Genomic DNA, 72,089 nt, shown 5'->3' with positions numbered 1-72,089 from the left:
CCAGACTTGAAGAAGAGCTCAGTGGTGCTTCGTGTTCCAGTAAAAATACTACCAGGCCCACCTTGTCTTTCTTAAAGCCTGGGACCAAGAGGGCTACAGCAACACTGCAAACAAGGCTCCTCACATAGATCGGTAATTCTTTTTTTTTTTGTATTTAGAAATTAGCTTGAACATAAACTACTGAGATGAACTTCTGAAGAAGGAGGTTAGTATCTTTCTTGATAGTGTACTTTGGATTTGCAAAAGACACTTAAAACTAATGAGTGCTCTCTTATATTACAGTTATTTTTAGAGGGCCATTTTCTCTTTACAGTCAGGAAGTGACATTTCCATGGATGCTTTTTTATTTGTTTTGTTTTGTTGATGTTTCTTTATTTTATGCCATATTACACACCCTTCACTCTATGAAATAATGAAATGAAGTTGCGTACCCCATGGGTTGAATTAGTTACACTGACAGGAGAGGGATAAGTCATTATGGCAGCAGGTAATGAGCACCTTTCCTTCTACCTGCAAAATCCACAGCAGTTCTTTATTTGTGTTTTGTATTTTGTATTCTAACAATTCTTTACACATGACATCTTTCCTCCAGCAGCATTTTTTCCTCCTCCGCCTTGCAACCAAAGATGGCTATTGAAATTCTAAATTAATAAGAAAATAGAGCTACAACTCATATACAGAGAAGTGCAATAATGGCTGTAAATGACAAATTCTGTTTGATGTATTATTTAGAAATGCAGTGTTGCTGTCAGGCAGCTATTTCCATGAGAGATGAGAATGTATGACAGTTTATGATAACAGACTGATGGAAGAGGTTCTCTTGAAACATGCTTTCTATCAGGAAGCTTTTGTGTGTGTGTATCTAAAAGTCAAAACAAAAGATCACCAGCATGACTTATAAACATTAACTCTGCTCTTGCTAATTGTAGCTTGTTGGTAGGAGGCAGTTAATTATTGCTTTGAATATTTGTCAGGAAGCTTTTGTCACATATTTGTTGTTCTTTCCCCCCTTCTTTGTTTGACTCTGTGTTTTATTGTCATTCAATTACCTTGCTCTTCTGCCAGTTCACACAGACTACAAGGACCTAAGTAATCTGTTCTGCCAGCAAGCAGGCTCTGGCTTCAGCTGCAGTAAATAGAATTGCAGACTTGGACGCAAACATGTCAATAAAATTAATATATGAAACGGACCCACAGAAGAGGTTAATGATTTTAGTACTTACACCTTAATGGGGGATGGGTAAATAATAAGTTCTTCTGCACATAGGAAGCAATGGGAAACATACATCACAGAAACATTGCTCTGCTCCTTATGTGGCAGTCCACAGAAACAAGGTCCTTATATTGCAGTGCACAAAAGTTGAAACAAATGGGGCATGAAGGATGGACACTATGTTGGGGTATCTAGTGATGTGCAGATCTTTCCATCATTCTATCTGCCAATATAGACCATGTTAAGGCTTGAGTAGGTGTCATGGGGTGTATATACCATATGCTAGCCCAGCAACAAGGTTAATACAAGCACTGAGGGGCCATTTGTTGGCAGTCTCACAGGGGCTGGAAGGATAAAAGAGCTAGGAAGCAGAAGGGTGGGACTGCTTCTGGGGAGTGAACAAGCTGGATAAAGGAGCTCCTGCCAGCAAGCTACTCAAGAGTCACCCAGAGACAACCATTCAGAAGGGGACAAACTGACTGACAGGCTGGAGAGTTACAGAGATTCAAGGGCAGGGCCAGATTAACCTTTTGTGGTCCTGGGGGTCCTCATGGGACACTCCAGCAAGAGTGCCAGGACCTCCCCCTGCCCTGCCTCTTCTCCCCAAGGCCCAGCCAGTTGCTTCTCTCCCTCCACCCGCTTCCCTATCGCTTGATCCTCTCCATCTCCCACCCTCCCGTATACTTTTATAGGCCCATATACTTCCTTTTTGACAAACAGGAAAACATAAGGACCAACTATACACTTCCAAGAAATGCACACATAAACATGCATGAAACTTTTCCTCATAAATGAGCCTAATTTGGTCCTTCTTAATCCCATACAATTTTTGACCACTAAGTACATGGCACTTTCTAAAGCCAGATCTTAATTACATTTATTACTAAATAATGTCCTAATCTGATCAATAAGAGTAGTGTTTAATTTTTTTGGCATCCAAAAATCAAAGACTTCTGGACATGGTAACAAACATACTAGTAAAATTATAAAACAAAACTATATACTGTATATATATACCAGAACAGGATTAGAATTAAAATCCTTGAGATGTCAATATATGCATGAAGGGTAAAATTCACAACTTCCAGTAACAATAGAAAAGTGATGTCTAATGCTCTTCTCACTGTGCTGAAGAGAGTGTTTTTTTTCCCATCATCTAGCGCTATTCCTTAATTTCTGTGGGGGACCCCAGGACTGGGTTGGCAGAGGACAATGGGTCGGAAGTGAGTGGCACTGCAGAGCTTGGGGGAGCCCAGGGTGGGGCTAGCAGGAGGCTGCTTGGGTTGGTCCCCGGGGTGAGGCAGGGACAGGATCCCCCCGGGGCAGTAAGGAACTGGTGCCTACCTCTTTTCATTGGAGCTGGGTTCTTGAGAGCCAGTTCTCTTTTTCTCCAGCTGAGTTGCAGCTCCTCTAAGCAGCAGCAGCTGCTCTTCCACCTTCCTGGTGGGGAGGCTGATTGTGGTTACTTCTGTAACTGGACTTTTAGTGTCCAATCAGCAGTGCTACTGGATACTACCAGGTTCGCTATTAAACCAAATTTTCTGGTTGAAAACTGGACACCTAGGAACAGAGGCACTGGAACAGCGTGGGGGGGCAGTTTTTAAGGATAAGTGATGGAGTTGGTAGGGGGTGGAGAGGAGTCAGCAGTGGGCAGCGCCTCAGGGAAAGCGGCAGAGTGGGGCGGGGCCTTGTGCGGAAAAGTCTGAGTGGTGGCCATGGTCCAGGCGCCGGTGTGAGCCCCTTATGAGAGAAGACCAGTTCCACAGTGCCATTGGCACCATTGTAAACCCAGTTCTCTCCTGGGAAGTTATGAAGTTGTCAAGGTTTCTTCCCCACTCTGAACGTTAGGGTACAGATGTGGGGACCTGCATGGACAATTCTAAGCTTAATTACTAGCTTAGATCTGGTATCACTGCCACCACTCCCAAGTACTACTTTTTCCCTGGGTAGTATTGAGGGACTTCACTAATTCCCTCGTGAACACAGATCCAAACCCCTTGTATCTTAAAACAAGGAGAAATTAACCATCTCCCCTCCTTTCTCCCATCAGCTCCTGGTGGATCCAGATCCAAACCCCTTGGATCTAAAAAACAAGGAAAAATCAATCAGGTATTAAGAAAAAGGCTTTTAATTAAAGAAAAGAAAGGTAAAAGAAAACCCTCTGGGAGAGATTAGCATATCTGCTACTCTCACAGACAACAGATATAAAACACAGAGGATGTTCCCCTGGACACAAATTTAGTTACACAAAAAAATACCCAAATACCCAATTTTGATAATTCCCTTAATGATGCCAAGACAAGTTACAAAGAAAATAAACATAAACCTATTTATCCCTTTCTAAAACTTACTACTCTGATAAGAGGCTGGTTCCTTGATCTTTTTCACTCCTGCTGAAAATGAGACTCTAAACAAACGAAAACTTCCCTCCTTCCTTTTGAAACATTTTGTTCCCCCATTGGTTCCTCTCATCAGTTGTCAGCTAGGCTAGGTGAACTTCTTAACCTTTTACAGGTAAAAGAGGCATTAACCCTTAACTATCTGTTTATGACAGAAGTAATTCAGGGTACTGTCAGCATTGGGTTCCCCTACCACCCCCCTGATGGAGTTGAGAGCAAAGAAAGAGTTTTAAGAGTCCTGGACACCGGGAATAGACTGGCCACCCTGCTAACCTATGGGAACCCAGTGGCTGCACCAGGTTTGGCCAGAGGGGGGCTGTTGTTCTGATGCACGACCTCACAGGAGACTATTTAACCCATTAGGAAGATATAACCCCTTAGGCACCAAAAATTACTTGGTGCCTAAATTTGCAAGATAAATGTTCCCTGGGCTTTTTTGTTTCTGTCTCTGGGCATCCAGATAGCTAGTCCTGCCTAAACTCTCAATGCAATCCATGAACAAGCAGAAGATAAGCACTACTCTGCCTAATTCACCTGCAGGGTCTGATCCAGTAGGTGGGCTGGCTATTGGATTGGGTCCCATTCAAAATCATTTGAGATCAGGTTTGTGCCATCCACCTTATAATTTTTATCACAGTATTTGGAACACTCAAATAGGCTGTGGGAGTCACAGGTTCAATTCTCCCCTCTGCCTGATGGAGGAAAATATTTGAACAGGGGTCTCTCACACATCTTATGACTATTCTCTAACCACTGAACTACAAGATATGAGAGAGAGAGAGATTGTGTGTGAGTATGTGTGTGTGTGTGAACCTGAAGTTATAAGATTGGCATTGTATCATGATCAGTTGAATGGGAGTCAGAGGGTCCATGTTTCCTAGAGGGACTGTTATTCATGGGACACCAGAAAAAGAGGGAACCTGTGGAATTAGGCTGGAAGCAATGCAGTCAAATGGATGAAGCAGTGCACCAGGTTTAATAAAGTTCCATTTGTTCTGCTTAACCTGCATTCAGCTTCACTCTTTGCAAATGAAACATGGTGAGCTGTGAGTTCTCTGAAGTGCAGGAGTTGTCAGTGTGAACAGTCTAAGCCCCCATTCAGCTCTGGATTTTGCAGACACAAAGCTATCCCAGAGATGGACCCAGAGGAAGGAGGAGTTTCAGCTGTGCCCAGACCTGGTCATGCAGGAGGATAACAATAGCAGGAAAGTAAAACTATTATTTGACCTTATAGGGGAACAAGGCAGAGAGACTTGCACCACTCTGAAGCTCACCATTGCCTCAAGCCTCATAGCAGACATAGAAATCTTGGGGAATTATTGCTCCTCAAATCAGAATGAAAATGTAGGGGTAGCGCATTTTTTACTAGAGACCAAACTGAAGTGGACTGGATAGACACACGAGCTGCAATGTGCAATTTTGGGGACTTCATAAACACCCTGATTCAGAACAAGATAATCTGTGGCATTTAAGATCACAATGTGTGGGAGCAGCTGTTCCTGGCAACTTCTCTTTAGATGGATGCTTAGACATGGGACATACAGTGGAAGACTCAGGAAAAGGATGAAAGCCCTAGGAGGTAAAACACCCCATAAGTACATGCCATTAGACAACAGCAAAGGAGAGCACATGGCCAAGGTTCCATAAGCAGAGTGAGATGCATTTACTGTGGGAGCAGCATGAGTAAGTAGCGGAGAAGTACCACACACTAGGATAGCATTACAAGGCGTGTGTCCACTTGAACCATTTTAGCAGTGTGTGCAAGAGCAGAAGAATCTGTCAGAAAGATTCAGTCAGGCTTGTACAAGAGGGAGATGGCACATCAGATAGTGATGATGACATCATGACTCTCTCCTAGAGTTCAAGAGCATGTCAGGTTCAAGTTATAGGGACAGAAAAAAAACAAAGGACAATACCAATCTTTATGCATGCAAAAATGTTAATAGGGAAACACTCTGTGTGATTTCACAACCCACGTTTATAGTAACAGGCATCTTTTGATAATCCCTTCCTGGACATCTGGACACATTTCCATTGGTAAATGGGGTCAGTGTAGGAGTTTTGATTATTGACTACATAAATTTCAACATTTGGTCATGCACTGGGTTTTGTCTAAGTACAAAACACTTTTGATTATAAGACAGAGCACTAGATTTGCAGATATATACTTTGGTTTATACAGACAATATTTTGGTTGTTTTAGCTTTCCAGATAATCTCTGTGGGCTGTGATGTGAGAAATGGTTTTGGGACATAAGCCTGGATGAAGAATTCAGCATGCTGATAACCTTTGTGGCACTATTTGGTCACTACAGATGACTGAGCATGCCTATGGGCATACGCCCAGCAACAGAAGTGTTCCAGAGAAGAGTTATCCAACCATTATAAGGACTGCCTGGGGTGAAAATAATTACAGATGATAGCCTCATTGTAGGTGAAAGGGCAATGATACAGAAGACAATGACAGAAAACTACAAGCTTTTTTACAGTGATGCAGAAATCAGAACATAAAACTCAAGAAAAAATGCAACTCAGACAGCATGAGGTGACATACATTAGACATCTGCTCACAGTAGAATGCCTGAAAGTAGATCCCAACATGAGCAAGATAATCAGGGACATGTCCGCTTCAGTGGACGTGAAAGGGATATAGTACTTCATAGGAATGACACATATTTTGTCCACACTTTGCTACAGTAGCAGAACCCATACATCACCTCATAAGGCAGATGTTGAGTGGGACTAGACAGGTCCCAAACAACAGGTATTTGACACACTGAAACAAAGGATAACAAGTACTACTAGCTAGGAGAGTCACTGACACACCAGTGTTATGCATTGGAGAAAGAATTGGGCATAGCTCTTTTGCAAGAGCAGCTGATTACTTATGCCAGCAGAGCCCAGTAAGAAACTGAACAGAAGCATACCTAAATAGAAAAAAGAGCTTCTGTCTGTGGTATTTGGAGTGGAGCTATTCCATCAGTACAATATGACCACTCAGTAACAGTGCAATCAGATCACTAAACCCTAGACACAGTCATGGAAAAGTCCCTTCTAAGTGCTCCAAAGAGATTGCAATACATGTTGATGCACCTCCAGTGCTACTAGCTAAAGATTAAATATTGTCCAGGATAAGTACTGGTGTTAGCAAACACCCACAGCAGGGCATATCTACCCAGCATCAGTAAGTTGGGAGAAGAGGCTCCCAACATTGAATCCATTAACATGCTGCACTAACTCCCAGTGTCAATAGTGAGTCTGATGGAAATCGATGAGGCTAAGGAAAAAGACGTCTGACTACAGGCAGTCAAGAGAGTGCTGCTAGCAGGGTGGCCAGAAGAGAAAAGCCAAGTACTGAAAGAAGCAGAACTTTATTTTCAAATTAAAGATGAGCTGAATGTGCAGAATGAAATCATATTTTGAAGACAGAAAGCTGTTGTCCCCACCTCACTCCATAAGGACGTGATGCAAAAAATACATGCCTCACACCTGGGCATTGACAGCTGTCTGAGATCGGCTTGAGAGTGTGTATACTGGCCAGGAATAAATAGTAACTCCACTTTTTGACAGAAAGCTATGATATCTTCTAGTTGTGTCATAACTGGCATCAGAAAGAAACTCTGTTACTATGTGAGCATGGGAAAAGGTGGGAGTGATTTTATTTACCTTCAAGGAAAAGCAAGGTACTTCTCATATTTTTGGGAGGTCAATGCCTGCCTGCTTCAAGAAGTAAATCAGTGATTGGTAAATTGATGGCCCATTTTGTGAGATATAAAAATCCGGATACAGTATTCACCAACATTGGACCCCAATTTGCCTTGAAAGAAGTCAAGGAATTTGCTTACAAATGCGAGTCTGACTACCACATCTCCTCTCCAGTATATCCACAGAGTAATGGTAAGGTGGAATCAGCTGTGAAAACAGCTAAGAGACTGTTACATAAGGCTGTTTCTTCCAGTTCATATCTGTTGTTAGCATTTTTGGTACATAGTAATTCCCCATCACATCAGTGCCACAACAGTGGCTGGGTTTGGTGGATCTCATTCTAAGGCCTGGTCTACACAATAATAGCATAGCTGAAGTCGACGTATCTTAAATCATATTAAAATTACTTACTTTGCGTCCTCGCGGTGCTGGATCGACGGCCGCGGCTCCCCCATCGATTTTGCTTCCACCTCTTGCACTGCTGGAGTTCAGCAGTAGACTGGAGAGCAATCGGGGATCGATTTATCGTGTCTACACTACACATGATAAATCAATCCCTGATAGATCAATCACTAACCGCTGATCCAGCGGGTAACGTCGATGTACCCTAAGACACTTATCTCTTCTCATTCATTGTACAGCTAGCCTAGGTGCCTAACTCAAGCTTTGTGGATCACGTTGTTCTTGTGATTTCCTGGCCACTTAAAAATTGATGTTGTGACACTGAGTATTGCAACAGCTAAGTCCTTCATGGATACTATCATAATGGAGGCCATATAAATTTGATAGATTGAGAACAATAGATGATAGCTGTCCAGGGGAAGTTAGCACTACACACAAGCTCCTTTTTTCCAGAAGGGGTTTATTGAATTTTAGTGTTTCCTGTAGGTTGCAGTACAGATGGACAATGTTTGGAGCAACCCACTTGCACGACGCCAGCTTCAAGCCTAGAGAAGTTGAGTCACACACAGCTCTAAATCCTGTCTGAGAGGAATTATAATTTAGATTGGTAACTCAGGCATTTGCCATTAGGAAAGGATTTTTATATGATTGGGAAGGAATCAAGACAAAAAGACACTGGGGAATTAGACGCAGCATCTTGGAAGAGGCAGCAGAGAGAAAGAAACTGCTGCCTGTCTGAGGACCTGAAACGAGCCAATTTTATGTAACTTTTGTATGTATAACTATCAGTTATAAAATACAATTTATTTTTGATATCTAATATCTCTGTTCAAATATGTACATCAATAAATAAGATTACTGTATTTATTAGCACATTCAATTAGGAATAGGGTGTCCTGGGCCAGTGTCCACTGATTCCTTTCCTGGCAAGAAAAGGATCCACTTCTGGAGTCCAATAATTTCCTTGGAATTTCAGGAAAAAATGACGGTATGGCCTCTAATACAAAGGATGGTTAGTAACAAACATAATACATTAATTCTTAAATGCATTGTACCAGATGAGATGCCATTAGCTTCCCTGTTCTTCTTGTGATGGAATTTGTGGCTTTTGACGGAACATATGAAACCGTTCTTCAGTTCTGTATCCTAAGGCCTTCAAATGTCAGGTTTTTTCCTGGTACAGTTTTGATTTTTATAAGATTACTGTCCTCTGGGAAATGGGATGCTGTGAACATGCAGCATAGCTTCAAATGGAGGGATAATGTGCAAACTTCTCTTATGAAAGCACTGTGGGATATTTCAATTCTCAGAGCAAGAAAAGGAACAAATTTGATTATGGACAAAAAATGCCTTCCAAGTAAAGTGGAGAACAAGTGGATATTTGAAATGCTGTTGAGCTTATTTATTTTCCAATATGACTAGAAATTTAAAATAACCTCCTGTCATGGGGTGTATATATACTGTGCAGGCTTGGCAAACAAGGACTTAATGCAAGTATTTCCAGCCAGCACCCTCACCACAGCTGGGAGAATAAAAGAGCTGAGAAGCAGGAGGATGGGGCAGCTCCAGAGGATCAAGAAGACCACAGAGGGAAGATCCTGGAGGTGAGCTGGTGAGAAGCTGCCTCAGAGGGACAACAACCCAAAGAATGGATGACCAGAACTTCTAGCTGCAGAAGGCTATGGAACCAAGGGAGATAGGAAGGATCTCAGGATACAGTAGAAGAATTGTTGAGGACTGATTCTGCCTGCCTGAGTTAAGGGCCCTGAGCTGGAACCAATGGAATGAATGGTCCTGGGTTCCCCTGCCTACCCCTTACAGAGACTTAAGAGCCAAAGGGTGTTCCAGGCCCTTTGAAGGCAAGGGCCAGATAATACCTGCTGAATGTAAGAGGAAGTCCTTATGCTCCAGTGAGACAGAAATTAATATCTTTGCCTCCAGAAAAGGACTGTAGAGACTTAGATAAGAAGGGGAAATTGACTGCTCCACTGATCTGAGCAGACACCATGTTTGATACACTGGGCCATCAGCCCATACCACCAAACCTGAAATCCCCATAGTAATGGTTTTCTGGTCTGCATTCACCTTTTCCATTGTGGAAGACTCCTGTATATTTTACAATGTTGCTAATTAGAGAAAAGCTGCTTATATCTTCTAGCCAATGGCAATTTTATAAATTTGAGTCTAAGGTCTGAGTCTGCATATGTCACACGGTGCATATTACACACATAGCCTCTCTCACACAACACTGCTCATCAAGCCATAAGTGAACTCCTTCACTCTTCCCTTCCAATATAGGAATGCGTTGCTTCTTATCACGGTGTCACTGCAAAGTAGTTGAGAACTGTTTACTCACCTTCATTTGTATGTGTGATGGCTTGGATCATAGAAACCCCCTTGGGAACTGCCAGCTGATGTGTCAAGACTACTTCTGTCCCTGCTCTCCTGCCCTGAACCACATCCCCTAACAGCTGTAGGCTTAACTGAAAGCAACTTACAGAGGTGTTCCTGTCTTTAATACTCAGATGTCCAACTCCGAAAGGGGTCAAACCCCCAAATAAATCCATTTTACTCTGTATAAAGCTTATACAGGATAAACGCATAAATTATTTGCCCTCTATAACACTGATAGATATGCACAGCATAATACCCCCACCTCCCCAGGTATTAATACATACTCTGGGTTAATTAATAAGTAAAAAGTGATTTTATTAAATAAAGACAGTAGGATTTAAGTGGTTCCAAGTAGTGACAGAGAGAACAAAGTGAATTACGAATTAAAATAAAATAGAACACGCGTCTAAGTGTAAGAAATTGAATACAAATAAAACCTTACCAGTCCCAGTAAGCTTCCTTTTACAGACTAGACTCCTGCTAGTCTGGGTCCAGCAATCACTCACCCCCCCTGTAGTTATTGCCCTTTGTTCCAGTTCCTTTCAGGTATCCTTTTGGGTGGAGAGGCTATCTCTTGAGCCAGCTGAAGACAAAATGGAGGGGTCTCCCAGGGGTTTAAATAGACTTTATCTTGTGGGTGGAGACCCTCTCCTCACTCCTATGCAAAGTCCTACTCCAAAATGAAGTTTTAGTGTCATATTGGCAAGCTGCATGACTCAGTTTTTACTAGCCAAGCCATGTTCCTGGGAAGGCTCAGATTTGGATTAGCATCTTCAAGTTCATTGTTGGCTTAAGTGGTTTTTGACTGAGTGCTTAATTTTCACAGAATCTCAGGGTTAGGAGGGACCTCAGGAGAGGATCTAGTTCAACCCCTGCTCAAAGCAAGAACAATCCCAGACAGATTTTTATGCCAGTTCCCTAAATGGCCTCCTCAAGGATTGAACTCACAACCCTGGGTTTAGCAAGCCAATGCTCAAACCACTGAGCTATCCCCCCTTTCTTGTTTCTCAAGAAGCTGAACAAATACTGTGCTAGGCTAGTTAAAATCAAGCCAGTACACAGCCAATATTCATAACTTTGAATACAAAAATGACACATGCATACAAATAGGATTAATAGATTCAGTAGATCATAACCTTTACATAGATATGTTACATGGCATATGTAGCCTAAAATATATTCCAGTTATGTTGCATATACAATCAGAAGAATATTCCATAAAGCCTTATGGGGGGCGGGGCATCATCACAGTATGTTTTCTAGAGCTGTGCTAATACTGCAAAAAGTTCATGAATGTGTTTGATTTGGAAAACTAACTCACTTTAACTGTGTTCACATCCACTTTTGGTTTGCTTTCTGATGTTGGTAAATACCATACCTTTTGAAGACCTTTCTTGGAATCAATGGTGAGGCCTCATCTGGAATATTGTGTGCAGTATTAGTCACCCTCTCTTAGAAAGGATATTGCAGAAATAGAGGGAGTTCAGAGAAAAGCAAGAAGAATGATCAAGAGCCTAAAAAACTCTCATAGGAAAAGAGATTGAAAACATTGGGTGTATTTATTTTAGAAAGCAGATGAACGAGAAGGGGACATGATAAAAGTATATAAAATAACAGATGTCACAGAGATGGTAGATCAGGGATTTCTGTTCTCCTTGTCTCATAAGTAGGTTTGAAATAATTAAGTTTTTCTTGCTTTATTTCATATGGTAAACATCAATTTCACCATATACATACAAACCAATGGAAAAATATTGAGGAGAATTGAAATATACAGATAGGCAAAGTAAGAAAAATGCTGCTTGAGAATTACGAGTTTGACTTAACAATATTTACTTTGCATATTTTGACATCTACTGCTAAGTGTGTTTTAAAGATTATAAAGCTTTAACTTTTTGAATAACAATGTCTATTGTCATTAAATAACTATTGTCTGACATTCATCATCATTTCTTGGAAGTGTGGACATTTAGATAGATAAAAATTGAAAAAGACACTTAAAATAATTCTGCACACCTGTGAAAATTTAAATCAATAAAAATTTTAAAAAATACTTTAAAAATAAACATTGATGCTATCCATCAAAATTATATAAAAGTATCTAATTATTCCAAGCCTACTCATAAGTCACGAACATGGGGACATTATATGAAATGTAAAGGCAGAAAGTTCAAAACTGATAACAGGAAATCCTTTTTCATACAACATGTAGTTAGACTGGGCAATTCATTGCTGCAGGAAGTCATTAAGGCCAAGAATTTAGCACGATTCAAAAATGGGTTGGTGCTGAGTATCGCTGGACACAGGATACTGCAATAGATGGACCTCAGTCTCATCCAGTGTGGCAATTCCTGTGTTCCTATGAATAAAATAAAAACAGTGAACTCACCACTTCATTTGTAACTGAAGTCAAATTATAAACAAAGTATTAAGAGACTAAGATCGTGATTTAGCAAAACACTTAGAGCATGTGCAAAACTTTAAGCATGAAAGCAATCCTGTTCAGCTTCAAGTTAGGTATGTGCTTAAGAGCTTTGCTGGATCAGAGCCTAAAGATTTGAATTAACTTATTCTTGATCCTGCAAACATTTAAGCATGTAAGCAATTTATATGAGTACTCAATAAAGATGTCAGGATTGTGTCCTTAAATTATGTGAGTGCATTTTTCTGTTTGCTTTCCACCAATATTCTAATAACAAGTGTATGGTCAGGAATGCATGCAGAGACAAGACATTTTAAGTGAATTCTGAAATATATTCACAGAAATCCATATTTGATTTTGTTTGTCAGCCCTTTACAAAAATATCAGCCTTTTGCAAAACATTTCTATAAGTTCAAGTTTTGAACATTGTTGAAACTGTTTATATGTAGCATTTTTCCTTTGGTCCATTTCCAGTGTATGCTATGTTTCTCCACACATAATGCCCAGTCCTGAAAACACTACCAGCTATAGTCCTCCTTATTGCTGTAAATAGCCCTATTAACTTCAACACGACTATTCACATTAATACATTCTATGTTTAGTAATGAATATTTGCAGGATTAAGACCTGAAAGAGCCAATAGATACTTTTAGTCTCACGGACTTTTACTTTAGGTTGAGAGAATAACATAAGAAAGAACAAAAAATAGTGTCTTCATGAGTCTGTAAAATCTGCACTGAAGAGACCACAAAAAACTTCCAGTCTCTGAAAGCAGGAAATTCCATCAAGATTTAAAAGTGCACGCAGACAGAGTCTAACAATTATCTATCTATTTCACAACAGTAGGTACTACATGTTTTTCGAGCCTGTCAGAAAACTGACATTTTTTTCCTACAAGAAATTTTGGTTTCCCCATAGGGAGTTTCAAACCGATTCAAAACATTTTTGTTTGTTTTGTTTCTAATCTATCTAATGTAAAATATCATTTCATTTTGGATTTTTGACAAAAACTGAAATGGCAGTTCATGAAATGAAAAAAAAAATGAAACTTCACACTTAACAACTAATTTTTTTTCCCCATGCAGAATTTCAGTGTAGACAAAACCGTGTTTTTTCAGTAGGAAAAAATTCTGGAAAAAAAATCCATACAGTTCTGAAACGTTTTACATGGGGAAAAAAGTACATTTTCTCAATAGAATCAAGTTTTTGATTTGTTTGTTTTAGATGCTAGACATCTGGAAAATCATGTGATTGTTATTTGGGAAATACTATATAAAATAAGATATTAGTGCTTATCATGTGATTGATTTACTCATTTGGCTCTGTGAGCTGTCCTCACAGTTTGTGTTTGTAATTCGGTGAAGAAGTGCTTGAGAGAATCCTATACCCATGTTTCTGAAGTGCCAGTAAAATGTAAGTAGTTCCATACTAAGGGGAATTTCTTCCTTCTTTTCCAGGTCTCTGCCAGAACTCAATGTGGAATCCTTAAGATCAAATTTGGACGCTGCTCTACAATAAGGGAGAGCTCTCTTCGTCTTCCCATGCGAATCTAAATTAATATTTCTGAGCCTCTGTTAAAAGGAAGTAGATATCCTGCTGATAGGAGAATTAACTCGTTTCATTTGGACAGTTAATGTGAACTCAACAAGTTAAGCAGCAAGTTAGGAAGGTCAAAGATGCCTAATTAGGCTTCATACTTATTTATTCGTATTCTTTTATTTTAAGTGGATTTGAGAGAGACTGTGAAGTGTGTGTGCATTTTACAAATGCGACTGTGCTTTTTTCAGACACCGAGAGAAATGTATAATTTGTAGGGGGAATGTTGTTCCAACAATTTCTATCCTCACCTCTTGTCAGGGTAACACAGAAAGGAAACATAATCATGTTATGCGTGGCATTCATCAGAACATACAAAATACAATGTTAATCTGAGTAACCCTATCCAGGTCAACTGATTTACTCAGTTATACCTCTGTAAACTGAGGTGAGAATTTAGCAGCATGTTTTCACAGGATTCCTAATATAATGTACTATAAATTACACATGTGCCATAAAGCAATGGCTTGATTTTGACTGTGTTCCAGTTTTAGAAATTGACTTCCTTCGGTGGTCTTCTCATTGTAAAAAATCATACCAGTAGTCTGCAGATATTAAAAGAAAAGACCTCTGGGTGAAAGGTCATCTGTTCTAAAGCCATTTGTTTGAAATTCAATTATTCCGTTGTGTCTTCAAGATAGACAACCAGTAGGCAACATAGTAGTGCAATGAATATTTTGGGCCTGATTCACTACTCTGAAGGGAATGGAATTATGTTGGTGTACCATGGTGTAAGAAAGTGGTGAATTAGACCTTCTGTTTTCAGTTTAACTTTCCTGTAGTATTGTGCTTTGTCTCCAGTTATTAAAAACCTCTCCTGAGTATCTTTGAATAAGACTGAATGCTTGTTTTTGTTCATAGCTGAAATAATGCTGCATGCAGAAAAAAAGTATGTGATGTGTACTGTACAGATATGTGTCGCATCTTCTCCTGAGAAGTTTCAAAACTCCCATACAATGAGTCTGATTGAATTCTGTATTACTCCAGTTTTATGCTGGTATAACTCCAACAGAACCTTCAAATGAACGTCAATGACTGCACCATGACTAAAGTGGGTCAGAGTTTGTCTGGGGCTTACTCTGCTTTGTTGGATGGCGGGGAGGTGGAGGAAGTAAGTAAGTCAGAAACTGCTGTTAAAAAGGTGCTCCATGGTCAGCTTTGACTCACCACAGTGAGTTCCCCACTCTGCCAGGAATGTGCGTAAAGATACGCCACCAAAATCTCTTTGCTCCACCTAGCGAGGAAGCCAGTATGGCTCCAGGGAAGCAGCAAACAGGATTGTGACATAGTATGGCTCCAGGGAAGCAGCAATCAGGATTAAGCAGTATGGATCCAGGGGCATGGAGTAGGGTGAGCTCGGGAAAACTGGGGGCTGTTTGCCCCGGCCCCAGAGGCAGGGAAAGGCAAGCAGAGGAAAATTACAAGTAGGACACAAGGGGGATGATTTAGCAAGTGAAGCTTCGTGTGTACTGCAGTCACTAGACAGTGTGACTTCAGACTCACAAGAAGGGGGAACTAACATCCCCCTGTCCCAGTTATTTCCGCCCATTGCCTAGGCAGGATGGAACCTGCAATCAGGGAGGGTGAATTGGCATGTGAGGCTAGTGAGCTTTTGAAACAATCAACCTGCATTGGGAGGGGGAGGGAATCTAACTGTTTCATGTACCAGAGAGCAGGTTGCTGCTCAGGTGCCTGTACCTTTGCTGGAAAGGGGGCAAGCAGAGGCAGCAGCTGCAGCACAGGCAGTCCCAGTGGAGCCCGAGGGCTGGAAGGGGACCCAAGGGAGACAGTATTGCAGCAGGGACAGGGGGTGCTCACAAGTGGGGGGGGGGCTACTAATTCCCTGAGTGGTGTGTTTAATAACCCAAGGCATGACCCGGGGCAGCCTCATGCACTGAGGGAGGGAAATGACAGAGGGGAAGCGTCTATGCATGCAGGTGGGCAGGCTGTGTGGATTAATGGGGTAGTCACTGGAGTTGTGCAGGAAATGGTCAGTGAAGTTGTTTCTGAGGTTTTCTCCACAGCATTACAGCGCTTCCAAAGGGCACGAGGTCATCTAGAACCAGGAAGTTCTCTTCCCCTGAACACAAGGGATGGTGGTAATGCTGATCCCAAGGGTGAGTATTATCTGAACCACACAGAGTTTGGGGAGATGGGTGGCAGAGGCGGTATCCGGCCTTCCAGCCTGGCAAGTTGGCAGTTGCAGGGGCCACAGCAAGGTGCAGGTACGGTGCTCAATCAGTCACTCAGTGAGTTCACCTGAGGCGGACAGGAGTGAGCCTGTTGAGGTAGTAAATACTCTGAGCCCAAAGGTGGGAGGTCCAGACTCATCTAGGCACACTCTCCTTGGGGTGGCACTTCAGTAGGGGCACTGATGGTATTCTACAGCTGCTGCAAGCTAACTTGCATTTACTACAGCAGTTTCAGGAAGCTAGGTGTGAGGGGTCTATGGAGGAGCAGGGCTCTGCGAAGATCCCTCCATGCAGTCCTGAATATGGTTATGCCGGGGTGGCTGACCCAATGGGAGTTCACCTACTCAGTACAACTAAAGATAAAACCCTGAGAGGCGAATATGTGTCTATATTATCCCTATTGCACAGGGAGGTGTTGACAGATAGTAAACATGGGCAAGGCAAGCAAAACAGCGATCTGCCTAAGAGACCAAGGGCTCCTAGAACATGGGAAAATTGGGAGGCAGCCTTCCTCATCTATGCAGGTGTTACAGTACAGGCTTACCCAGAGAGGAGCCCTGCCTTGGTTAAGTATATGGATATAATTAGGTGGGCACACAATATGTTTGGGGGCATGTCCAGGTTTAATTATGATGAGCAGCTGCGATTAAAGCCAGCAATGCAAACTGGGATAAGGTGGGACATACCTCATCACACACTGTGGTTTGAGTGGATGACACTAAGGATGCCAGGAATTCACACAATGGTTTGTTCATATCGCAACAAGTTCGGGAGGGACCCCAGGCACATAATAGTATTTGCTGGGCATTTAATGATGGTTATTTTTGCAACCCCTGTAGATACAGGCATGTTTGTGAGACATGTTTTGGGACCCATTGAGCTCATTCTTGCCAGAGTGGAAAGGGAAGATCACTGGGAGGAAACAGGAATGGGGGTGGTGCAAGAGTCAACCACAGGTATGGCACAGATGGAACAGGATCTGGGACATAGAGCACAAGCTGGGGAGGGGATGAGCTAGGGATGGTGCAATGGGCACAGACTCCAACACCAGTTAGGCTGGATGTGTTAAGGGTTCTCCTATGGGATTACCCTAACAGGGCAGATGGGGCAAATTAGTGGGAGGGGTTTACAGCAGGATTTCGGATCCCTTTTGTGGGAAATAGAATTCATTTGATGTCAAAAAATGTAAAGACAGTAGCTGGGATGGGACATATTGTTCCAAAAAAGATTGCACAAGAATTGAAGGAGGGCAGGTTAGCTGGGCCATTTAATAATTTGCCTATAGCACATTTGAGAGTTTCCTCCCTGGGGTTGGTCCCAAGAAGACCCCAGGGACATACCAATTAATTAATCACCTGTCATACCCACTAGGTGGCTCTGTTAATGATGAACTAGACCAGGCACTATGTTCCATATGCTATTCCTCCATTGATGAAACCATTCATATCATTAGGGCATGTAGGCCTGGGGTGCTAATGGCTAAATGTGATATCAAATCTCCTTTCCAACTACTGCCAGTGCGCCCATTGAACTTTGACCTGTTGGGTTTCTGTTTGAGAGGCAATTTTATTTCGAGAAGGCTGTGCCCATGGAGGGTGGTTGTTGCAGTACTGAGTCAAGGAAATGCAGCTGTGGGTGCCCCTTGACGATCACACTTGGGACAATGGGTTCTTTCTCCCCAGTAGGGCTGCTAGGCAACAGGCCATTTGGAGATGTCTGGGAACCCATCAGGGTTGTGGGGGAGGCAGCCAAGCAAATTGCTGGGGCCTCCTTGTGGTGGATGTCAGTGCAGATGCTCCATAGAGAGGGCAGCCAGTGACCAGATAAATGGCCTGGTAAAGGACTTAAAGGAGGTATTGGATAATGGAAGAGAATGGGGACTCCTACGATTGGTATGGCAGGGAGCTAACTCCCCTCTTCCTCTCTCCCCCTCACCCCATAGCCCTCCTTAACCCTCTTATGAGGGTGGTGGATGGTAAAGTCCAAGCCCTGGATCGGCTGGGGGACCTGGATGGAAAAAAAGACTGTGATTTTACTGAATGTATTTGTTATTCTCTGAATAAGCAGGTAAGCAGACATTCATTAGTTTAAGAAATAAAGAACAACTAAATGAATCTGATAGGTGGCAATGCTGTGAAAATTATTTCTTAAAGCTTTAAAGTCTGAATATCCTCCGCTTTGCATTTTGTGTAGTCATTTATTATTTTTAAAAGTGATCCCAAAGTGTGTGTAAAATACTACCACCGGTTTACCAGACTGGAAAATTCTGGTTTGGTAGCATTTTATACCAATCTTGCACTCCCTTTCCATTGGTGATGGGGCATGGCAGTGGAGGATCAGGTCTTTGGTTTCCAACTTAGATTTAGATGATAAGAAAAATGAATTTTCTTGCTTTATTAGATTCTTCATGCAATATTTACCTGTATCATGAACTCCCAGCTCAAATACACACACACACACACACACACACACACACACACACACACACACACAAGCAGTGAACAACTCACCACAGAAGATGCCCAGCATAAGAACTCCTGAAGGTATTGCAAATCAGGATTGAGGAACACTGGAAAAGCTGTCTATCATTGCTATTTGCAAAGATGTTGTCTGCATTATGCTTTTTTCTATGAACATTCTCATGAACATTAGAGATTGTCAAACTCAACGAAAACTTTAGAAAGAAAACCTGTACTTTCTCATCTTCCCAGATAACCATTGGTACTCAGACACTTAACCAGGAGATCTTGCTTGTGATATTTAATAAGATCTCTTCACTAAGGGAGCCACAGCATGAGATGCATTGCTTTATTTCAGGTTACCTGCAAAGCTCCCCGCTGGAACATTTAAACCTGAGATATTTTAATAATACTTTCCTGTAAGTACTAGGCTAGTCCCACAGAAGCTATCAGTGTGCATGGTAGCGAGGAAGGAGAAAACCTTTTACCTTTGTCAATCTTTGCTTTTTATACTATCTCCTACAGTACAGCACATGTAGCTTTTATTACCTACCCTGCATTAAATGCATTGCAATGACATATAAAAATATATTTCCTTGCCACAGCCTGAAAGTTTACTTCTCTGCTCCCATACTTTGCATTGGGGTATCCCTTCAGTCGGGCCCGTTTAGCCTAGGTAACTGCTTGAACTTATTATTGTTACTCTTATCTGCTGTTCCCCTGCCCTATTATCGTTGGCCATACTCACTTGTTGCATCCTGTCCAAAGGTGGAATGTAAGCTCTTTGAGGAGCAGAATATGTCTTCCTATGTATGTGTGTAGTGCCTGGACAACGGGGCCCTGGTCTCGACTGGCGCTCTTGGCTACTGGAACAATACAACTACACTACTACGGTAGTGCTATTACGCTACTACTAATAATTAGGACTGACTGAATAATTTCAAATGCAACCTTTTCCCGTTGGAAAAGTAGGTTTTGTTGGAAACAGAATTTCCTGTGGGAAAAGATGATTTTTGTGGAATAATCCTTTGGGGAAATCGCACTGAAATGTCTTGTTTCAGGTGAACACTAATGTTGGTGTCTTCTTGATCCAGCAAGGTGCCTTGTGGGAATCGAGGACTCTTCCATGCTGCACCACTGTCTCTCCCTGAGACAGAGCTGCTGGAGATGGTTCATGGATCCAGGGTTGGATTAACTCTCCTGTGGGCCCAGGGCTATCAGATTTTGTGGGACACCTCTGTGTACAAGTCTGTTTCCTAATTTAAAACAAAATGATCACAATTATGGCATCAAGGCTATTAGCGTTTGTCATAAACAGATACTTAAGGGTTAATGCCTCTTTTACCTGTAAAGGGTTAAGAAGTTCACCTAGCCTAGCTGACACCTGACCAGAGGAACCAATGGGGAGACAGGATGTTTCAAAAGGAAGGAGGGAAGTTGCCTTTGTCTTGGTCAGTTTCAGTTTGGCCGGAGTGGAAAAGATAAAGGAACCAGCCTCTTATCAGAGTAGTAAGTTTTAAAAAAGAATAAATAGGTTTATATTTATTTTCTTTTGTGACTTTGTCTTTGTGCAGTTAGAGGAATAATCAAATTGGGAATTCTTTTGTGTACTAAGTTTTTGCCCAGGGGAACATCCTCTGTGTTTTGAATCTATTGTCTGTGAGAGTAGCTGGTATGCTAATCTCTCCCAGAGGTTTTTTTCTTTTACCTTTCTTTTCTTTAATTAAAAGTCTTATTTTTAAGAACCTGATTGATTTTTCCTTCTGTTAAGATCCAAGGGGATGGATCTGGCCTTACCAAAAATTGGTGGGGGAAAGAAGGTGGAATGGTTAAATTCTCCTTGTGTTAAGATCCAAGGAGTTGGATTGGTGTTCACCAGGAAACTGGTGAAGAAGTCTCTCAAGACTACTCAGGTAAGGGAGTTAGTACTTGAGAGTGGTGGCAACAAAACCAGATCTAAGCTGGTAATTCAGCTTAGGGGTTCACATGCAGGTCCTCATATCTGTACTCTAAAGTCCAGAGTGGGGGTGAAACCTATGACAGCATTATACTAAATTTGCTTTTTAATTAACATAAGACAATTCTGCAGTTATATTTCAGTCTTAAAACATGTAGAATATTAGTTAAGTTAATTCAAAATAGTCTACTTCTTACCTTAAACAGCTGTTATATTAGTTTCTTTCTGGTCTTCAGGGTTGAGAAATCCTCGATGTTGTCACTGAAAACCAGTTGACGAAGCAAGTCGTACTCTATTGACATTAGAGCCAAATTATTCAGTCTCATCTGATCCATGTTTGACCTTTCCACAGCTTCCATTGGCCAGGATGGGTGAACCACAGCTACTGGGAGCTGCCTGCAGGGGGAGATGCCTGGAGAGGCCGACGCTCAAAGTAAACAAACTGTCTTGTGGCCCACCAGCAGATTATCCTGATGGGCCGTGTGCCAAAGGTTGTTGCTGACCCCATTTTTTCGTATATATAATTGGATTTATTTTTGCAGGGCTGGAGCCCCCCTTAGCCTGAGGACCTGGGCTGCAACCCCTAAAGCCCCTGCATTAATCCAGTCATGCACGGGTCTTATGAGACCATTGTGCATCACGGGTACAGGCAGATTATTGATGATCCAAAATGAAATATTTCAACATTTCCAAATCAAAATTTTTCAGACTCTTTTGTTCCACAAAAAGTATTGTTACTTTGATGTTTTGTCCTGATTCAGAACAAAAACAAATGGAATTTCCCAAGGGACAGAAAATCAATTTTTGATCAGCTCTCATAGTAATCAGGTATGATGGTTATTATCAGTTATATCTGTTTATATTGGGATGTATCTAAGCCCGAGGCTAATTAAGGTGTGATTCCCTGTAGACTAGGGAGGGTTGCTACAGGTTAATTGGAGCACATGTAGTCAATTAAGGCCCTGTTAGCAACCTAATAAAACCCCCTGCTTCAGGGAGTCGGGAGAAGGAGGAAGGAGAGAGGACTGGAGGTGTGTTATGAGACTTGAAAGATCAAAAAAACGGAGTAAGGGAGATCCTGCCCCAGCATTTAAGGACCAAAGGTACCCCACCCAAGGGGGAAGAGGGTAAGAACCCGCAGGGACTGAGAGGGGCTGGGACTCAGAGTAAAGAGCAAACCCAGACACCTCCCCCACTTCCCTCTTTTACCACATTCCCGGGCCACTAGCGGGGCCCTTGGTGCCCCAAGAGCAGGGACAAGGGGTGGCATCTTATCTCCTCGCCAAGAAAAGCACAGGACCTACCATACTACATCGGCCATTTTGTCACAATCTATAAAGCACAAAGTCTGTAACAGCTGGTGTCCTTAAATGAAACTCCAAATAATGCACCAGTTAGGGCCAAATTCTGGTTTCATTTACACTGGTGTAATCCAGAGTAATGTAACTGAAATCAAAGCCCCAAAGAGTTTACAATTTATGACAAAATGCAACAAATCAGTGGGAGGAACTGTAGAAGGGATGGGACAAGGGAACAAAAGTAGCAGTGATAAATTCAAGCAGAAAAAGATCAGTTTTTACTATGGCAACCTCTGTGAAAATACTGGGGTTATTCCGGATTTACACAATCGTAAATGAGATCTGAATCTAGAGCCTTTTTCAATAAAGTCTTTCTCAGGCAAAATCCCATTTGTCATTAGGGTTTTGCCTGAGTAAGCACTGCAGGATGGGATGTCAGCTGCATGAAAGAAAAGCAAAAATATCAGAGATGAGATGGCTAAGGAGTTCTGAGCTCAGAATTTTGCCGACACTTCTTATCTGGCCATTTATGTTTTTAGCACCTGCAGTTCTTAGGCAGACGTTATCTGAAGCTCAAATACACATATAAATCCTCTTGAACTCAGTGGGAATTTTGCCTACAGAAGGACAAGAGGGATGTGCTTGTATAATTATTTTGGTATTCGTGCTTAATCTTTATTGCTGTTATGAAACTGTATCTCTTGGACCAAAATGTACAGTAGCTCACTATGGAGGCTTACAAAAATTTAATTTTGTGGATCCTATTTTAATAGAACGATTGTTTTATGAACCACTTCCCCTCCCATGCACAACTGTGTAAGCTGCCTTCCCTGTCATTGGCACCAGAATACCTTCCATTGGACAATTGCAACAATTTTAATGTATGTCAGCTTCTTTTAGTCAGGCCCTGGGAGCAAGAAGAAAAGGCTTTACTAGGTAATCAGACAGTTCATTCATTTGCAGAATACATTCAAACATACTTGTAGTGCTCCATGATATCAGAATTTGCCCCATAGAGCAGTGCTATACATCAGTCATAGTCCTATCATAAGATTTTTCTTGCTGGAAGCAAAATTACTATTATCATGTTAACACAATCCCATCACTACAAACTGCCAAAGGCTATTGCATAAAATAATAATTAGCTCATGAAAAGTTTAAGCCTTCATTATTCATAAATACCTGAACACCACAGCATATCTTAATCTCAGACTGGCTAATTAAAGGTTTTCTGGACTAATCCTTTCTAACAAAAATGAAAGCTTTCATCCATCCAGAGCCCATTACAGTAAGGGGGAGGATTTTCATTTGATTTCAGTGGCCTTTAGATCAAGCTTTAGATGAATGTGTTTGGTTACAGAGATGTCTTCTATTCTCCAGCTTTCTTTCCTTCTGAAATCGTATTCCAAAATGTGGTGTTTATTGTGATATATGAGCAGTTAAATCTAGTCTTTGCACTGTGTTTGAAACACAGAGCATTATGGGAAGACATAAAGTATTAACCACTACAGTGCAATGTAACATCATTGTTTCAATTGCACCTTAAGGGATTTATATATACTGTGTGTGAGCTGTTAAAAGAAGTGCTAAACTGGCAACCATTAAAAGTATGCTTAAAGCCAAGAAAGAAAATGCTGTTTTGAACTTTAAATATTTAAGAATGCTCTAAATTTATCACTCCTTTGGGTCCTTGCTAGCTTTGTTCGACTGGATTTTATGCAAGATAATGCTATTCTTGGTTTTAGACACATAGTGATAAGGTCTTTTGATGAAGGTTCTTGAAATTGTTGGTTGGTAGCCCTCAGGGGGTCACCAAAAGAAAAACACATTTCTTTAAATGTCAGCAACATGAAAGGACCTGGTCATTTTCTATTGGTGTGACTCTCAAGTTGCACACTAGGGGGAAATTATCTTTTAGTAACATTTATTTCACAGCCCAAAGAAAATAAAGATATGTATAAACGAACAGCAGTTTATCTGGGAATGCAGTGTGTGTGTGTGTGTGTGTGTGTGTGTGTGTGTGTGTGTCTTCTGAGTGTCTGTTCATAAGATACAGCTTTAGCTGAAGTGCTCTTATGATCTGCAAAATGATTTAAAAAAAGACACCTTGATGTTTCATATTATCCTCAATAAAATGTTTCCATTTCATATTTAGCCTGTTTATTAAACTGAAATAAGATTTTTCTAACTCCCAGCAAGGCTAGGTCAACCTTAAAAACAAGTTGTGGTCTTTCTGATCTGTGGCAGCCCCAGGTTTGAGAGACCAAACACAGGGGTACTTTTCACCACATGCACTCTCCTGAACAAGTATCAGATTATTGCGTTCTAAAGTGCTAGACAATACTGAGTCAGTTTCAACAGCATTCTCCCTCATTTCTGCTTAATATTTATTCAACATCAGGCCGGCTCTATTTCTGTTTAACCTATCATCACAAAAATACAATTCCTGAAATTAGTATTTAGGTAGTAGTCTGTTGACAAGCATGAAGCAGAACAGAATGCAGCTGTTTTGTACTGACATCAGTTCTAAAAGGCTAACTAACAGAAATAAAAAGTAGTTTTTATCAGTATAGTTAAGCAGGAATGACATAAAAGGAATCAAAGGAATTAGAGATGGAAGACGATCTATTAGATTATCTTGGCAATTTGCTGCCAGGACAAAGTTGTTCACTACTTTACATGCTCAACTTTTTCATCAACTAGTACTTTAAATGAGCCAATCAATGAAGTGTTGATCCCTTCTTTAGGGATGTGATTTGGCAGCCTAATGGATCTCAATTTTAAGAATATTTTCTTGATATGTTTCTTATCTCAATTTCATCCTATTACTCCTCGCTTTACCTTCTTGGACAATCTTGTAGGTTTTTTTCCCCCAAGGACTCAAAGTTTTTTACAAATATGAGTGAATTTAATAATCATAATACGTTTCAAATTCCCATCCCAATAAGTATTATTTTATAGGTAAATAAAATGAAGGATCAGTTTAATTAAGTGACTTGCTCTGACACATGGAGTTAGTGGAACAGCTGGGAACAGTTCATAATGAAAAACTTATTTGATGAATTTTGCCTCTTTTCGGTTTACCAGGTATCCATGATCATGAGCAGATCACATTTTTTTCAAATTTAGTCATTATTTGAAGTTTTTTGCTGAATAATTTCTATGAACAAATGTTGATCTGTAGCTTGTTCATGAGCCATTTGTTGTGAGCATTTAGCAATTAAAATTTAAAATTCAAGTTTCCTTTGCTAGGACACACTATAGTTCAGTTTAGTCTCCTGAGGGCTGTCATACTTTGGTCTAATACTGCTGTTGGGCTTGGTGTGTAGGTGCTGGGTGGTGTTTAATGGCCTGTGCCACGCAGGAGGTCAGATTTAGTGAGTTAGTGGTCCCTTCTGGCCCTAACCTCTATGACAGATAGATCCTCATGTTAAAGTCAATGGGAAAAATTCCATTGACTTCAGATGGCATTAGGGTCTGTTTCTGTTCTTTTTTTTGAGGGGGATGAGGGTAATTCTTAGAATTGGGTTCATGATGCAGATATTACAATTATGACTTCAAAATTCACTTACCGTGAGAATTCTGCTATGTTTGCTCTAGAGCTGACATTTTGGGAGATGTTTCTTCTAATAAACTCACTTCCTAGAAATTAGTGAAAAATGAAGGGGCTTTGTTTAAAATTAATCTTCATGGACTTTTTTTTTCTCTTTTTCTTTTTTTCTCTTTAGGTTGGCAACATATTGCAGTTCATCACCACTGTGGGATGCTGGCGTATTTAATGGGATAAAATGACAAAAAATGTTAATAAACCTCTCCACATAAATCATTCATCATCTGAATTTTTCTTTCTAATGTTCCCCTTTAATGCAAATACATGGGGGGCGGGGCATGGATTCAGTAAATACAAAATACAAGCACCAGTAAAATTTTTAAAAGGCTTAATCAAGCAGAGAAGTTTTTAAGTTAAGTTCTAAAACTGCACTGTGCATCTGACATTCAAAATGCATAAATAAATTGGATTCCATTGACAAACCAGTGTGAAAGGGCACAATTTCCAAGAAAAATGTTGTACCATAGAATGTGTAAATGCCAGTGGGCCAAATGAAGATACTATGGACCCAAGTGTTCACCTTAATAAGACAAAGTCAAGTCATGTGTAGCTTTTAAATCAATCCACTGTGTAATTGAGAGCCAGGGAAGATCTTTATTACAGTACAGGGAGAGATGCTGAAACAGCTGAGGCACAGTGTACATATTCTCTTCTGAATCTTATATTGAAAAATACTATCTGGAGAAACCACAAGCACAGAACTGCAGCATTCAAGTGTGGCCAGGGGGGGAAAATCCCCTCAAGACAGTATGGACTAATGTTTCAGCAATTAGACTCAATAATTCAGTGCTCAAAATGCTCCATTCCAGAAGAGGTCACATGACACCTTAATTATATAACTGATGTGAGCTTCTAAATAAAGATTCAAGTATTGGGGGTAACCGTGTTAGTCTGTATCCACAAAAACAACAAGGAGTCCGGTGGCACCTTAAAGACTAATAGATTTATTTGGGCATAAGCTTTCGTGGGTAAAAAGTGGGTTTTTTACCCACAAAAGGTTATGTCCATATAAATTTGTTAGTCTTTAAGGTACCACCGGACTAAATAAAGATTATAATCTCCTGTGTCTCCTTGTTATTAGAGTTATATGAACGATTGAGAAAACTGTTCTGAAGGAAATCATAGAATATTAGGTTTGCAAGGGACCTCAGGAGGTCATCTAGTCCAACCCCCTGCTCAAAGGAGGACCAAGCCCCAACTAAATCATCCCAGTCAGGGCTTTGTCAAGCCTGACCTTAAAAACCTCTAAGGAAGGGATTACACCTCCTAGGTACCCATTCAGGTTTTTACACCCTCTAGTGAAAAGTTATTCTATATCCACTGAACTACCCACTGAATTGTAGGGAACAAGAGCGAGGGGGGGAGGCGAGGTTGGGTGTTCTGACAGGGGAGCGGGGTTGAGAATGTGGAGGGAGGGTGGGTGGAGCTAGGCGGGCATCCTATTTTGATGTTGAATTTTTGTAACGCCTAAGTGATGGGGGACCGGAGGGGGGATGGGCTGCACTTGCTTTCATTCCACTGCAGTTGCAGTGAGCTTCTGGGGGGGCGTGGCGCATCCTGGAGGGGGTGCTGGGGGCCGGCTGGTTTCGCTAGCAGCCGTACGCACCAATTTTTGTAGGGCTGTGCCTCCTGTCCAGCTCCTCCATGGATGTGCTCGTGCTGCCACAAGTGGGAGCTCTGGCTTCGTGTGCTCGGAAGGCAGGCTCCTCCTGCCGAGCTGCTTGCAGTGGCAAGCCGGCAGCATGAGTGGGATTTTGTGGTGGGTGTGGAGAGTCTTGCAGGGAGGGCTGTTGTACTTCAGCGGAGTGGGAACAAGAGAGGGGGGACATGGTCTGGGGAGCGCATGCTGGGAGGCTGGTCCCTTGGTGGTCTAAAGGCTAGTTGGGATTGCTTAATGAACAAGAGTGCAGGGTGTGGAGGGACCGTAGGTGGGGATAGTTTGCATAGGCAAAAATATTTCCTCTGCACCAGGCCTGCACCAAGCAGGTGCGCTTGCCCCAGAGTTTAAGACACCACTTGACTATAACTGATCTGCATTATTTAATTTACATTTTACATGTAGCTTCTTAAACTTTAGAAAGACTTCTTTACATACATTATAGTTTTATAGACTTATAGAGAGCTTCTAAAATGTTAATATGTCATACGGCTCGGATAAACCTTAAATTAAGTGAAAAATGAGACTCGTAGCACCTATCTGACAAAGTTGCAACCCTGAGTATAATATCCCAGTTTCCATCTCTCCTAATATCATGTGCTCCAGACCCCTAATCATTGTGCCTCGCTGGACTCTTTCCATTTACTTCTTTTCTTGTGTGTTGGGGCCCAAAACTGGACACAGTATCCAGATGGGCCTCACAATGTCAATAGAGATGATGTTCGTACCTCGATCTTGCTGGCAATGCCTACTTATACAGCCCAAAAGCCTTTAACCTTCTTGGCAAACGGAACATGTTGACTCATATCCAACTTCTTGTCCACTTAACCATAGGTCTTTTCAGTAGACATGTACCTAGCATTTCAGTTCCCTAGTTCTGTGCAGTAATAGGATTCTCCCAATCCATAGTGCAGGACTCTAACTTGTCCTTGTTGAATATCATCAGGTTTTTTTTGGCCCAATCCTCTAATATGTCTAGGTCCTTCTGTATCCTATCCCTACTCTCCAGTGTATCTACCACACCTTCCAGTTTAGTGTCATGTGCAAACTTGCTGAGAGTGCAGTCCACACTATCCTCCAGATCATTAAAGAAGACATTGAACAAAACTGACCCCAGGACCCACCCTTGGGGCATTACGCTTGATACCGGCTGCCAACTAGACATGGAGCCGTTGATTACTACCCGTTGAGCCTGATGATCTAGTCAGCTTTCTATCCACCTTATAGTCCATTCATCCAGCCCATACTTCTTTAACTTGCCAGCAAGAATACTGTGGGAGACCATATCAAAAGATTTGCTAAAGTCCAGGAATAACATATCCACTGTTTTCCCTTCATCCGCAGACTCAGTTATCTCCTCATAAAAGGCAATTAGGTTAGTCAGGCATGACTTGCCCTTGGTGAATCCATTCTGACTGTTCCTGATCACTTTCCTCTCCTCTAAGTGCTTCAGAACTGATTCCTTGAGGACCTGCTCCATGATTTTTCCAGGGACTGAGGTGAGACTAACTGGCCTGTAGTTCCTTGGATCCTCCTTCTTCCTTTTTTTAAAGATGGGCACTAAATTAGCCTTTTTCCAGTCATCCAGGACCTCCCCTGATCACCATGAGTTTTCAGAAATAATGGCCAATGGCTCTGTAATTACATCCGCCAACTGCTTTAGCACCCTCAGATGCAGCACATCCGGCCCCATGGATTTGTGCTCATCCAGCTTTTCTAAATAGTCCCGAACCACTTCTTTCTCCACAGAGGCTGGTCACCTCCTCCCCATGCTGTGCTGCCCAGTGGAGCGGTCTGGGAGCTGACCTTGTTCATGAAGACAGAGGCAAAAAAAGCATTGAGTACATCAGCTTTTTTCACATCCTCTGTCACTAGGTTGCCTCCCTCATTCAGTAAGGGGCCCACACTTTCCTTTACTTTCTTCTTGTTGGTAACATACCTGAAGAAACCCTTTGTGTTACTCTTAACATCTCTTGCTAGCTGCACCTCCAAGTGTGATTTGGCTTTCCTGATTTCACTCCTTCATGCCTGTGCAATATTTTTATACTCATCAGTGATAATAACTGACAATATGATTTATACTATAATATACATGCATGGAGAACTTCTTAGGAGGTACTGCTTTCCAGTTCCTTTCGGTGCTAAACAAACTAACTTTGCTTCCTATTTCTTACACCAGAACAACTCAAAAGAAACAGTTTATTAATGATCATATTCTACAAATGACAGCGGATGTGTAATATCTGAGCATTGTCCTGTGCTTGGCTAGAACCTCTTGAATCTCAGAAGTTTTCAGCCTCAACAACCACATATGGTACCCCAGTTCAGTGCTCGAGGAGTTGGAAGTGTTACTTGACAGTGTTACTTGAGGCAAAAATAAGAGCTCCTAGATATGGGGGCAGGCAATACAAGCTACACTGTGAAACAGGGTATTATTCTGTCTCACCTAAAAACGTAATCATTCATTTCGCTAAAGCAATATTTAGCCACTGCATCCAATACCTAAAATTTCTCATTAGCAGTCAAATTTATTATTATGAAGAAGAAAGAGAATGAGTGAGTAGGAGCTCATGTAAAGGAGGAAATAAGGCCCTTCTAGAGGGGATTTAAGGGGTAAGAAGGATAAAGATGAAGAGAATTTACTTTTAAAAACAAAGAAGATGTTAGAAAATTAGAGTCGGGCCCAACGCATGTGCAGGTTCCAATTTAATAAACCAAATACAAAAGACCTGGGAATATTTAGCACTATTCCAGCTGCCAGAAAGCAGTATGACCCCCACCCCCCAGACACATGCACAAATAAGCAAGCTGTTTAAAGGCCTCAACATTGGTGAGTATCTTTAAGATCTAGTTCCCTGTCATTATGTCACTATCACTGGCACTCTGTAAACAATTTGGAAAAACAACCTCTCTCGATAAGATAACTGTGGGAAAAACATCCCAATGAGATTTCAATACTTCATGCCTATTTGCTTTTGATAAAACTGAAATGTTTTGGGGAACGAGTACAGTAGACAGCTTTAAATACAAAAGGTGCCAGATTGTTAATTACAATCCAGCAGCTGTGACTCTGGATTCTGGGATCAGTTCTGTGATGGCTCTGGTGTAGAGGAGAGCAGGCTGGGGGCTGCTTTTATCAGTGCTAGCTGGTTTTGAGCTCCAAGGGGATGGCCACAAGATGAGGATTGCCAGATCACAGTGGGGGGCTTGCTAGGGCATGTGGCACAGTAACAGGCTATAGCAGCTACATGCCCAGTGGAGCCACGCTGCAAGAATTCCCAGCTGGGGAAAACTGTCTTCCTTGCATTTCCTGAGTGGCACCAGCAGACCACATCACAGTATAGAACCCAGCCTCTAGCCTCGGTTGAACATGTTACTGAAACTTGGACATCAGAGTTGCATTAGGAACCGAATTCAGTAAAACTGTATTTTAAATAAGGCAACATGAGAATATTGACCCAGCACACAGCAGCTGTTCCTCTCTTTCTCCCTTTAGCCACAGCATAGCACAAAAACCAAAAATGTTATATAACCATTCTTCAGTCACAGGCCTCTGGGCTGCATCTAGTACCTATAACAGTTCATACCACAGTGTTAGGGTTGTCTCCCTGGAGCATGGGACGGGAGAGAGCCAGGGCCCCAGGAAGCTGACAAAGTGGGTTGCGCCATCATGGGCTGCAAGCCTGGTTGCCAGCCCCATTCCCCAAACTCCATGAATTGCTAGAATCCCCTCTCCTCCAGCAGCAGCTGCTTCTCCCACCCTCCCAGTGGCAGAAGGCGATCATGGTCTCCCATTTTGACTGGATTTTATAGTCGAATACCAGACTCCTGGCAACCTTACACAACAGGGCACTTGGATACCCAATTAGTTCTGCAGCATCTCTCTCTCTCTCTCTCTTTCTCACACACACACACACACTTCCCTCATATCACCCTGCATCCCATAACTTTTTATTACTGGCCCTTCTCTCTCCTTTTCCTGGAGAGTTCTGATGCTTTCTTCAGCACCCTCCCTTTCTTTCTGACTGCTGGAATAAAAGAAATAATCTGCCAGTCAAGCCCAAGCCACATGGAAATGTTTGATACAAACATTCCTTTCCTTCTCCCTTTTTCGGTTAAAGGTACATCAGCACATTTTGTTTGCTGCTGGGAGCAGAAACCACCTGTAGCAACTGTGAATGCTTAAGGCTGGGATTTTCAAAGTCAGTCCTTTGATTAACTTCACTAGGCTTTGGTTGAGGCCTTGTACAGTTACTGTATTAACATATTACTATCAATATAGTATCAATCTCACAAACTATTGCTCTCACTGACATGGGTAATTTAGTGCCAGGCCATTCCCAGTAGAATCTAGTTTCCTGCAGTATTTTGGCCTAAACTTCCTTTTTTCACATTCATCCTGTCAATATGAAAAGTAAGTACAGACAATACTGCAATGAAAGGAATCCAGAATATTAGCAACAGAACAACTACAAAGAGAAGCAGTTCTAGCTATCGTGCAGTAATGTTAGCTGCTTCAAATTGAGAATTTGTTTCTATTGCTATATCACATAAATTAAGGGCTTTGGAGACCTGTGAGACCCAGAATGCATTTATGGACCACCTGATCCTATAAATATTGACATTTATTCCAAGAGAATAAGAACAAATCCAAGCAAACTCTCCGTCAAGATAACTGTCAGAAGGAGCAGGAAGAAAAGGTTTGGGATCAATGTAGCTGGCATTTATACCCTCTGTGTACATACATTGCACAGGAAGGAAATTGCCTTAATTTGTTTAGATAATGTCTTTCTTTTCTGATTACAGGTGTCTACCTCTTTGGATACATTTACCAGCTACTTTGGGGGCCTGATCCTGAAAATATTTGCACAGGTGAGTAACTTTGTGAGCACTTGCTTTGAAATCAACATCAATGATTTTGAAAACAACTGCCTTCACAAGCAAATGAAGTTGATAACATGAAAAAGTATTTGTGGGCTTGGACCCTAACTCTTAAGTCTGGTAAATAGCAGGGCAGATATGTAAAATACCAAATTACCACTTCTAATCTCCAGATAAGATATATACCTTAAATGTTTCCTATGGTACCCAAATGTTCCCATATATGAAAAGAATAGTATCTATATTTTTACATCAGACAGAAGCTAGAGGAGTGTGCTATGTTTTGTTGCCAAGTTGCTTATTGCCTGTTGATAGGCTCTCATGAAAAATAGACTTGCAGTGTGACAATAATGACTTGCGATGGCTTTGGTGAGATAATTGGACTACTACTATTAGCTTGTAAATAGCTTGATGACTTGTCTACCAGACGTTGACTCAGGGTAGATGTCAGCTTTCCTTTCCAAGGAGAGGAAGGAGGAGGGAAAGGAGAGGGCAGAGGAGAAAGAAATAGATGTAAAGCTTTTTTCCTTCTGAATACTACCTTACTATTTGTCAATTAAACTCCAGCCTTGTTTACTCCTCCCCTGCAGATCTGTCCACCCTTTGAATGCATCTTATAGTTATTACATCAAAGACGCAGCAAATTGTTCTATAATTCAGTTTACAAATTCTGCAAAGCCTGCACAACAAATACATAAATAAATAAACAAACAAATAAATAAAATAAAGGTTAATACCTAGAGAAAGGCAAGCATTTATTTTATAAAGTTATTAACATCTTCGTTTTCAAGGAGGATTTATTTTTTTCTTACTGTTCATGAAACAAAGTTTTTGCTGAGACTGATAAAACTGTTTAAAGTAAATTGTGCTCCCTCTATGCTCAATACCTGATTTCATCTGCAGCCCAGTAAGAGATGCCATCTCCCATGATACCCTGCAAGAATTGCTAGGCTCAGCTGAAACAGAACTCAGTTGTTTTGACGCTGAATATCTGGTGGGGTGTTTATTTGTTCTATTGCTCTTTTTAAATGAATGTGAAATATCAGAACTCTCAGTAAAATTAGTTTTCCAGCCATCAGTGCCTAGAGCCAGTTTAATAATCTGCTCAGTGTATTTCTAGCATATGATATTACTTTGTAACTTATAATAAAAGAAGAAAAGTAAGACACTGCCTGGCTCATTTGAAAAATTGTTTAGCATAATTGTATTTTAAAATTCACCAGGCTTATTTCAAAATCGAAACCCATAACTGTTTAGTGGAGAATTGAACTCTGCTTCAGTCTAAACAAACTATCCATCCAATGGATTGGATTTACATAAACTTGGTTTTGTTTTCTAATAACAGCCCACAGGGGCTAATACTTGTTAATGTCTATTTAATCCTCTTTTGTCTCAGAGCTTTGACGAAACTCCCCCTATCCTATTCCTCACCTTAAACAATTATTAGATCTAGCAATTTGCTTGCCAGTCTCTTACTAAACTAAAAGAATGGATATAGTCAATGAAGGGGCAATATTGCTCAGAGCAGGAATTGCAATATCATAGGCCCTGATTCAGGAAAGAATTTAAGCATGTACTTAAATCTATCCTTATTCAGGAAAGCTCTTAAGCATGTACTTAAGTCCCATTGATTCTAACTGGATTTAATAATCTGCTTAAAGTTAAACATGTGCTTATGTGCCATTGCTGAATAGGGATGCTTTCCTAAATTGGGATGAAATGCAGCACTTCCATATAATATGCTGTACATTTTCATCCAGGGAAGGAGAGCAACTGTGATCTCCTAGCTTGGAAGCTGAATTAATAAATGTTAAATGTGCCATTTGTCAAAAGCTAATAATTTTTGTCACTGAATGAAAAATATAACTTCAGGAATTTTGTATTTTCTTCTGGGTGTTGATGCTGTTGAAACTAAATTGTTTCCAGGCATGGGGTATGATTTCTTTCTTGTCAAAAATTACTCTTCAATTTAGTTTTCTTAGGGAAAAGAATCATTGAAACTGGAATGAAGAACAGTCCTTTATCCATCAAGAAGTTCATTTAAGGAAGGTTTCAGTGAGATGAGAAGAAAGATAATGGAAAAATGACTTTCTTTTGGAGCTGGGTTAATTCTGAGAAATTGAGTTAAAGCTGAAGAATGTGAGAGACAATGTAATTAGTGTGATAGTAATGTGGTACATGTCAAGAACCATGAGGAAAATTAGAGGTGCTATGAGAGAGGAGCACACATCACCATTTTTTTTTCCGTAGTCAATCCAGAATTCTTTTACAGACACTGTATAATTTTGTTGCACTGAGTTGTTCTTTTCCAGATGCTTAGGGCCAAATTCTGCTCTCAGCTATACCAGTGTAACTGAAAGGGAGATTGCCCAAGGTATTACTTGTATACTGGAGCATGAGCATATCAATATCTAGGGACCAATTCTGCCCATTGTTACACTGATGCACATACAGTATAACTCTTGTGATTTCCCAGGGGGTTACTCTGGATTACCAGGTGAAACTGAGAGCAGAATTTGTCCTCTAATCTTCAGCCTACTGTTATTGCTCTATTTAATTCTCCCCATCCTCAGATTAAAATCACATGCTTTTGTAGGGAATGAATTTTTTAAAGTGTGAACCATACTTCAGTTCTTATGTAAAATTTCACTAAAAATGCTAGACTGACAACCCATTGAGCAACTGTGGATGTGACACTGGTGTACCAGTACTGTATTTCTACTCCAGTCAGAAATTAGTGATATTAGTCTGTTATTTTAAAGAATATCAATATTTACAGAAAATAAATCAGTTAATTCTGAAAATTAATAAAAGACTTGAGTCAGATGTTCAGCTGATGGGAATCAATATAGCTGTATTGAAATCAAGGGAGCTGTATCAATTTATCTGATCTATTGTATGTTATGGTAATAAAAGGGCCAAATCTTCAGCTGGTGTAAACCAAAGTAACTGTGTTGAATCCAATGGAGCACACCAAATTCCATCAATTGGGGATCGGGCCTAGACCATTAGTACATGTGTGGATGTTGACTACATTACCTAACGCTAGGCTCATTAAGGATTAAGCTAAATTGAATCTTTCCTTCCTTCCTTTCCTCACTTCTTCTGAAGTTCAGGTTGAAAATAAATTCTAGTTTCTATGGTAGAGAGAGACAGACAACTATGTACAGCAAATGTTTTTGTTTTTTGTTTTTGAATAACATGCAGTTTCTTTCAGTGATGCTATTTACCTGAACGGAGGCTTTTCCAGGTGGCAGAACAAATGCCAGTCCATAAATTTTATCCAATGTTATAGCCATGTTGGTCCTGGGATATTAGAGAGACAGGGTGGGTGAGGTAATATATTTTATTAGACTACAGAGCTCTGCTTCAGTCCGAGAAATGTACTCTGGACTACACTAGAGAGTTAGGTTGTCACAAGGTAGTCTACATCAACCCAACTCTGTAAGTGTCTACACTAAAATTTTGCTCCTGCCAATGTAACTCTTAATCATTCCACTTCTTTGAGAGGTCATTTTGATGTAGTTATGTCGACTAGTGGGTTAGTGGATTATAGATTATTGTAATAAAACATAAATCTAGTGTCTCTATTCAGTACATGATTTTTAGCATCTAGCAAAGATATGAATTTAAGCTCCCATACTTGTCTTTTGAAGGTGTTATGCAGGTTTCCTTTGAGGATGAGGACTGAGAACGTAGACGTAGAATGATTGCTTACTGTTTCCCTCCTCACCCCCTACTTTTTTTCCCTCTCTACAGCTGGAAATATGTTAACAGAGCACTTCATCTTGAATGGTCTCTTGAAATATGTGCTAACTACTTATGCTAAACAATGTGTTCTACCTTGCATTTAGCTGTGACACTCTCAGGGTATGGCTACATTAGAAATTTCAAAGAGCTGCCCCGGCAGCACTGCGGGAGTGCTGCTGCGGCAGCGCTTTGAAGTGTGAGTGTAGTCAGAGCCGCAGAGCTGGGAGAGAGCTCTCCCAGCACTGCTTGTAAACCACATCCCTTATGGGTGTAGCGAGCAGCGCTGGGAGCCGCGCTCCCAGCGCTGCTGCCCTGACTACACTGACACTTTACAGCGCTGCATCTTGCAGCACTCAGGGGGGTGTTTTTTCACACCCCTGAGTGAGAAAGTTGCAGCGCTGTAAAGTGTCAGTGTAGCCAAGAGTACATTTCCCAACCCTGAAGAAGAGCTCTGTGTAAGCTCGAAAGCTTGTTTCTCTCACCAACAGAAGTTGGTCCTGTAGCGAGGCGGTGTGGCTCCCCTCCTCCACAGGGAGGGTTGAGCCCCGTCCATCTTTCCCCAGGGCGGAACTTCTGGGTGGAAGCCCCGCCCCTCAAAGGGTCAGGCGGCGACCCGGAAGTATAAAAGCCGGGAGCCGGCCTTCAGTTGCAGCTCAGCTGCCGGCCAGAGCAGATGTGCCGGCCGACCCTTGTCGCTGGGAGTCTGCGGAGCCCTGGGACAGGTATCAGGCCTTGCCGGAGCCGACCCGCAGCAACCGCGACGCTGAGCTGCGGGAACTACCAACGCTGCCCAGCACTAACTACGGCCTGGAGGAGCCTTCGGACCAGACCTGGCCCAGCTACCCAGAGGTGCTACCGGATCTACCCCCTGGCCCGGACTGGGAGGAGCTCATGACGGTAGATGACCCGGCGGACCAGGTAGGAAGCGAAGGGGGAATGGAAAGTAGCCCGGGGGCGGCTGACTACAGTCAAGCCGCAGAAGGCCCCAGCCGATGACCGTGGTGTGTCGAGCTCAGGATCCACTGATTCGCGCTGTCAGTGGTGTTTCGGTTAGGATCCACCCTTGATCACTCTGTCAGTGTGTTTTGGTTCGGATCCCCACTGTACTGCCCTATAGCGGCGACAGCCGCCTACTAGGGCCCCGGTGCTGACGCAGGAGAGGGGTGGGCCTGCGTTCCCCTGCCACCGTAACCGGGGCAGTTATCCCCCTTCCACCCCCAAAGCTAACGTGTGTTTTGCTCTGCCCTGCCCGGCCACTACTGATTGCCGCCTGCCAAAAGGGCCAGAGGCCCTACTTGAAACTGTTGTGTTGCTTCTGCCCTGCCCGCAACAGGGCCAAGCCCTCTGAACTATTTGCTGCTTGCCCTGCCCAAGGGCAGAGCCTTCTGAACTTGTTGTGTCTTGCTCTGCCCTGCCCCAGAAGGCCAGAGCCTTCTGAAACTATTTTGCTGCTGCTGCTACTGCCCTGCCCCAAAGGGCCGCGAGCTATTGTACTGTGTTTGGTGCACCGCCCGAACAAGGGCTGGACCCCTATTGACTTTGTTACTGCTCTGCCCCGTCCCACAGGGCAGAGCCTATTGTACGGTGTTTGGAGTGCCGCCCGAGCCAAGGCTGGCCCCTATTGACTTGGTGCTGCTCTGCCCCGCCCAAAAGGGCAAGGGTAGCGGACTGTTCGTTTGGTGCCCGCCTATATCCAAGGCGGGGCCCCTACTGACTTTGCTGTGTCCCAGTCCGCTCCACAGGGACCGAACACCCGGACAGTGGACTGCGGACCCGAGGGACAGGACCCAGCGAGAACAGGACGAGGCGGATGTGGCTCCCCTCCTCCACAGGGAGGGTTGAGCCCCGGCTTCCCTCGTCACAGTCCAATAAAAGATATTACCTCACCCCCTCAGTTTATAAATTATCAGTCACTGGCTATACTCATATTAGGGTATGGCTACACTTGCACTTCAAAGCGCTGCCGCGGCAGCGCTTTGAAGTTTCAAGTGTTGTTGCAGCGCCAGAGCAGGGCGAGAGCTCTCCCAGCACTGCACGTACTCCACATCCTCTATGGGTGTAGCTTGCAGCGCTGGGAGCCGTGCTTCCAGCGCTGCGGCACTGTTTACACTGAGGCTTTACAGTGCTGTATCTTGCAGCGCTCAGGAGGGTGTTTTTTTCACACCTCTGAGCGCAAAAGTTGCAGCGCTGTAAAGCGCCAGTGTAGCCGTGGCCTTAGTTTACTGTGTCTTGAATGATCTCAGTTGAAATGTTGTTACAGCTAAGTAGAGGAGTCAGTATTGTTGCTCCTGCTGTCAGGAAACCCCAAAGACAATTCAGATTCTTTCCATCTTTCATGCTGAAGTAAAAATTCCTTGTTTTAAAATGTATAATCAAGTCATGAACATGTAACTAGTGTCACTAAAATAGATGCCCCATGCATCTTAGTATACGGAACTAGTGTGTAAAATCAAACAAGAGTGTGAAGGAGAAACCTGCCAGCATTTGAAATCAAATCGATAACAGTGAAGAAAGAAAATGAATGGGACCTGCTAATGCATCTCAGTACGTGGATGTATGTATCTTTAATTTCAGCAACACCATGGAAGCTTGTTTTCAAGGATTTTCTTGTGTCATCACAAGACAGGCTGTTGTAATTTAGCCTTTGATAACCCCATAAGGGAGAGACATTTCATTTATACATAACATGCAGGATTGAATTTAATAACAAAAAGTACTACAAGTAGGGAGGCACATTTTCAAAATGTTTTTGAAATTCCTTTATTTTTTTAAATTCCAAAGATGATTTGTCACATATTAGTGATAAAACTGATAGATTTCAAGTAAACCAAAAAGGTTATTGCATGTTCAATTTACTCCACCATATCTGTTTGCCAAGTGACAAGCTTCATTAAGGATAATTCCAGTGGAAAACATCTTTCAGCTTGTTGTTCTCCCTTGGGCATATTCCCAAAGCATTTGGTAATGATGACTGATTTATTCTACAGCACTCAAGTATTCTGTAAATGCTCACTTGCTTACACGGTGACTCCAATACGCACTGCAGGCTTTAACTGGTAAATATAGTGTCACAACAGTATTATTTCCATATGCCTGCAAATATCACAGGATAGGCAACATCATGCCATTTGTGTATAAACAGATCTCCATAATGAAATTAACGGAGAGTTTTGCTTAAACTTCAGTGGCACAGAGTAGCCCATAGTGATTATAGTATGTTCATTAGTAATTTAGATTTTACTGGCCTGGTGGTTTAAAATACAGAAAGAAGAAGGCAATTAGCCTCTAAACAGATAGGTTTTATCTCCTATTTATTTACCATGACAGTATAGCATCTTCCTCATCAAAATATTCCAGTAGTCAGCATCTAGAATGAAAGTAATAAAAATATATTATAAAGTCATTCTCACTCCTTCTCTGGTCCAATGAATATTTAATTATTCAATTTTTTAATTAAAGCGGAACAACTTCAAGAGTAGAAAAATCTAGGGGAGAATGTCTTTATCTCTTTATTAAGGTTCTCCCTAATAATTTCCTTCAAGAGAGGGCATGCTTTGCTTCCCCACCAAACCTGACAGATCTTCAGGAACCTGTGAGAGGCCAGGACCATTTCAAGGACCAAATTTGTCCCTTCATTGGAGTTCCACCAAGGACTAATTTGTTTCAGCTGCCACAAATCTGCTAACATGAAGTAATCTAGAAAAGTCTGTACTTTGAAATGCCCACAGACACTATGAGTGGATGCCACCACAAAAATACTTATAATGAATACCCTTGAAGAGATAAATTAAACTCATCAAGGAACATAAATTGACAGTGAAAACTGAAAATCTATGTGAACACACTTTCCTTTTAGTTCTTAGGTGCAGCACAAGACTGATAGCAACATGAGGTTGTCAGGCAAGAGTTAAAATTTAGCTAAAGCTAAGACAGAAACCGCAGATCAAGCAGGAATGCTTCAGTAGCTCAAAAGGCACTGACAACTGTAAACATTTCATAAGCTTATATGGTCAGTGCCCACTCAGTAACTCAGCTCTTAGAACAGAACAAACCCTCCCTTCACAGCTCACCAGATATCTGTAAGCACTCATTCCTTACCTGCCCCACCCCAAACATTGCCTCCTTCCCCCACAAGGTAGCCATAGATGTTTGATGACCTCTATATGTACCTACTGTTCCTATTTTTATCTTTCTTCAGGGCTCTCTCTCTTGACTTGTAACAATGTTTGCCTCTGTATGTACAGATAAATGCAAATGAATTGATAAGAGAATGTATGCAACCAGCCATAGTGGCACCATATTTTTGAAGCTGTTTCTCAGTCTTCCCGGTACCGTGAATAAACTCCCTTCAGTATTGTATATGCTTGCCTGATTCTTGGGGAAAAGATTCTTTTTGCCTAACAAGATATCACAACATGCACAATATGTTGCTGTTCAAGAATTAAGGTCTATGTTATGCAGGATTTCAGACAAGATGAACATAATGGTCTTCAAATCTATGAATCATGAACTAAGGGCTTGTCTATATTTAAAGTGGTGCCTCTGTAGTGCTTCAGTGAAGATGCTACCTATGTTGATGGGAGGGCTTCTCCCATTGCTGTAGGCACTCCACTTCCATAAGAGGTGGTAGGTGGTAGTTAGGTTGATGGGAGAATTCTCCCATTGACCTAGCATTGGCTACACTGGGAGTTAGGTCAGTTTAACTTCATTGCTCAGGGGAATGAATTTCCTACTGTACACCAGGCATCAGAATTTAATTCTTAACATTCTGTGATAGGGGGCGGGGTATTAACCGCACATTGGTTAGCCATGGTTTAACAGGAGCCTGAGCCCAATGAGGCCACTTGGGGGTACCTGGTGGGGTGACAGGCTTAACTGGTGTTTGCACACAGCTGGAGAGGAGCTGGGTCTTCAGAAAGGTAAGAGCAGGGGGCAGTGGGAAGAAAAGCTAGGGAGGAGACCCAGGAGAAAGGGAATTAATTTTCTTAGGCCTGGTTTGCACTAGCAGCATTTTAAGTGTGAACAGCACCTTAGACAACAGGCTGAGAGAATCCTTGGACAGGGGTGGCTCTAGACATTTCGCCACTCCAAGCACAGCGGCATGCCGTGGGGGGCTCTCTGCCGGTCGCCAGTCCCGCGGCTCTGGTGGACCTCCCACAGGCGTGCCTGCAGAGGGTCCGCTGGTCCCCTGGCTCCACGGAAGCCCCGGGACCAGCGGACCCTCTGCAGGCACACCTGCGGGAGGTCCACTAGAGCCCTGCCTGCTGCCCTCCCGGCGACCAGCAGAGCGCCCCCCATGGCATGCCACCCCAAACACGCGCTTGGCATGCTGGGGCCTGGAGTCGCCCCTGTCCTTGGACCAGAACTTGAGGGACCTGAGTCAGGAGGAAGCCTGGGTTTCTGAAAGAAGGGTCAGAAAGAACTATGCAGGCAAGACATTCTGAAGAAGGAGGGCGTGGGACCTGGAGGGGAAGTCTGGAAAGCTAAGAGAGTGAGGGAAGCCTGCCAGAGGCAAGGAAAACTTTAGGTAAGGACAGTCAGTGAAAAGGCAAAGGTTACAGGGGATGGCAATTCTTACTGCAGCAGGCCCAAAAGAGATTTCAGTAGGGAGCTGAGACTGAGAAAGTATGAAGACTGTGGGAAACAAGGGGCTCTTGCTGAGGTGAGCCCGAGATAGGGTTCCATAAAGTCTTGAGGAGTTAAGTAGAACTAGACATGCAGGAACAGAGATTTCATTCTGTGGTCTACACTGAAAATTCTCTGTAAGGATCCATAGGTCTTAGTAACTGCCAGAAAGAGGGTCTGAAGAGACTGAACTTTGGGTATTGTTTTATGTAGACCTGGGACTGTAGTAACCTGAAAGAGGTGTGGACTTAAATATGACCTGTCCGGGCACTAAGTCATGGGAAAGGATTCATGTTTTCACTTTTGTCATTTCAGATTTATTCCTTATTTTGTATTTTTGTTGCTTTTGTTCATTGAAGTCAAACACTTAGGTCCAGAGTCTTCTCTCAGCTAAACTGGTGCAGCTTCTTACTCTATTGTTACTTTAATCCCTGAGATGTATGAAGTCATGTACAAACATGCAGGAATAAACAGTGTGGGATTTATAGAAGTGCCAAAGTGATTTAGGGGTGTAAGTCACACTGAAAGACTTTCAGTGACTCTTCTGCTAAGTTACTTGGGCATCTTGAAAATCCCATCCACAAGGCCTCCCCTAAAGATCTTACAATGAAAAATATGGCTGTTGGGGTCAAATAATTAAACATTAGTTGTGCACCAAAAATATGTATGTTGCATCTACAAATCAGAAATGTGGGTAAACTCAGCAACTGCATAGCTGAGCCCTTCTCCAACTACGCCACCCCATCCGAACAGCCTTATTCTACTCTTTTGCACTCTCATGTGACTCCTGTTGACATCAGAGTTTGGTACACATTTGAGGGTATAATTTGCCTCAGGAACAGATTCCACTCTAATTTACCTTGGAGTGAATATAAAAGCAACTCCATTGACAATGTGTCTGCAACCATGACTTACAACATAGCAAACTGGAAAGGGTTGGGGTCCAGTAAAGCGTGTACTGCAAATCCCGCTTCTGATGGAGCTAGGATTTTAGAAGCACAGGGCCCAGAGAAAATCTTCCACATGGACTAGAGGCAAGAGCGGTGCCAGCCTCTTCCCGCTGGAGCGGGGGGTTGAGCTGGGCTAGATATAAAATTGTGGAGGACTGTGCTATACATCTTGCGGGCACACGCCATCCTTGGTTCTGCAGTTCTGCATTGCTGCTGGTGATGGCGCTGCCTTCAGAGGGGGGCACCCACCTAACAACCACTGCTCTTTCTGTTCTTCACTTTCAGAGCTAGGCAGCTGGAGAGTGGCAGCTGCTGGCTGGGTGCCCAGCTTTGAAGGCAGCTCTGCTGCCAGCAGCAGCACAGAAGTAAACATGGCAATGCCATACCATGCTACCCTTAATTCTACATAACCTTTGACCTTTGCACTAGGAGGGGTGACTATGAGAGGTTAAGGGAAATTTTAGGGTGGCTATAGCCCCCGCAAGCCTCCCTGCCCCCAGCACTGCCCCTGGATAAAGTTGTCAATATATCCCAGAAAGAGTAGTCCTTTAAGAATTCTCAAACTTCCTCTGGATTAAAGAAACACTGTAGTAGCTGTGGCAGTGATTGCCAGCAGCACCAGGGGACAGCATCCTTACGCCCTAGGGAACACCTATGAGGCTGACGTTTTCTGCACTGTCAGCTGCTTTGTGGGATTCAGAAACTGTGCATCTGATTACTAAATATGCACATATACAGTGACTGAGTACAAGAATGTGGGATGTTGTGGTGACAACAGATGTGGAAACATTTTGCAAGTATTGTTTTGGACAATTGTAAAATTATACATAGTGACAATATTACAAAAAATCACAATAGGAGTGGACAGAATCACTTTCTTATACAATTGTAATAGTCAAATAGATTTAAACAGATTTCATATTTTAGGAAAAAATAATTATGGCATATATATGCTATGTGTGGCATACTGGTATTGGAAATTAGCTACTGTGATGGTGGATGTACTAGAAATAGCATGGATGGAAAGTTTTTCAAAAATGCTAAATTTTGGCAATTTCTCATCAAAATGTGAATGATTCCTAGTGCATAATTATGGGGACAATTCAGCCTGATGAAATTATCCACAGTATTATAGCCGTCCTTCAAGATGCATGATGCTTTATTCACATTTGTTATTAATTTGCTATATGAAACTTTCCTCAAACTATAACTTTCTCTTTTGCTTGGTGAAATAATGTATATATTTTTTCCAGCTTAAAATGCTGCAGATGAAATATTAGTTAGAAAGTTGAGTGCAATCTCAGGTCTCTCTCACGAACTCTAGGGAATAATGTTTGAGAGACATAACACCATCACATTCTAAAGGGGAAAGCAAAGATGACCTCATTTTAATGATCTGAATCTCAGGAAGAAAAATTGCCAATTTTACTGCATTGTGAAAAGAGGAAGAAATGCTCTCTGCACAGTGGGAAATTCCTTTCCCTTTCATATTTCTAATTCCAGGCAGCATGCTGTCTGCTCCAAAGAGCAAGAAAACAAATGCTAAGCTTTAATCAGAATCATATTGGCTGTGTAGGGACTTTCAGATCACTTGCCCATTCCTAACAATGTCATGCAGATTCCCTTCAGAATATCAATGCAGAGACCTTTGCCCTTGCTGTGAAGAAAAGGTTGCAAAATACTGAAGATGAGCAGCAAGCCTGGGTGAAGCTAACATTCCTTTTTTGCGTTAAGGAGGGGGGAAAGAGGTAAGAGTTTTACTCTAATTTAATTCTTTAATGAAACTAAAAATTAGAATCCCTGTAGCATAGAGCTAACCTTTCTCTAAGGTCAAGCAATTTTTTTCTTCAAGAGTGTCATGGTTAACACTGCAAGCTTACAGCTATCTGCAGAGTGGCTTAGAGCCCTTAATAAGAAATACAATTCTGAATTTGTCAGAGTTTAAAAAAGTCTTTGCTTCTGAATATATACAGGTACTAATTAAAAACAACAACAACAAAAAAAAACCCTGGAGTGTTCCATGCATCCCAATATCTATTTAGTTTTAAGAAATACTGATATATTTCAGCACTATTATCAAACTGCTAGCAAGATCCTCACTAATGTAAAATGGCATAGCTCCTTTGCCCTTCAGTGGAATTATGATGATTTAAACCAGTGTAGGATTTTGTTTAAAACTTAGCTTTTTTTTAAACAGCTTTAATTTAGGAAAGAAATTAAAGTTGTGCTTCCATTACAGGAGGAAGCTAAAATGTCCCTAGATGTCTGTTATTTCTGTTAATCAGGAATAATCAGAAAATCTCACTAGTCTTATTAGTAATGTGTGTGATGTTCTGCCCCTTTAAATGCTTGAACACTTCTGCCCTCTCCCATGCAAAGCTTCTCTTGCGTAGTTTCAGTTCTGCACTCAGACCAATAAAGTTACCCCCACAGTTGACAGCTCCCTCTGTGTCAGTCTATCCCCTTCTTTGATGGGTCCAAATATCACATTTGGTGATGAAGGATTTATGTCTCCTGGGTGTCCACTGGTGCCTCTGCCAGAAGAAGGAAGACTAAGCAAATAATGCTATTTAAGAAAGAAAGAAAGAAAGAAAGAAAGAAAGGAAAAGCTCACCTGGTGGAACAAGGTGACAGACTGCTGCTATTGCTGCTGTGACAGCATGAACTAGAGAGGGGGGAGTTGACAATTAAAATCAAAGCAAAGGAATAGTTTGCTGTCTGGAACTACTGCGACCAGAGCAGTGAGGGGGAAGTAAGCAGTTATATTGGTTGACCATGTGCAAGCAGTCAGACAAATAGCTTGGCTACACAGCCTCAGTGCACACTAGCACAGCTAACCCAATTATAACCAAAGGAAGAATTTTGCAGTGTTGGCATGCAGCCAGAAGAGGCAAGTCGAGTGCAGATACAAAAAGAAACCAAAACAAAACAAAAACAACCAGTTTCTCTGTGCCAGAGAAGACATCCAGGAGGCATGAAATCCAACAGGAGAGCAAAGAAAAGGCAATTTTTGTGAACTGCAAATCATGAGTGGTGTACCTCAAACATTTTGACATGTTTGTAACCTTCAACACCATTGCAGATGGACGAGTTTCAACCTTGCTGAGAGTGATGAGTTCAAAGGCAAATGAACTGCTGCATGACCCGTTATTTCCTACAACTGCCTTGTACACAGGGCCGGCTCCAGGCACCAGCTTATCAAGCAAGTGCTTGGGGTGGCCATTGTGGAGCGAGGTGGCACTTTCAGGTATTTGGCGGCAATTCGGCGGAGGGTCCCTCACTCCCACTCGGAGTGAAGGACCTCCCACTGAATTGCTGCAGATCGTGATCATGGCTTTTTTTTTTTTTTTTGGCTGTTTGGGGCGGCAAAACCCCTGGAGCCGGCCCTGCTTGTACACCACAATTATTGCAGTAATTCAGGTATATTTTTCTCCTAACCCATAGACGATAACCGTTCCATCAGTGGAGAGTCCATAGCACAGATCGTGATCATGGCTTTTTTTTTTTTTTTGGCTGTTTGGGGCGGCAAAACCCCTGGAGCCGGCCCTGCTTGTACACCACAATTATTGCAGTAATTCAGGTATATTTTTCTCCTAACCCATAGACGATAACCGTTCCATCAGTGGAGAGTCCATAGCACAGATTGTTGCTGCTCAAAGGAAGTGTCAGAGCATTGTCAGTTTAGACAAGCATTTAGTGATGCCCTGAGCAATCAGTTAGTCTCTGGATTAAGCAATGAAAAAGTCTGGAAGAAGTTACTGACTGTATCGGAGCTTGCATTCAAAAATGTGGTTGAAATAACTGCAGAGAAGGATTCTCTGCAATTTAGTGTGAATTGAAATTCATCTCCTGAATTGGTGAAAAACACCCATGGGAATGTAAGGAATTTCTATGTGGTCATTGTGCAGAAACTGCATATGCTGAGAAGGCTTGCTGGGCATACCAGGTTATTTGCAGGAAGTGCCAGAAGAAAGGACACACAGTTCAACACTAATCAAAACAGAGCAACTGTCCATAAAAAAAGACATCTTTGAAGACTGAACCTAAAAAAGGATGGAAGTCGGGAATTCATAATGTGGAAGAAGCCTAGTTCAAGTGACACTGATCAAGTTTTTTCACAAACTGGAGTAAAAAATGGCACTGAGGTTGCACACCTGATTTGAAGGAATTCCTATAAAAAAGGAAATTGATATAGGGCAGGCATCTCATTGATTTCTGCTCCTATAATCAGACTATCACAAGTTATTCTAGAAGGAACCTCCACAGTTTTGAAGATTTATACTGGAGAAAAGTTGGTCCCAAAAGGGATTCTCCAAGTGAATGTTCCGCTAGATGGACAATCAGTCATTGTACCCTTGTATGTGATTGAAGGAAAGTATCCATCATTATATGGAGAAGGTTAATTGGATGGAGATCAAGGTGATCACAAAAACATCTTGAAATCTTCAAGAAATACTGGACAAAGTTTTTGAAAGAAAAGTTGGAATGATGAGCAACATGTCAGTAAACTTCACTGTTGAGTCTGACAGCCAGCCAAAACATTGCAACTTCAGGGATGTGCCTTATGCTCTGAAGTCTGGGTTGGAAGCTGATTTGAACAATTTTGTAACACTGGAGTTTTGTGTCCTTTTCAGTGGGCTACACTCATTGTAGCAGTGATCAAGAGGGATAGTTGTCTGAATCCGTGATTTCAAAGTGACATTGAATCGAGTTTTATGTGTAGAACAATATCCACTATCTTGTATAGAAGATCTGTTTGCTATTCTTAATGAGAGACAGTGTTTCAGTAAATTGAATTTGATCAATGCATACCTACAAATGGAGTTAGATTTATGAGATTCCAGATCACACAGTCAACATGCAAAAAGATTTATTTTGTTACAACATGTTGCCTTTTGATGTCACACCAGCGCTTGTGGTTTGTTTGGAGGACTTCCTTGCTTTCATTGTCCTTGCTTGGTTTGTGGTTTCGTTTTTGCAGCAATGGAATGTCTGTTTACAATTCAAGCACTCGTGTACAGTGGTGATCTGACAGTGAAGTCCTTAATTAGCCAAGCTCCCTTTTTCTAAAGAACAAAGGAGTTTGAGATGTCATAACAAAATAACTCAGCTGAAAAACTTTAGTCTGATATTTAATGAGCTGAATTACAGGAATTCTGAAGTATATTTCCCCCCTAATGCTCATAAATTCAAAATCCTTATGCTTCCCAATGTGCCTGGAGAGTGGGAATGGAATGGAATGGACACCATGATCAGTCTGGATGACAGGCATCCAGGCCACCATGTTATTTAGGAGGCAGGTCAGCTGTAGGGGGACTTCAGCTGCAGGGACTTAGGACGCAGGTCAGCTGTAGCAACTTCAGCTGCACTAGCCACTGCCAGAGTTTCATATAGAAGATAACTCTGGATCCATGGCCTTTAACCCCACCAAAGAGGAAGCAGTGTGCAGTTGCAAACTGTGGGACCATTCCCTGCACAGCCATGCTCTTGGAATGAGTAAAGAGAGAAAATCTAGAAGATGCACAGAAGTGTAGATGTTTCACATGGATTCCCAAAGACATGGGAGTGATGATACCACATCGATGCCTTTGTGATGGCTCATGTGCTTAAAGTTAGGCATGTGCTTAAGCACCTTGCTGACCTGAGGCCTTAGGGGAATTTAAACTTTCTTTAGATACATTTAACTACTTCTAGTTATCTCATTGGGTCACCATAAATGATTTATTTTTCATGTTCAAACCTTTGTAGATGGTTATCATAAGCTCCATTGATTGTTTAGCCAAGCTACAGTGAGTGCGTTTAAAAAGCTCCTTCCGGTTCTGGAACTATTACTGGTTTTAGTGGTATTTGTCATGAAGTACAGGAAATATTGCTGGAGCTGGTCTCTTTTTTTTTAGAGATTAACTCTTTAAATGCACATGTTTGAGTCTTTTAATGCTTCTTCCTACTGTACAACAATATTTGCAGAATCGCTGGTGTCTCTTTGTTCTTCTCTGTACATACACACCAGTTCCTGCAAATCTTTCTGATACAGATGCCAACAACTATGTGCAGAATTTTACATCAGCCTCAAGAACACTTTATTGAGAAGGGCACTATCTTTTGTGCCAAAATATAGTCTCTAGCTCAACATTGCACATTTTTCCTGCCTTTGTACATTATATGATCATACTGAAATGAAATATCACTTCTAGGTGTTTTGGCCTTACTGCTGACTAATTGTACCTGGCCACTCTGCAGGGAGGGGAGGTTATGGGTCTCAAGAAGCAGATATTGCACCCTCCTAGCTTCCTTGGTCAGGAAGGGGTGTGTGTGTGTGCGCGCGTGCACGAGGTACCATGGTGGCCATACCCCCTTTCCACCTCAGCGAGCCTCCCCAGTCAGATGCACAGAGCAGGGAATGGCTGTCATAAGTAGATAGGTAAGGTAAGGGTTAATTTTCTTTTACTGTAAAGGGTTTACAAAGGGAACCAAACACCTGACCAGAGGACCAATCAGGAAACCGGATTTTCAAAAGTAAGGGTGGGAACCTCTGGAGGTTTTTGGCTTTGTTCTGGGTCTTTTTGTTTTCCTCGGCTGTGAGTAAACAAGCTTTTCTTCTAACTCCATCTTCTTTCAAATATTCTACTATCAAGTGTGAGTACAAAGGAACCAAAGTAATCGGCTGTGATGTGCTTTGATTTGTATTTACATGGGTGTTGATTTGCTGGACTGGTTTAATTGGGCTATCTTTTAAATCAGACTGTTTATTCCTATTTTCTTATAAGCCAAGAGCCTGTATTGACATCTTAATGCAGTGATGATATTTTTCTGTATTTTCTTTCTCTTTATATAAAGTTCTTTTTAAAACCTGGTTGAGGTTTTTGGTTTTTCTCTGGTGAGGCTACAGGAAGGAGGGGTGGAAAATCTCTTTATGTTAGCTTTACTAGGTTTGAAGGCATCGCCTCAGGGGGAGGGTGATTACCCTCTTTGTTTTGCCTTCAAGGAGTTAAGTACTGCATCGCCCAGGCTCACCCAGGGAGGGAAGCGGGGGAGCAGATAACGAGGAGACAAGGGGGAGGAACTTGTTTTCCCGTTTGAGATAGGGAGACCCAGGGGTCTGGGTCTTGGGGGTCCTCCCAGGGAAAGTTGGGGAGGCCAGAGAGGGGGTCCCCCCAAGGAATTTGGGGAACCCAGGCTGATAGTAGCCTCAATACTATCTGGTGGCAGCGAAATAAGATCCAAGCTGGGTATAAGCTTGGGGAGGTTCATAGTAAGCACCCAGATTTTGTACGCTAAGGTCCAGATTTGGGACAGAGTTTACCACAATGGCACATCATCATAAGAGATCATGAATACTCCCTCTGCAAATGCCTTAAAACTCCAGGAAGACTTTTTGGAAGCACAGTTTCTTTGGAAGCTCTGCCTAGGTCTGTACCACTCTGCGCAGCCCCCAATGTGGTTCAGTGGCTGAAAGTCACAACTGAATCATAGCGCTTTCTTTATTGAATAGCTATTCCCTATCTCCCTTCATTGAATAGCTATTTTTTTTAGAATATTCATTCCCAGGTCTGTCTGTCTGCTTTTTGTGAGAATGAATCTCATTGGATTATTTCCTTTTTTGGACCCTTGTGTTATTTCTGTGTCCTTTCTGTTGTTTGCAACACCTCCCAGGTTAGTAACAAAAGCTGCTGTGTTTCCTTTTTGCCCTTGGATGCTGCAGTGCTTTGCTCAGAAGAGCAGCACACACCTTTTTATCTGTGTGAACTTGACACCTTTCCAGGAGTCACTTCTTGGTATTTCTCCCTGTGCACAGGGCACACAAAGGGGTAGTTAAGAAGAAGGAAATCAGACTAAGTTTAGCTGGAGACAGGACCCACTGAAAATCTATTCATCTTATAACATGAGCTCTACAAAGCATTTTGCGTGCAAGGTACTAATGACAAATGTGGCAGGAGGGAGGCCGTCAATATTTTATTTGATATCCATGATATTACAGAAAATTACCAACATGAGTTTGCTATAATTTGACTACACAATCGCTCCAAATGATAGTGAGTAGAGTGTGTGTGTGAGGGGGTAACATTTGGCAAAACTTTGCTCTGATGATGACACTGTTCTTCATTTTCCTGCAAATGTTTTACAAAATAAAGTCTAACTGCTTATTAGATTTACACTGGTAAAACCCCAGGCAGAACATATCTTGCCATTTTTGTGAGAATGTTTTTGAGTAGGCTGTGTGTGTTTAGCTAAAGTGAGAGAAGGTGAAATTTTGGAAAAGGAGACACTGTTTCCTTTTGTCTTCTACGATTGTAAAAGGTAGAGCCTTTTGTAGGAAGAGAGAGAGGTTTGGGATGAAAGAAGAAATCTAACTTCTAACCTTTCCTTTGCTTCACACATTATCCGTAGGGGCATTTCACAAACCAAATTTTACTTTCTCATACACTTTATTACAAGCTGTACTCCAGGCATTCTTTCAGGACACAGCAAAATTCTCTCACCTCTGTTGACCTGTAAAATTGCACCTCCTTGCCTACGGAGACAACGATGCTGAAGATCAAGGTCAGTTCAAATCACATATATGCTTTCCCTTACTACTTTCTGCTCTTTTCTCAGTCTCGGGTGTTGGGACTCTGACTGCCCACTTTTATTACAGTGAAAATAATCCCCACAAAGACAGTTATTGTCATTGTCAGTTAATCATATCCTTATTTCACAAAGCCTCTAAGACCAATTCAACTAACTTCGCTCTCACTTATTATTAGGAACAACTAACTCCAGGTTTAACCAAGTTGAACATTCTGTTGGTCCTCAGAGGTATTCTCAAAATAGCCTCTGGTTAATCAGGTAAGTAAAAATATCATGCTAGTGCATTTTACCTTCCTGAAATTATATTCCTAAAAGCTGTCTGACTGAGCATTCCTCCCTTCCGTAAAGTACAATAAAAACGTGCTTGCTGGATTCCAGAAAAGGGAATGTGTGGGCTTTGCAAGGTTTTGATGTTTTAGTGTTTTACTTGGTCAGCTTATTTTTCTGTCTTAAAACACTTCTAAACAACCTCCCTTCTCCCCACTTCCACCCCTATTTCTGGTTTGTTTTCTCTCTCAGGTGTGCAGTGGTGCTCAAGAAATTAAATTTTAGGGCTTGGGGATTTCTTAGAATAAAATCTCTACAAATCCTAATTCAGGCTGGAAAGCATAGCAGCCAAGCCAAGCATAGCAGCCCTTCTATTTCTCTAATCAGTGCTGTGAGTTTTTTTCAAAATCATAAGCCAATAGTTGAAACAGATGTTCTGTTTTGCTGTGGATTTTTTGTAGCTACCTTTTGACTGTTACTCAGTGAGATGACATGTTAGCAGATTTATGCAAAGTGCAAGGAAACTTGGGTCCGTGCGTGTGTCAGGGGAAAATTCACTTTTACCCTGGAGGGCGAAATTCAGTCCTGTGCAAGGGACCAATGCAAGACTGCTTAGGTCTCACATACAACCTCTTGATGATTAAAATGGTATATAAGCCTTTTGATGGTTCTCTCTACATGGCGTTTTCATTCAGAGTGCCTGATCCGGCAACTTCGTCCAGGCCTTCAATTTCTATGAAACTGCTATGAAAAGAAAAGAAACCACTATATTATGCATTTAAAATATAAATATAATTGTAAATAACTTTTTGTAAAGTATAAATGCGTCTTGCCCTTCACACAGAATAACTGAATGGATCTCAGTCCTGCTTTGTCATAGATTCATAGATTCATAGACTTAAGGTCAGAAGGGACCATTATGACCATCTAGTCTGACCTCCTGCACAATCAAGGCCACAGAATCTCACCCTCCCACTCCTGTAACAAACCCCTAACATATGTCTGAGTTGCTGAAGTCCTCAAATCATGGTTTAAAGACCTCAAGGTGCAGAGAATCTTCCAGCAAGTGACCCGAGCCCCATGCTGCAGAGGAAGGCGAAAAACCTCCAAGGCCTCTGCCAATCTGGCCTGGAGGAAAATTCCTTCGTGACCTCAAATATGAGAGTATGTCTAGGTCTTATTTTCACCACTAGTTAAAAATTGTATTGTGCCTGAATCAAAATCTCAGAGCTCAACACTCCCAAACATTGAATCCTAGAGGCAAACTTTGCATTTTGAGCCAATTTCTAGTAAACTATAACACCTTGGTTTGTGAATACTGCTTCCTTTTTATTATGGAAATTATCCTAAAAAAAAGGCAGAGTGCTCAAACTTTGAGTAATTCCACTGGGATATCCAGTCTAGACATAGTTATGTTATATATGCCATGTGGTGTGCAAGTATTTCCGGGCCTTTTGAACATAAGGCGTATAGGCTTTTATTGACAGGTTTGGAAAACTCAGTTGCACAACAGGCTGTTTTGATAATGCTTCACAATAGTAAAGGCACTTAACACCTCCACACCACTGTTGGCACCTGAGCTGCCCCTACTGTCCATTGGGCACAGCTAAAAGGCAGAACCTTTTCCCACCCTCCCATTATGGGACTGGCTGGGGTCCAGTTGTGCTCCTAACATAGTGCAGAATGACCCGAGGGCTGGTCTAAACTACACCCAGCTGGCTATGTCCCCATGGTGGTCATCATCCACCAGCTAGAGTGTCCCCAAGTGCAGCTATGCTACAGACATAGCCCTTACACTGGATATACCCTCAGCAAGCTTGGTGGAGCCCCAGGAACATACACCAATTAGGGCTTCCCCTATGGTGGGAAGATCCCCCAACTGAGACTAGAAAACAGCCAGAACTTCCCTTTGCAATATAGGAGTGGCAAAAAAAAAAAAAAAAAAGAGTTCAGGATTGCATCCTGTCTTCAAAGACCTTCTCTCTCTCTCTCTCTCTCTCTCTCTCACAAACACACACACACACAGACAGTCTGATCCAGTTCCCATTAAAGTCAATGAGAATTTTGCTATTTACTTCACTGAGAATAGAATCAATCCTCAACGAACAAGGTTCGACTACCTCCCAGTAATGTAGGTGCAGCTAGAAAGTATTATCCCCATTTTACAGATGAGGACACGGAAGCAGAATTTTTGATGTCACACAGGGATTACTGGTAAACATGAAATTTGGGATTAGAGTTTTTGAAGCCAAGTCTTGTCCTCAGGCTACTAAATTCTCTGCCCAGGGATGGTCATTTGCTGTATGTTTGTACTAACTGAAGTACTACTTACTCAATAGAAATGATAAATAAATTAGTTGCAGCATGAGTCCTATTAACTCACTTAGGTGCCTTTGAAAATCCCACCCAATCATAATAAACAAGAAACGTGCATGTATTATGTAACACACATAAAATAGGGGTGTTTGTGGAAGTAAACGCCCCACCCCACATTTTTCAGGAATATTGTACATAAGGAAAGTGCAGCTGCAATGACAGCTGTCTTGCAGGTTTGCAAGCACAAGTGTAACACAAACTTCTTCGCCAAAGATGTGTTAAGCTGAAAATTGTTTGCTTGCCACACAGAAACATGGTGATATGACTGAAACAGCAAGAGGCTCAGATGATTCTCAATTTGCAGCTGTATGCCTTGTTTTGATGGGTGTGAAACTCTGCTCTTTTAGAACATTACCATGCACCTTGTAGGAATGTGCAGGCAGTGCTGGGGAACAAAGTTGTTCTAGTTATTTCTTTTCCCCACTCCCCTTCCTAAATCAGAATTCTCAAGAGGGTTATTCTTGAAACAAAATCAACAGAAATATTCACAGCCTGTCTCTTTTGCTGAGATAATTATGCATCACTATAAGTTCTGCTGCCATTTCCCCTTCATTTTACTGCTCTAAATTACTGATTCAAAATGCCCCTTCTTCTGTGTGACTGCAAAGAACGCCATACCCTGTTTCCTTTCTGCTGAAGAGCTAATAATGAGAAAATATTATGTCTGTCTTTGGCAACTAGAGGCCCCAGGAGAAATCTAAAGAGCTGTTTCCACTAGCATCTCATTACAAGTGGGATACTCTATCATTTTTAACTTACTGTAAAAATTTTTCTTTTCTTTTTGTGGTTTTGCCTCTTGAAGTTCAAATTTTGTTTTGAGATCTTGGTTTCTGAGGCCAGCATCAAAGAAAGCCACAGCCCTGAGAGCAACAGACAATTGTCTTTCCTGCATTAAAGTTTCTTTTGGAGCCAGCTAGTGAGTGCCTGCCACTTTGGGAAATGTTCCTCTATAGCCTTCATACTCTTCACTAATTGATAAGGAACAAATAATTCTTGTCAACATACATTAAAAATGTAAGAGTTATTTTCAGCTAACTGCACTCTGGAAAAGATGAGACACAAGCTTAAACTTGGGGTTCATACAGGTTTCTGCAGACAGGGACTGTGGAAAGAGTAGGATTCACATGGGGAATGTAAGCACTTAGGTGTCACTTAAGGTGCCTAAGTCTAATGTTTAGGCATTAGTGGCATTCTGCTGCCTAACCTTGTCGGTGCATAAGTTTCTGCCATTGAAGTTCCCAAGGTGTCTTGGCATATACACAGTGGCCCACATCCCAACACCGCCAGGGCTAACCCCAGAAGGATTTACAGTCTAGATCTTCCCCCACCTATCTTGTTTTTGGGGCCTGATCCACTAGGCATTCTCTGAGCATACCTAAACCTACATAGCTAAAAGATACAGGAGGAATTTGTAGTGCCCCACTTATACCCTTTAGTAGAGTAGTTAGAGCACTCCCCCAGGATGTGCAAGAGCTAACTTCAAATCCTCCCATGCTGGAGCAGGGATTGTAAACAGGATCTTCCTACCTCTCAAGACAGTGCCTTAGCTTCTGGGCTATGGGTACGCCGAGGCAGGAGTCTCGCTGTAGCAGTTTTGTAGTAAAAAGTCATAGAGCTAGTGCAAGAGTGACTGTATAACCCAGTGGTTCAGGCACTCAGCTGCAGAGTGGGAGACCTAGGTTCTAGTGCCCCTGGGCCAATGACTAGTTATACACAGTATAAGCCAATGAGTTATACACAGTAGGCTAGTTTCAACAAGACAGACTGGGAGAACTGTGCCCCAGCATTTCCCATAGCCAGGGCTACAACTTTGTCATGGAAGTCAAGGAACCCATGACTTGCAGAGACCTCTGTCCTTGAGCCCCTGGCACCTGGGAGCTGTAGGGTCCCTGCCACCCCTGGCGCCTGGGAACTGCGGGCCAGAGCTCCCAGATGCCATGGCAGCAAGGCCCCCGGAAGTTTCTGGCTGCTGCAGGCAGCAGGCCCGCTCCCAGCCCCATGGGCAGCAGGGCCACTCTGCAGCTTCCTGCCACTGTGGGCAGAGCTCCAAGCTGCAACAGGCGGTGTGGGTGCTCCGCAGCTCCTGGCCCTGCAGCCAGCAAGGGTGCCACGGAGCACAGACCGCAGCAGTTAGCGGGGGTGCCCCAGAGCTCTGAGCCAGAGCCATCACAGGTGGTAGAGGTGCCCCGAGCTTGGAGCCACCAATGATGTTAGGAGCCTGCAGCTCTGAGCCAGGCACCACTGTGTGTGTGGGGAGCCTGTAGCTCCGCATTTTGTCCTGCATATTTTTAGTAAAAGTCACAGACAGGTCACGGGCTTCCGTGAATTTTTCTTTATTGCCCATGACCTGTCCATGACTTTTACTAAAAATATGTGTGACAAAATCTTATTCTTACACATAGCTCAGTGGTTAGGGCACCCTTGTGGTAGATTGTCATCCTTACTCCACGTGAAGCAGAGGGAGGATTTAAACCTGCATCTCCCATCGCTGGGGTGAATGCTCTAACCACTGGGTAAAGGGAAACACTGTCCCCAAGTTCTTTGCAAAAGAGTCACGCTAATCTGCCTTAAGTGCACAACTTAATGTTTCAGTGCCCAAGACACCTCTGTGAATCCCACTCAAAGTCTTTAGGGAAGGAATACAGTGATAAAATATCTCCAAGTCTCTGCCAGGTGCTCTACAAGTAGACACTACAGCTCAGGAAAGGGGAGTATTACTAAATCACTCAGTGCTGTGCTGACTAAGTGCATTGCCTCTGATGAAAGGGCTCCCTGGGAGCCTCCAGCAAAATTTAAAACTTCCCTCCTTCAGAGTAACCCACCATGGTGGGTGATATTGCCCTACCACCGGGATGAAATCTGCTCTATGGACAGTAGTGGGGAGAATCTGGCCTGAAGATATCATCCCAAAGCAATCCCTACATACTAATAGCACTTGTACATCCACATAATGATTGGAAACTTAATATGGGTACAGTAATCTCCGCATAGTGATTTTTCAAAATACAAAACGGAGGAAATGGCTTGTTAACCCCACCCAGAAGTAAGTATAGCATACAAATATTTAAGCCTTCTACATTTAGAAACAAGAAATTCTGTGCTCACTTATATTCACTCTCTCTACACTAACAGGGTTGTGTGATGTGTAAACTAGTGCAGACCTTGTTTCTTGAATTGTAGACAACAATATGCTAACCACTTATGACCAAAGTAATCAAAATCTTGATTACCAAACTGAAGAATGTGCACAGTAGAAATTAATGCACATTTCATGAGTGCAACTAGCTTATTTAGGGATAGGATTCAGGCACAAGGGAGCCAAGGTTCAAACCTTTAGCGAGTGCCATTAAAATAATGGACTTATTAAGACAAGACTTATCCCCTTATATAGAGCTTTACACAATCATCTTGGAGCATTATGAAAGGTGGGCTGGTTCAGTGGATCAATCAGTCCACCAATGTAGGTTTCCTGCTTATCATGTTTCAAAGGAAACAAAGCAAATGAACCAGCCCACCCTTCATAAGGATATTATTAACAATGAGCAAAAGCACAATAAATTATAATGAAGCAAAAAACCCAGAGGAAGAACTTTAGCATGACTAAATTTTGAGACCTTCAGTTGGATTTTTGCATCTGAATATTTCTTTCTCCTTCCTTTCTTGCACTACCCATTGATAATCACCAGGATTTAAAAGCTGGCCACACTGTCAGGAGGTAATATAACTAGAAAGCTCCTAACCTCCCTTATTTAAAAATGCATTCGTTTGTCAATACCTCCTCCATCTGCAGCTTTAGTCAAATTTGTTGCTCTCTTCAGAGAGAGACTGCCCCGGTTGAGATCCTTCTTGCCTGATTTTTTTTGTTGTTTGTTTTTTGGTGAGCATTCCCCTGATTTTTCGTATTATAAAGCCTGAGAACTATGTCCCCAGGTGAAATGACTAAGTACTTTGTTGGACAGAGAGACATTGTGGACTTTTATTTTGTCAATTGCATTTCTATAGCTTAATTCTCTCTTTAACAGACTGCAGCCAAGTCTCTTAGGAAATATTGAGTCTGATACTGGACAAGCTTCTGGGTTTTTTTTTCCTTTTGTGTTGCCTGGCACTGTAGGCAGTCTGTGTCTAAAAGGACTGAAAGTGCAGAGTTCTGATAGTTCTAGTCCACGTTTTCCTGAGGGCAACAAGGCTCATCCTGGATATCACCAGACCCAAATTGTCCATACAACATTGTCCACATACATCTCAAATAGATGACAAGTAAACACCAGCTTTTAGTAATCCTATTTATGTTTTACTCAGAGGTCATTTTGTAAAACCTTTCATACTTCTAGGTTTTTGCTTGTTTTTTTCAAATGCACACAAGGTCTGAATTAAAGCAAGAGTGACAGATTCACATCTAGTGTAATCTAGCAAATTTCCCTTTGATTTCAATGGGAGTTGCATCTGTGTATGGCAGTGCTCAAATTACTCTTCCTTTTCTAATTAATCTCCTTCTCCTCATATCTCTTTCTGTTTCAGTTTGATGAGGATGTGTTAAGCCAATTTGTTGAATTGGTCTGTACAGAGGCAGTAGATATGAATATTCAGAGATTCCATGCATGTCAGATACTTTGACTTGTGACTCAGACCTCCTAAGCAACATCTCTTCTAAAACTGCTGCACCACAAAACAGGGCTTTCTGAGGGTATGTCTACACTACGAAATTAGGTTGATTTAATAGAAGTTGATTTTTTAGAAATCAATTTGATACAGTCAATTGTGTATGATCCCACTAAGCGCATTAAGTCGGCGGTGTGCGTCCACAGTACCGAGGCTAGCATCGACTTTCAGAGCGTTGCACTGTGGTAGCTATCCCACAGTTCCCGCAGTCTCCTCCACCCACTGGAATTCTGGGTAGAGCTCCCAGTGCCTGATGAGGCAAAAACATTGTCACGGGTGGTTCTGGGTACATGTTGTCAGGCCTTCCTCCCCCTATGAAAGCAAAGGCAAAAAATCATTTCTCTCCTTTTTTTCCTGGGTTACCCATGCAGACGACAGACCATGGAAAGCATGGAGCCTGCTCAGCTCACTGTCACCGTATGTCTGATAGATGCAGAACTGCAGTGCTACACAGCAGCATTCCCTTACCTTGCCTTGCAAACGGCAGACAGGGAAATACAACTGCTAACTGTCGTCATTGTCCTGTGGGTGCTCCTGGCCAGCTTCAGTGAGGTCGGTCGGGGGTGCCTGGACAAAAATGGAAGTGACTCCAGGTCATTCTCTTCTTTAAGTTTTGGCTAATGGAGATTCAGTCCTGCCTGGAATATCATGCCAGCTGGAGGCTTCTGCTTAAGGCTGCTCTCCCAGTCGGCAGCACTGCACGGTCACATCTACACCAGCCTACCTCTTGCTCCCATGGCTCATGAAAGAGCAGTTCAACTATAGGCTGAGCAAGTGCAGAATGGTGGTAGAATGTGCCTTTGGACATTTAAAAGCTCGCTGGCGCAGTTTACTGACTCGATTAGACCTCAGCAAAACCTATATTCCCATTGTTATTACTGCTTGCTGTGTGCTCCACAGTATCTGTGAGAGTAAGGTGGAGACATTTATTGCAGGGTGAGAGGTTGAGGCAAATTGCCTGGTCACTGATTACGCACAGCCAGACACCAGGGCGGTTAGAAGAGCACAGCAGGACATGCTGTGCATCAGAGAAGCTTTGAAAACCAGTTTCTTGACTGGCCAGGCTATGGTGTGAAAGTTCTGTTTGTTTCTCCTTGATGAAAATCAGCCCCCTTGGTTCACTCTACTTCCCTGTAAGCCAAGTGCCCTCCCCTCCCCACTTTGATCTCTGCTTGCAGAGGCAATAAAATCATTGTTGTTTCAAATTCATGCATTCTTTATTAATTTGTCACACAAATGCGGAGATAACTGCCAAGGTAGCCCAGGATGGGTGGGAGAGGAGGGAAGCACAGGGATGGGGTAGTTGTAGGGACACCCCCAAGATTGGCATGCAGCTCATCATAGAAGTGGCATGTCTGGGGCTCTGACCTGGAGTGGCCATTTGCCTCTCTGTTTTTTTGGTAGGCTTGCCTGAGCTTGTTAAGTTTCGTGCTGCACTGCTGGGGGTCCCTGTTATAACCTTGGAGATTTTTCCAAATATGCTGGCATTTCGTCTTTTGGAATGGAGTTAGGATAGCATGGATCATCTCCCCATATGGCAATCAGATACATCTCCCATTCGGTCCATGCTGGAGCTCTTTTGCGATTCTGGGACTCCATGGTCACCTGTGCTGATGAGCTCTGCAAGACCAAACAGGAAATGAAATTCAAAAGTTTGCAGGGCTTTTCCTGTCTACCTAGCTAGTGCATCTGAGTTGAGAGCACTGTCCAGAGCGGTCACAATGAAGTACTCTGGGATAGCTCCTGGAGGCCAATATCATCAAATTGTGTCCACACTACCTCAAGTTCGACCCAGCAGGGTCAATTTCAGTGCTAATCCCCTCGTCGGGGAGGAGTATAGAAATCGATTTTAAGAGCCCTTTAAGCCAATAAAAATGGCTTAGTCGTGTGGACGAGTGCTGGGTTAAATCGATCTAACGCTGCTAAATTTGACCTAAACTTGTACTGGACACCAGGGCTGAGAATGGCAACACAGCAACAATGTCAGACACTGCAATGTCTCTGCTAAAAGCACACCTTAATGGACACCAGGACTTTGTATCAGACAAGATACCAGCTCCCATACTGGCACATGTATTTCACTCTAATTCCATGGGTAAATACGAAAAGGTACAGTATGCGAAGGACTTCCCAGCATCCAGATTGCAATATGAATTTTGATCCAAGACAATTTATACTCCTATGTTCGGTGGGATAGAGATCAAAGCATAGCAGCACAGAACTTTTAGACTGTGATTAAAGGTCATACTAGAATATCAAGGTTTACAAAGCCTTCAGTTACAAACCCATTAATTTGACTCAGAACAAAAAACAAAACAAATGAACTCCCAGCCCTGCTGCCTTTGCTTAGGACTTACAAAATTATCTACATATGTCACTACCAAATCTTTATAAATTTAATTCCTATTCCCTAGAGAACCCAAGCTCAATTATTTTCACTGTTAGTACCATTAAATATGTCATGCCCAGTACACAAAGTAATGCTCAGACAGTAAATATGAAATGCCATTGAGGGAATAGCTATCCATCCCACACTCTGACATTATTAAACAGAATAATAAGCGATAAAAAGTTATTCTATTTCAAGTACCATTTTTGGAGGAAAACCGTGTAAATGTTGATGCATGGTGAATTCAAGTAAATTAATCTGGTAATATGAGTGAATTGAACAAGCTGTGCAATATAAATATTTTAATCACTTCTTGATCCAGAAGTACCTCATCTACAAAATGAGCAATTACATTCTACCTCATGGGAGTTTTCTCTAATTATGAGGCAGCGAGACAGTGCTAAACACAAATACATGTAAATATCAAGCATCAGGCCCTTGAATTGCTCATTTGTAGTATTTTTATATCCCTTCTGACATACCTCTTTGTATTTTTCACAAGTGATTTATTTTGTCTTGGTCACTTGTCTGGATTATTTAAAAAAATGTGTAAAGTACTTTCAGAAACTATATGTTACTATTGTTATAATGATAATATTGAAAGTCCTAATTGTACTAGTTCTTAAACTGAATAGACAAAAAGAAGCAATTTAGCTACAGACAAATATTCTGTTGACTGAACCAGAGCAGAAGCATTGGAGAAGGAAGCAAAGTTCATAGTAAAAAAACATAAATAACAGGAACTGCTCTAGTGATGGTCATAAAGCCCAGTTCTCTTGTCTCTGAAGTCAATGAAAAAACTCCAGTAGGATTGGATAGGGTCTATTATGGACACAAACAAAATATTTTAGATGTCATATTTTCTGATTGGGGCGTAGGGGTGGGAACAAACATTATTTGTACCACATATTAGGTAAGTGGCCAAAAACATTCTGGGCTAGTTCCTCACTTGGTGCAAATAGACATAGCTTTTGCACATGCAGTATACTATCACCAGTAGAAATCAAATGCTGAGATGAGGTCCCTTTGAAAATTTGTCCTTTAGCACGCCAAGCACTCTCAGAGAAACAGCAAATTCATATTCTTCCTTAATATGTGTGTGACACTAATGGATTAATGGCACCAAGGACCAAAGTCCTATATTTACTCATAGTACAGTGTACAACATAAATGTTGTCCTAACAAAGAGCCACTGATGCATAGGGAGCAGCTGTTAGCTAGAGGACTAAGTTTAAGTGGGGCTTACACACATTTTTTGTACTGGTATAACCCTGTTGGTTAGGACTTTGATTTTTTTTTTAAATTCTAAAATACTTATACTGGAACAACTCCTAGTGTAGACGAAGTTATATCAGTTTAAAACGTACTTCCCTTCCCTTATGGCTGAGTTTCCCAAACTTGGGATGCCGCTTGTTGAGGGAAAGCCCCTGGAGTGTGGGGCCAGTTTATTTACCTGCTGCCTCGGCAGGTTTGGCCAATTGCTGCTCCCAGTGGCCACGATTCGCTGCTCCAGGCCAATGGGGGCTGCTGGAAGTGGTGCAGGCCGAGGGACGTACTGTAAAGAGTCAGAAGACACCTAAAGATTGCTTCAGAAGGCCTGATACTTCAGGAAACCGAGAGATTTTAGCCGGGTAAGGATGGGAATGACCTCCCAAGAGCAAGGCAAGACTACAATCGGGAAAGCCTGGGAGTGACTCAAGGGAGAGAAGGTCTTAGATCTTCTCCTGGGAGAAGGGCTCTGGACTGGTACAGTTTATTTAGGGAATCTTGAAGAGGGGAAATTGAGGCAGGGTGTTGTAGGGCTACACCAAGCCATGAGAGGACGCTGGAGAAGTGGCTGATTCTATACCTACAATGTACTCGGGGCCTCAAATAGCATTCAGTTCAGGCTTTATGGTTGTATTATGAATCTTACAGAGTCCCTGTTGTCCCATGTCTATTGATCCATGTCCCTGTTACTTGTAGCTTCTTAAATCAGGTATTGAGAATCACTAGCATTGTACACAACTTTAGTACTGATTAAGTCTGCCCTCAGTGTGAAATTCACCCTCATGCAGGGGGTCAGTACATTGTCCGTGCAGAATGTAAATCCTATTTAAGCCATGTTTTGAGGGATTAAATGAGATTTAAATGATGCATATGCCTTGTGCTGACCCACTCACATGAGTGAAATTCAACCTATATTTCAACAGAGTAATACAAAGAATGCAACAAAAGGAGCTCATTGATTTGTTAGCAGAGATGAGGTGCTGTGAGAAACTTCATTCTGTTTTCACTATCCAGGAAATGCCAATTAAACATAAAAAAAAAATCAATGTTTCCAAATCCTGTCTGAGATAATATTTACCACATATATATTTTCCATGTAACTCTACATTTCCATAATGTCATCTTCTTGATAGTGACATGAGGAAGAGTGGTATTACTTTTATGAATGGATGCACAACAATCCTTACAATTACACCACATGTACTTTGTTTAATTTACTACTTCTGTTAAAGAAAACCAATTGTTTTCTTGAGATATTTATTTCCTAGATACCAACTATGATTTTACTCCAGTGGTATCCTATGAGGAATCTTCTTCATTTTCTTATTTCAACTTCAATATATTCTACTGCAGAAACATTGCTTTTGAGAAGCACATGCTCCTTTTGAGATGCAGATGAATGATAAATGGCATTCTGTAAGCTGGTCTCTGCATCTTTGGGACTTTTGTGTTTCTGGGGCCAGTTCAAAAGCTTTTCATCATATTGCTGTATTAGTTTTCTAGAATATGAAAACCACTGAAATACATATGAGGAAGATGTCAAAATACTCCCTGTGAGCTACATTGTGAGTGAACAACACATCCTTGAATCCACATGCCCGGGGGGTGGGTAAGCAGAGTTTCTTATGGGCAGGGAGAGGACAGAGAGGAATGCAGAATGGGAGGAGTCTTGTTTTCTCTCCTCCTACTCACTGGATTAACTGTCTACACACTCACCCAAATTAAATGTTCAATAAAAATAGTTACGAAAAATGTTTTCCATTTAATGATAACAAAAATGAGGACAACACAATGCAAATAAAAGCAGCTGAAATTCCATCTAAACAGGCACTTTTTGTTCTTCACAGAATCTTCACCACCTGTACTTCTTACATTTGAAAAAAAAAATTGGTTATCACTTAAATTTAGAGTTAGCAAAAATTAAGACTAATGTGGTTCATGTATTAAGATCATTACCACTAACCGATGGAATAGCAATTTGACTACCCTCGCATTGATCTTTTAATTAAATTAAATCTTGATTTTATTATATAAGAAAATATTTCTCTATTTGCTCTACACTTTGTAATATCATCAGTGTTTCTTACCATTGTTATTGATGAGGTGCTTCACTTATGAAAACTTACTTGATTGGCACTCTGACAATAATAATGAGCCCACTTCCTAGAGTATCATCACTTTATAAAACGATCAATCAATCAGGTAAAAAAGTCAACAATATTGATCGAACCAAAATTATTTTGGTTTTGTGTGACAGATGCATGAAGTGTCTACGCAAAAGATTATCTTTAAAATGTGCTCGTGCTGCAGTACCACCAGCCTACTCAGGCCCCAATTCAGCAAGGATTAAGCAGATGCCTAACTTTAAATGCTTCAATAGTCCCACTGAAATCAATGGAGCTACTCATGCTGAGTGTTAAGCGCATGCATAAATACATTGCTGAATTAAGTCCTTAATAAATTAACACTACTTGGCAAAATCCCAGTGTACTTACGGAGTTTCTTTGTGTGGACGCATTCTCTTTGGCTGTTGCATTTTCACTGATGGGATCTCTTACATGCTATGCTTCTATGTGATGAGTCACAGAAGTTAAAGATGTAAAAGACCTATTAGTTTATCTAGTCCTTCTCCCTGCCAATGCAGGATTAGCTAATATACAATATGAAGCTAATGTTTTGTCAAGTAGAGATGTAAATGTCCCAAGTGATGGGTCCTCCCTCACTTCCTTTGGGAAAATATTGCACAGCACACTAGACCAATATATCTTCATATTGGACTCTAATAATTCCTCTCTTCCCTACTCCCATAACAACTGGCTGGCTGACTGTGGAGAGGAGTGAATGCTATAGCCATGTAAGAGATTATTCAGTGTATATGGAGCTCTGAGAAATGTTGTCCATCAGGAGGTATGAAATTTATGGGGAAGGACAGCTCTATAGCACTCTAAACACAGAGTAATAGATTTTCAATTGGTATAAATCAGCATAGTTCCACTGACATCAATTTAGGGCAGCTGAGAGTCTGGCTTCCTTAGGCCTGTGCCTTAATGGCACAAACAGGCCTATCCGTGATATGAATCCTACCCAGCCCAACAGCTAAATTTCTAACAAAGCAAAAAGATTTGTATGAATATCTTAAATGCTCCTGATGCATATATCTCAGTTGATAACTCTTTAAGAATTCTGATTCTTTCCTACATTGCAAGCACTGCAGGGAAGGAGGGAGATACTGTCTTTTTATTCTGTTTGTACAGTGCTTAGCACAATGAAGTTCTGATCCATGACTGTGGCTCAAAGGTGCTCCTTCAGTACAAACAATACATAACAATACAATACATAATAATAATAAAATGGTAAACATCTCTTTTCATATACCTTTTTAAAAAACCTTTAAAATGAAAGTTTACATAAACATAACATATGGTATATATATTGAAAAAAATGGGGAATGTGCAATCTTTGGAGATTATGCTACCCACATTAAATCCACAAAAGAGTGCTTTTTAGGTTTGTTTCTTTGTAGTTGTCATGGAAAATGAAGTCCTTTGATGAACTATTTTTCTATACATGCATCATCTGTTAGCTGACTTGGGGGGAGGAGAGTTTAATTTTTTTTTGTGTTAACAATTAGTCAAAATAGCATGCCAAGAATAAAATTCAAACACTAATCCCAGAAGGTGCATGTTATTAAATGCCTCTTCCTTTGGCATTTTGTTGCAAAAGGTCATTGATACGTGTCTATTTGCTAAAGTGAGCAACCATGTAGTCTAAAGAGGCTTTAAAAATTAAAAATAACTTAAAAAAAAGAATCTACAGTATTTCTCTTTCTACTGGAGAGAGGTGTTATAATAGTTCACTTACTTCCATTGAAAATAGTGGAAACCAAGAGCCCGCTGAGAGGTGTTATTCAACTCAAGGCCTGTTCCTTTTCTTTATTTGTGTCTAGCATTGGCTCTCTGTTGGTAATTTACCTGAAACTTCTTTCTGAAATAATTACATTTTCACAGCGGACAAGTCCCTTGCAATCTGTAATGTCTGTCCATCATACAATCACCCGTGTTTGATTTTTGGATTTCATTCTCCACAGGAAGTCTGTCCGAGGTGTACTCACAGACAGAACCAGTGTAGGTAAAAAAGGAATGAGGCCTTCTAAAAGGGGAAGATTGCAATTTGTGGGCCAGATTGTGCTAATTTCACATGGCTTTGAGTAAGCTGATGGTGATGCAGTGCTGCCTCTTTGTAGGGGCTGGGTGAATATGTTGCCCCATTCCTTTGGACGACACAGCTTGTTTCTTACAGTGCTTTCAGACATATCAGTATACTGGAGCAATGAACAGGTGCCATGTCATGTCACTGTCCCCGATGCCATTTTTAGATTGATTTGCGTTCTCTGCACACTAGCAGAGAAGTGTCTTGAGTTCAGAAATTACCATTATACCGGCTCATGCATAGAGTACAGTGTGGGTAGAGGCTCCTTATACCTTCCTCTTCCTTGTCCATTCACCCTAGAGCTAGGGACAGCCTGGCCAAGCAACATGAACAGAGCCATCCAGCTCCATCCTTACTTAATGTATGACAGAGTCTATTACCTTGATTGCTTGGTAGTCCTCTTATATACTGCCAGACTGCCTTGCATCTTTTCTGTGGTTGTTGCAGTTTCCCTTAATTCATTAGTGAAGCTCTCTGACCTTAAAACATTAGCACCTCAAACATAGGCGGGAAGGGAAGCCAGGAAGTAAAGCTGAGCTTCTCAAGAGAGAGAGGGAGTACAACCTAGGAGGGGAATAGAATATCAGCTGGCACTAGGGTTGGATGGGAACATAGGTGGAGAAGAGAGGATGGTTCTCTGGCTGGGTCCCTTGTGATGAAAGGTAGAGACCAATATAGCTATAAAGTTGGCAAAGCCCTATATATTTACATTACCCTGCATGATCCATTTGAAATTAGGGTAGAGTGCATTATATTATGTGACATTTTAAGAACTGATATAATATGACCTGTAAGGCCCTAAATATATTTTTTTCTCTTCATGCTTCCCTTGATAATTATTTGAATAGCAGAGTTCATTTTCAATTATTAGAGGTCCAGGCTTATTTTCTGAGAATCTAGCATTTTAAATCCTTTGAATAGCTGGTGGATATTGGTTTATCTGTTCATCTCAAATGAATCCATAATGCAGTGGCCTTTGAACAACAACTAGTCTGATCGTTTTCAAAGCAGAAAATATGAAATTTTAAATTCTTAGAATAAAAAGTACTTTTTTTTAGGTTTTCCTGTCAAGTCATTCCATCTGCTGTAACTGAAGTCATAACTAAGGATGCAGTCCTGTAATTTTTTACTTGTGCACGTATTGTTTACTCATGTGAGTAATCATAATCACTGTAATGGGACTATTTTCTTTACTGAGGATGGAAAGATTAAACCCCGATATTCTATTGAGCTAAGCAATCTACACTTAACCTTGTTAATCTTTCTGGAGAATACATTACGGTAATATCTTCTCCATAACAAATATGCATCCCAGAACTACATTTTTTTTTTCTGTACTGAAAAAAAAAATCAAGTGTGTTCTGCCTCAGTAATAGAGATGTGTGGTGAGGAACCTCATTTTAAACAGCACAGCTTCCCTACGACAGACTGCATAGTCTAATAAGTGAAGTATAAACACAACTAGCAATCCTGGAGAAGCTGCTTTAAGTTTCAGGCTTGAGAAATTTCTTTAACAAATACCTATAATTGTTTTATTTGTGTTTTCTTAAGCTCTGAGTTTTCAAAGAAAATCTATATTTTTTCAGTACCACCAGGTGTCATTGTGTCTGTTTTTAAACTTGTCATACAATGGATTCTTCCTAGTTTGTAGCACATATTAACTCAAAGTTGAAGCCTTTATCTGCTTCATTGTGATTTCAGCGTGAAAGGAAACAGAAAGGGGAAAATGTGTGATATTATGAAAAGGGGAAAAATAGTCTCAAAGGACAGTTACATAGAAAAGGTATCCTGTAAAATCAAAGATTTGGAAGTTTACAGTTTTATCTTCTGTTTGCTAAATTTCAACATAGAATCTCTTCTTGATATTTAGTTGTCTAACTTATAATTTTTTCACCTTATCAATGCATGGAGTATATTGTGTTCATGCTGCATCATTATTGATTAGTATTTTAAAAAAATAATTCTTCAACATAAAGACAACCAAATCACTAGTCACTTTTAAAAATCTTAGTCAAGGGCTTGTCTTGACTACCAGGTAAGTTGATCTAAGTTACGCTACTCCAGTTATGTTATTCACATATCTGAGTCAACATAGCTTAGATTGACTTACCACGGTGGCTTCACTGTGCTGAGTCGATGGGAGATGCACTCCAGTTGACTTACCTTATCTTCTCAGGGAGCTGGAGTACCAGAGTTGACTGGAAAGTGTTCTGCCATCGATTTAGTGGGTTTTCGCTAGACCCACTAAATTGACATCTACTGCATCAGTTGCAGCAGTGTCAATCTCCCCAGTAGTGAAGACAAGCCCGTAGACTTGAAGTTTCATAAGCAATCCCTACAGTAAGAATAGAGAATACCCCATATTCAGGAACAGGAGCAATTTATATAAAGCAAAATTCATAGTGTTATAAGGGTGATGACTGCATGGGAAGTCAGAAGATACGGGAAGTCACCATGGTGGTCAGAAGTCAAATCTCTGCAGGGAAGTCTCCTAATTCTAGTGTTTACCAAGGAACAGTAATTTGAGACATTTCTTTAGCCCTCTTTTCTCATAATCTACATTTGAGTGTGTGTGAGTGCACTAATTATGTCATTTTAAGATTTTATTTTCAAAAGCTACAGCTGTCTACACTCCCAGTGTGAAGAATTCGAAAGGTGACATTTCACTAATGACTGCACCAAGAATTGACAAAGATTGATAGAGTAGTTTTTAAGAATACCCCCATGAGAAGCATCTCACACAAAACAAAAATGACTTTGAAAAAAACAAACCCTAGATATACATTGTACATGCACTTTTGTTTACAAGAAAGGATGTAGATCCAGTAACACGTTAAATATTTCCCACACATATGTATTTTTAGTTGAATAATTTCTTTGCTGTAAGGTTTTTGAACACCGGTTGTATATCATATAATATTTACTGAAGATTATTAATTACTTCAGTGTGTGACACACCATGAGATGTACTTTATGGGCCAGATTGCACATTGTGGGTAGTACAAACCTGCACCACCCTATGGGCAGCTTAGGGAGGAGTATTGTCAGAAGAAGTGCATTCCCTTCAGGAGTGCCTCAGCATATGGCAAGAATGCGCACGCTGCCCCATCCCATAGAGTGCTCCGTGTTCTGGTCAGCAAATTTGTGGTTCAGAGGGAGAACAGAGCAATGACTCCATCTCCCTCCTACTCTTGACGTGGTGTCTTTCACTTCTGGTGGCACTAGCAGGAAGAAGTTGTGAAAAGTCACTGAGCACAGGGACTGCAATTCTGTCTTACCTTTTGTGGGTGGATGGTCCTGTCCTCCTGCCTCCTTCAGCTATGGGCTAGATCAGGTGTGGGCAAACTTTTTGGCCTGAGGGCCACATCTGGGAATAGAAATTGTATGGATGAATGCTCACAAAGTTGGGATTGGGGTGCAGGAGTGGGTGATGGCTCTGGTTGGGGGTGAAGACTCCAGCATGGGTCCAGAAATGAGGAGTTCAGAGTACAGAAGAGGCTCCAGGCTGGAGAGTGGTGTGTGTGTGGGGAAGGGGGGGGGTTTGAGGGCTCCGGCTGGGGCTGCAGAGCTCTGGGGTGGGGCTGGAGATGAGGAGTTTGGTGTGTTAGGGGGGTGCTCCAGGCTGAGACAAAGGGCTTTGGAGGGCAAGAGGGGGATCAGGGCTGGGGTGGGATGTGGGGTGTCGGAAGGTGTGCAGGCTCTGGCTGGGGGTGCAGGTTCTGGGGTGGGGCTGAGGATGAGGTGTTTGGGTGCAAGAGGGTGTTCTAGGCTGGGATTTAGGAGTTCAGAAGGTGGGAAGGGGATCAGGGCTGGGGAAGGGGCTTGGAGCATGGGGAGAGGCTTGGGGTGCAGGCTCAGGGCAGCGCTTACCTCAAGTAGCTCCTACAAGCAGTGTCATGTCCCTTCTCCGGCTCCTACGCAGAGGTGCAGCCAGGCAGCTCTGCACGCCGCCCCACCTGCAGGCACTGCCCCTACAGCTCCCATTGGCTGTGATTCCTGGCCAATTGGAGCTGTGGGGGCAGTGCTTGGGATGGGGGCAGAGCAGAGCCCCCTGGCTGCCCCTACACGTAGGATCCAGAGCAAGGCCATGCCGCTGCTTCTTGGATCTGCATGGAGTGGCCCCTGACCCTGCTCGCCAGCTGGAGCACCGGAACGCCGAGCGCCAGAGCAGGGTAAGCCCCAGATTTTGCTTCCCAGTGGGAGCTTGAGGGCCAGATTAAAATGGCTGGGGGCTGGATCTGGCCTCAGTACACGGCTGTCTATTTCCCATTGGAAAAGCGTCCCAAAAATATCATAAGTAACCTTAATTGCTTAGCTTGTTGGCAATCTCAACAGAAAGGCCAATGATGGAATGGTCCAAGAGACAAACAACAATGTGTCCCTGAACAAAGACATTTCTCCCAATCTGAGATGGTTTCTCCCAATCTGAAGCCCAGAGCTCCAAGCCCTAGTACTCCCCACAAGTCTAAAGCCAACAACCTTGGTGCCCCCCATGGGACTGAAACCCAGAGCCCCGAGTCCTAATGCCTCCATGGGGCTGAAGCATGTTCTTCCCATGGGGCTAAAGCACTGTGCCCTAGCACTCTCTGTGGGGCTAAAGTCTGGAGCTACAAGCCTCGGTGCCTCTCTGGGGCAGAAGCCCAGAGTCCCCTGCCCTGTGAGGCTAAAGCTTGGGGCCCTGAGCCCCAAGCCCAATGAGGCAGAAGCCCTGAGCCCCAGTGGCTGAAGCCTGGAGCCCCATCCCCCTGATCCTGCAGTTGAAGCACCAAGCTGCCAGTCCCACAGGGCTAAAGGCACCCCCTACCCCAGTGGTTGAAGTCCAGAGCTCCTCCCCCTCTCACAATGGCTGAAGCCCTGAGGCCCCTGCACTCTGCAGCTGAAGCCCCAAGTCCTAGCCCCACAGGGCTAAAGCCTGAGTCCCGCGCTCTGGTGACTGGAGCCCTACCTCCCCACTGGGACCTTGAGTTTTTATAGCATGTTGGTGAGGCTTTAGAAAGAAAAAGGTTGAGAACCCCTCTTCTAGAGAATTTGAACTCCTGAGTCTATAGAGCTGCCAATCGGGCACCTTTCATGAATGCTGGTTTCACATAATATTTTTTAGAATGTAAGGCAAAACTTTAAGACTGATTTTTTTTAAAGTGCCATCCAAACAACACAGAAAAATATACGTTCAAAAGTATGCTTAAAAGTTGCTGTTTGAAGCAGCACCAGAAATGTTTGATATAGGGCTATACAGAGAAATGCAATGAATGAAAGCATCTGGGGATTGAGACTGGTTTAATTTCTAGACAGAAATGGAAAGAAGAATGCAAGTGATCTGCAGATATGTTATTGATATATATGTAGTCACATGTGAGCATGCTTATTATTGGGTCAGCGTCTCTCTCTTAAATAGCATGTGATATTTTCCATTGAAACATCTTGCTTGGTTGAAGTGCCTACTCCTCAGCTTTGACACTTCTTTCCTTGTATAGAAATCAATTCTACTATGAATGCTACTTGACTTTCATGCTGGAAAAAATTCTTCATACTAGTCTCTTATACCATTTGAGCAATAAACCTGTGCACCTCTAGAATTAATAATGCAAGTAATATTAAACAGGCTATAAGTGTCGATGGCTGATGGGAGAGCTGGCATTCAGCAGCACGAAAGAATTAAGTCTAACAACCCCATTGTTACTTCAGAAGAAATTCACTTCAAGAGAAATAATGAAAAAGGAGGCATTTTGTTCTCCCTTAACTCAGATATGGCTTTCAGGTCTCTATTGGCCTGGTCCTTCCTTTCAACGCAGAATCAGTGAGTGTAGTAGAAATACCACCTTCCCTGAAACGCCTGTATCTAC

General features: G+C 42.0%; 1 long non-coding RNA gene across 1 annotated transcript; it reads right to left on the bottom strand.

Annotated features, from left to right (window-relative positions):
• Positions 1 to 18,778: 18,778 nt before the first annotated feature.
• On the bottom strand, positions 18,779 to 68,560 carry LOC142046373 (uncharacterized). Its single transcript, XR_012655333.1, has 4 exons — positions 68,410 to 68,560; positions 39,254 to 39,301; positions 20,936 to 21,150; positions 18,779 to 20,037 (listed from the first exon to the last, which is right to left on the bottom strand). It is a non-coding gene; the product is annotated as an uncharacterized LOC142046373 (long non-coding RNA).
• Positions 68,561 to 72,089: the final 3,529 nt, after the last annotated feature.

Source organism: Chelonoidis abingdonii, chromosome 2 (genome assembly GCF_003597395.2).
Source record: "Chelonoidis abingdonii isolate Lonesome George chromosome 2, CheloAbing_2.0, whole genome shotgun sequence".
Taxonomy (NCBI): Eukaryota; Metazoa; Chordata; order Testudines; family Testudinidae; genus Chelonoidis; species Chelonoidis abingdonii.
The sequence above is the reverse complement of the archived record's forward strand: the minus strand, read 5'-3'. Positions and strand labels throughout refer to the sequence as shown.